Source organism: Protopterus annectens, chromosome 1.part2 (genome assembly GCF_019279795.1).
Source record: "Protopterus annectens isolate FY-2018-M chromosome 1.part2, PAN1.0, whole genome shotgun sequence".
NCBI lineage: Eukaryota > Metazoa > Chordata > Ceratodontiformes > Protopteridae > Protopterus > Protopterus annectens.
This window is the reverse complement of record NC_056727.1, coordinates 100,327,125-100,399,213: the sequence shown is the minus strand read 5'-3', so window position 1 is coordinate 100,399,213 and position 72,089 is coordinate 100,327,125.

Below are 72,089 nucleotides of genomic sequence, written 5' to 3'. Positions count from 1 at the left end.
CATGCACCACCTCTGTGCAAGGGTATAACAGTTGGCATTGTCTAGTCAGCTGGGGTTCAGCCAGTGGTTTCTGTGTGATTGCAAGGTGTTACCAATGCTGTTAGTAATCTGTGACACATCCCATGTGAGATGCAGCCTGGGATGTTAGCCTGTCCAATAGATCCTGTGTATCCTTCATAGAGAGGTCATTTACAACCTGCTCGGTAGATATGGAAGTTATGGGACAGATTGTAGGAATGTCATGCATCACATGTGGTGGGGATAGGGGAGTGAAGATGATGCAGAACATGTGGGACTACAGGTTAGCTATGGGTACAGACCTAGTCTATGCGGCATCATTAAGTATGAGTTTACCAACAATCTGGGCCTATGCTTTGAGGTTACACATGTAACTACACTGTGCATTGTGGTTCTGCTTTGTGTTGGTGGCAAATTTTGTCACTTGCTGTGTCTACACAACGTCACAACACTATGTAGTTGTTGTAGCTAAGGAGGTTGTGTAACATTTTTGGGGAAGGCACCCTCACCCAAACTGTCAGACAGCAATGTCTAGCTCTGATTGTACAGCCTGATAATGACATTTGTTTACCAGGCAGGTCTGCTGTTTCATGAGGAGCCTGTGTTCCTCCTGTCAGGTACAGCTGAGTTCACCTAGCAATAGCAGTAGGAATCATCAGATTGTACTAGAATTATTTTTGCTGAAACGGAATTTATCCTGCATCTTACTAACTTCTCCTTCATATGTACAATACACTGCAACTTAATACTATGCAGTTTGCAAATTCTCTCATACTTTGACATTTCTTTTTTAGGAATCATCAGATTGTACAAGTACTGTTTTTGCTTAAAAATGAAATTGTCTTGCATCATACTAACTGCTCTTTCTAATGTACAATACTGCAACTTAGTACTATGTAATTTGCATATTCTCTCATATTTTGCAGTTTTTCTAAATCTTGTAACTTCTGTCACTATATTTGTATTTTGTAATTTGAACTTTTATATTTTTTGTATTACTCTGGAGCTTTTCTCCCCAGGACTCCATTGAAAACGGGCTCCTCATGGCCCAATGGACCATCCTGGTAAACAAACTGCAAATAAATAAAATAAAAAGGCCCTGCATGCATATGAAGCACACATCTGCTGTGACACCCATCATGTGCAGGTTACACCATGGGATGCAGGACATGACAATCATAGCTGTTGTCAGACAAATGCTTGTACTGGACACAGGAAGTTTGAAGCTGGGTCATCCCCAGCAACACAGCTTGTAGATGCGTTAGCCCCCAACACCCTGGTGACACTTATCAAGGGTATCAGGCCTTTTCACAGATTAGGGATGCATGAGTACATTGAATGAAGCCATTGTCCTTGTTAGCCTGTTACACACATATGGACTTATGGGGCCATGCACCTATAGTGCTGTACCTTGCTGAGGACATATTTCTTCTGTGCTGATGTTCTATCCTGTACTGTGATGTCTATGGCTGTCTTGCTGCCATGAGTTTATAGGTACCCCCAACAGAATCCTGAAACAGAAACATAAACAGGTCCATGACACAACTTTCACTGTGTAAGTATACAGCCACTACAACATCATATAACATAAGGTAAACAAAATTATGTGGCTTACTCATTACAAATGTCAGCATACAGTATCTGTCAGTAACCACTACAAGTGGCATGGCTAAACAATGCATTACACAAGTAGATGTTAATTTATATAGTCCGCCTTTGCATTAGACTGGTTTACTTCATATGGTCTAAACTCATATGGTTGACAGTTCATATGGTCGTAACTCATTTGGTCGACAACCAGTACTCACTGCACTTAACAGGGATTTGCCCCTCTCCCCAAAGTTGTGTGACCCTGGAGTTGATATATATAGTTAGGGGGGCTGTGGGGGGCACAGCCCCTCACAATGGGAGGTATGGGGTGTGAAGCCCCCCACCTATATCTGTTAAAAATGTTGAGTTTTTGTTGTATTTTCATGTTTTAAAGGACTTTTAAATGATTATTAGTGGGGGGCTTCACCCCCCACACCCCCCAATGTGGGAGGCTGTGCCCCTCACGCCCCCCATCTATATATATCAACTCCAGGGTTGCACAACTTTGGGGAGGGGGGAAAATCATTGTTAAGTGCAGTGAGTACTGGTTGTCGATCAAATGAGCCGTCGACCAAATGAGTTTCGACCATATGAGCTGTCGACCATATGAAGTAGACCCGCATCAGACACATACCTTCATTTCCCTACATCAATGATGAGAATGACAGGGATGTGGAACAGGTATCATCACTTGCACAGGGTGTTGTGTGGGTGTGCAGGAGGCCTTGGCTGACCCAAATAGTTGACAGCATGTGTGTGAGTCAGGAAGGGAAGCAAGCAAGATGGACCATGGAATTGTGCTGTGTGTAAATATAGGTGACCTGCATTTGACAGTGGTGTGCGAGTGTGTGTGTGTGTGTGTGTGTGTGTGTGTGTGTGTGTGTGTGTGTGTGTGTGTGTGTGTGTGTGTGTATACACAGTCAAGCTCACTGCTAGCCCTTCATTTGTGTATGCTGGACAGCTTTGAACCATGCATGGTCGAGCTGATAGTTCTCTGTCTCTGGGCCTGAACATGGGAACTGGCTCTGCCAGCAGTTGCACTGGCACCTCCATGCCTAAGGTCAGAAGCGGTGCTAGCACCTGACGGTGACTGCTGTCTGCCGAGACTGTGTCCTGTTTAGGAATGCCCAAGACCACGAGCTCATGGCCTGCCATGTCTTAGTGTAGACAGCGTACTCCCCTCTGTAGCGCTGGATGTATTGCCACTACAGCAGCATGATTCTGCATGGCTACATGGGCTCTCAGAAGATGTGGTTGCTGACCTACGTCCACAAAGCCAACACTCAACTCTAACCACACATTCCAGCACAGACACTGTGCATTCCAAGCCAGAAACTGTCTCAGCCCACCTTCTGTCCACTGCATCAGTGAAACGATCCAGGGTGTCACCAATATGGTGGAGGCAGTTACAGATGTCTGACTGTGCTACATTCATAACACTGAGCATACATCTGAAGTTTCTTTTCAGAATGTGCCTGCACTTCCATGATGGCCTGAAACTTCAACAGGTGGTGGAAGGACAGCCGGCCTCATATGAGCACCCCTATCAATCCGCCTGTGTGGAACCTCATGAGCTCTCTGTCTATGGTCAGTGTCTACACTGACTGGAGCCATAGTTGCCACACTTTCCTGTTCAATGTCTCTACCCTTTGACTGTCCAATATCTGTGGCTTCTGGGGATTGTGTATGTGTAGGCATATTGACTGTGTGTTTTGATAATGAGGGCAGAAGAGTAATTTCAACCTGTGGGACATATTCAGCCCCTGAAATCCCCACCTGTGCCTTACTGTGGCCACCATCATCATCAGAGTCTGAAGATACACCTTCATAAGGTTGTGCAGGGGACAGAGACCAAGCTCTCTGGTCACCTGTGATAAGACAGGAAAAAGCATTACATTAATAGCTACACTATTATGCTCTGCAGTACTACATTTCAATAAATGTACAGTTATATACACTGTTGGCACTATTACAGGCCTTTTGAAACCCCAACCTCATGTGGTACAACAAGAGGACATTACTATTCCCATAAACAGCTGTAGTTACTTGAAAATAAAATCTCTTTACACAGCAATCCCATCAGCAAAAATTAGGTTCTCTTTTGACATTTATGAAAACTCTGCACAGATGACACATATAGCAATATGCAATGTCCTGACAATACTGTCACATTTATCAGTGTGGTGACACCTACAAGGCATATGTATGACTGTAACATGTGTACAGTCATAAAATATCTGTGCAGTTGGCAGTCATGCCGACAGTATAGCATTCCAGGCAGCACGCCTGGGATGGCACTTTAGGGACTGCATTGCTTTAAACCTACATCTGTAACAAAACTGTGTTGTGTTTACCAGGAGCAGGACCACCGCCTTGACTGATACCTGATGGACCTGTGAAAAGTAGAGGGAGAGGTAATGTCAGTACCACTCAGTGTTGGACCACAACAAGGTAATACAGCCATACATCTCACATTTGCAGTAGCTACTATGTTAATTATTATATCGGTCAACATCTGATCAGGAGAGTCAAACTGCAGTTAAACCCTTCCCCCCACATAGAACACAGATCTGACACCTACATAAGAGTATGTACACCCTGACACACTGAATGCTACAGTATTGCAATGGTGATCAAACTAAGCTTACCTGCACGCTTCTCTGCCATGAAAACTGTGGCACCCACATCCACAATGTACAGTGTAATGGATGCCTGGGAGCTGTCGTGAGTGCCTAAGTTCACCAGGAATTCCTCAGTGTCTGAGAGTGGTTGTACTGCTGCAGGCATTCCACTGGTGATGCCACGGTCCCTAGCTACATCTGCGGCTCTTCTGCATGCAGCATTGATCATGTCCGTTGCGCAGTGTCCTGCTCAGATGACCTGTAGCATTCACATCATGGACAAGGTCAGCCCACAGTGCTGCCTGCTGTTCCCTGATTTGCCTTCCCCTGGATAGTAGGAGTTCATGGTGTTGTTGGAGGCCTTCAAGTATAATCTCATTCAATGCATCCATGAAAGGTGGATGGCATCTTGGGTACATGTGTCCTGAAAGACAACAGAATGGGAACACATGTCAGGATGACATACATGGAAGTACACTATGTAGAGATACAGCAAGAATGGAATGGCTGTCAGTATCAACTGCTTGATCACACATGTCATGTTCCACAGTATGCAAACATACTAAGTGTGTGTATACAACTAAGATACTAGTGATAGTCAGCTATTCCCTTGTGTACTATGGCAGATACTGCTGTATGATCACACACCCAACACTAGAGTCTATTGTATTGTGTTCCTTATGGGCAATCGCCCCTGATAATATGTCAAAATAACAGTGCCAAACTCATAGCAGTGTACCATTACAGCCACTGTAAAGGGACAGTCCCAAGAGAACAGTGTGTCAAAAAGCTTTCCACCCTTGATGTATTGTATGCCCTCTGTAAGTGTAACACATCTGGATATCAATGACATGTCATTATCACAGTTCTAAGAAAGGTTTAATGCTGTAACCTCTATTCCCCGTAAGTATATTCACACATCTGCATCCTGTTGTAAATACAAAGGTTACATAACTGCTGGAGTGCAAAACTCCTCTGTTGATTTGTGGCGATATCTCAGTTTTTGCAAATGTGTGTTCTGTGTGCAGAAAGTCTCATACAGAATAGTTCTCATAGCCAGCATGTTTGCCTTTTAACATGCTTCTGATTAGAAGTGATTGCCTCTTAACTAATCTGTGGTTCTGAAATGCTAATTGCAGGCATCAGTCAATGACATGCAACCACTGTACATGATATATGGCCTTAATGTAGATTACAAGCCCTTTCTGATATGTTGTGCTGGATATTATTGGGGTAAGGAGATGATGTCATCGCACAGGGTAGGTCTGTAGAAGCTACTTTTACATATGATTTATGTGGTACAGGCTGCAGCTGCTGCTGCAGGTAATTGGCCTAGGCAGAGAGTGTGAATACTTTGGAGGACAACAAGCTGTAAGATTAACTGTGGCAGCCTTGCAGTAGAAGCAGAGCCAGAATGAGGGTAGCCATTCCACTCCAATTAAGGCATGTGTTTAAGGTAAGTATGTTAGGCAACAATATCATTAACAGAGTACTAGGCTACATGTTTGCTGTGTCTTTGAGCAACATAGGGGATAAATGTAACATTATATCCACCATTTGGGCAACTGTCAGGCTACGTGTTACAGTCTGTTACCCATTTGGAACGTGTATGCTGGCAGTCCTTGTTACAAGCAAGGGCTACATATCTGTATGTCATTTGTGCAGCTGTGCTAATCTGCACTGTGAGTTTGAAAGGACTGTGTACTGCACTCTGATAGTAATGAGCCTCATTTACATTGCCTGAGTTAAAATCCTCTGTGATTGCATATTAATGCATGATGTGACACTTTATGCACTTATAGTTTTGTTGTAGGGCTATGTCAAGTGTGTTCACATCTGCAGACCTATGACATCCATCAGTGACAAGCAGATAATTAATTTGTAATGCATCGTGTGGATAAAGAGCTCACAGCTCAGTGATAAATTGGTGACTTCACAATAATGCTATTTAAATGCTACACACCACTGGATTTGAACCCAGGACTGTGTGAGTGGCAAAATGTACTGCTTGTAAGGCATTTAACAGACTGAGATATTGAGTCACTGTTACAACAGGTGTATTTGCAAGATATAAGTACACACACACAGACTGTGACATACTATTTTTACAGGGTCTACATTAGAAAGACGAAAATACAAACTCTCAAACGCTCACATAAGAGAATAATCAGAAACTCGAAAGTGGTATTTTGGGATCACAGTACAATAAAGATCGCAATATTTGCCCTTTCCTCACTGTAGTTCGATCTCACAGTAGGAATATATATTTAGCGGGGGGGGGGGACACAGCCCCCCACAATCCCAATTTCAAGTTTTTGATTATTCGCTCGTGTGAGAGTTCGAGAGTTTGCGTTTTCGGTTTTATGATGTAGACCCTTTTTGCGGCCATTGTTATATGCATGGCTTTATATGGATGTATTTCTGCACCAAGGTCCCTGTTGTACATGTATTTTGCCAGTAATGCCTTAGCAGGTGTACTTGTAAATGTTGTTGATAAAAGGGGACATTTACCTGCTATTAGAGACCTCACTTTCATCCTTTCTTGTGTGTTTAGCTTTCTAATAGTGTACTCTTGAAACAGACTCCATGGTTCAATCCCAATTTTTCCATTTATCGTTAAACAAGTTTGCATGACGTGGCACGATGTGCAGCTGCACTGAAACACACTTCATGACTGTAACCTGCAATTACTATGTTTTATACCACCTGTCTTAATTAACAGCTGTGTGGCATGGCAGGTTAATGCAACACCATGTAGGTGTGATAGTCTTGGGTTCAAAGTACAGGGAAGGTGTTTATTTTGTACATGTTTATTATTTAAAACACATATATCAATATAAGTCATTTAGCTGAGCTTAGTGAAGCTGTCACACAGCATTGAGCTAAAAATATATAAAGAAAAGAAAAATGGGGAGATAGGAAAGTGGTGAAATAGGGTACAGGCAGGGGGAAAACATAGTGAAAGGTAGGTAGGTATGTGCAGGAAGGGGGTAAGAAAAAACATAGCTATCCATTTGTTGTATAGCAACAACTGTGCATTTTGACAGAATTTGTAGATGACTTTGGACTCTAACCTCCAGAGAGGGGAGAGGGGGATGAGGACAACATAATTGCATTGTTAAGCTAATTGGACTAATTGGACCAAATTATGTGTGTTCAGTGGACACGTGTGAAATGGAGAGCTGTGTATGGGACGGAAATTTTTTTTTTTTGAGGACAGGTGCCCAATTTTTTTTAAAGGCGAGAAGGGATTGCTAGGGAAGGGAGATAGGTATATGTGAGGGAGTTAAGTTGAGTAGGTGAGAAAGCTTTTCAGACAGACAAGACTGCAGACAGATGTGGTGTGTGACACAAGAGGGGGGTAAACACCTTGGATGGGGAGGGTGTTTTGGAATCTCAGTCCAATGTGCTTCATTAAGGTAGCAGCATGACGCACATCCCCACCCATAGGATGGTCGACACTGCTCCGTCACTGCCCCGAGGGTGGCAGTGGTGGAGGTTGAGCTCCAGGGTGAGTCTTCCCCATCAGGGTGGCCAGCATGCTCTCCATCTGATGCAAATGTCATCCAAACCCAAGGAATATGATCCTGCACACCAAACCTGGCAGTTTGTCACAGATGACAACTCTCCCCTCCACCACCTCTCACAGAGGGGTCCAGTCCCCATCCCATGAGGTGGTACTACCTGACGCTGCAGGTAGTGCAGTGGCAGCAGAGGGGGCACCACCAGACTGGGTTCCAGATGTGATGGGATCCAGTGCCTTGGCTGGTGGAGGCAAGGTAGATGGATCATAAGGAACCAGCTGTAGTAAAGTAGTTATAACAATAAGTTAAAGTTGGTATTAACCAAACCAATGTTAGTATTAACAGAATGGAACATAACATTCATTAATTCAAATACATATTAAGGTATATTATGTGTAACACAACATTAAGTAACATAACTGTAAGTATAAGCCAAACAACACCGCACCGAACTATAAAGATTACTGTGACAGCAAAGAAATGATAAATATATTCAGTCCAGGAGTTCGCCACAGTAATCACCTGGCTCTTTCAATATTATATCGAGCTAAACTGTTCAATCACAGAAGCGGCATGTAGCAAGAGTCACTTCAATAAACGCTGCTATTGTTCAAGATAGCAAGAGTCACTTCAGTAAACGCTGATATTATTCAAAATACGTGCACAACAACTGTAAAGATATGCTAAGAGACTAAAAGGTACTTCTCGTGGTATAGATGCTCCAAGAATACGAAAAAATACTTTTCTTGAAGTGACTCTTTTATTGAAGTGACTCTTGCTACATGCCGCTTCTGTGATTGAACAGTTTAGCTCGATATAATATTGAAAGAGCCAGGTGATTACTGTGGCGAACTCCTGGACTGAATATATTTATCATAACTGTAAGTATGTTAACAGCAAACCAGTATGAATTGAACCATAAAGCCAGTAAAACAGTTAGTGTGACAAAATCTGTTAATATTAAATCATAATAATAAAGAACAATAATAAATTAAAGAAGATAAGGGGTGGGGAGAGAGAGAAGAACATACCATTAGTTACCTTGCAGGTAATATTATTACACAAAGTACAACTAAAACTTCTACATGTGTACAGTGTTAGTTGTGAGTACAGTGACTACACTTTTTCTATAGCTGATGTAGCACATGCATACCTCTCAAGCTGTTAGCATAGGACAGTATGGGCCTGGGCTAAGCAGTAACAAATGCAGGTACAGAACTACACAGAACAGTTTCACATAATGTGGACTTACATAACTACCGAGGTGTTATGTAAATGGATTTGAAAATATATAGCAGTTCAGGTATTTATTTATGTGGTAATCATGGTATAGACAGATTAGGCAGTTGTAATTATATTACAAAAAATCATGACAGTTGAGAGGCATGTTTGTGTATATTAAGTAAACTAGACAGGCATCATGCCTTAGTTGGCAGGCAGGGGAGTAGAACTCAATAGCTGTGACTACAGGGAACATCTGCAAATAATGTAACAATTGACTGCAGCAACTTAGAACAAACATGCAATGACTACAGCTGTATTGTAAATATTAAGACAGATTTATTTAGGGAACCACAATGCTGCTTAACATTTTATTGATATTGCTGATAATTCTCTGTGAAATATATATAATGCTATCTGCTCATCAAGTGGGCTACCTCAGCCATATACCTTTTGTTCCTGGAGAGGAAGAAAATGTGAGCATTATGTGACTGAAATCGGCCTGGAGACAACCTTGAACCATACTATTAGTTGAGAAAAACATTTTACAGGACATTCCTTTTGCATTGTAGAGCTATTACAGTTTTACACTTGACTGCAGTGACCATAGAATACACTTACAATGAATACAGCTGTGCTGTAAATATTAAGACAGATTTATTTAGGAAATCACAAAGCTGCTTAACACTTTACTGCTATTGCTGATAATTCTCTTGTCTATTACAATACAGTTGTTGTTGTACAGTTATTGCACTACAGTTCTAATTGCCCATTTATTGTACTACATTTCTAATTCTTCAATTATTGTACTACAGATTTTATTGTTTATTCTTTATTGCAGTACTTTTTTTATTCTTTATTGCTTATTGCACTACAGGTTGCATAATATATCCGTACTTACCACATTCATGGTGCAACCTGGCCAGGCACCTGGCATGGGACTGAATATTGCAAGTCCTCTCAGTTGTAGCTGTTGGAAGAGAAGCACAAAATTATGCATACCAGTTTTGCACAGATTCAGCTTGCATTTTGGTAAAACAGTGGAAAAAATACTTACATATTTGTGGGGCATGCCCAGCTCTAGCCTCTTGGACCCAGATGTCCAATGTACCCCTCTTTCACTGCTTCAAGTCATCATAGTGGTGACAACACTGCTCACCAATGCGGGGATACCAGTAGTACTGGTAAGATTCCTGGCCAACTGATCCCATACCTCAGCCTTACATTCTGAGCCTTGTAACTGCCCTGCAGCAGCCTAGGTTCATAGTTTTGTATAAGGAGCCCAACAAAAAACCTGGACTCCTGCACACCCCACCTCTGAACCCAAACACGGGCACCCTCTCCAACATTTCCTGGCATATAATCAGATAAGCAGACTCCAACAAATGGTGGAGAATTCCCACCTATTGGCCTTAATATAGGCTATTTTGCCACCTTTACACGTCATTTAGTAATATTCAAAATAGCTCCGCATTTGCTTAGCATTGCACAAACCAACTAAGCGGAGCTGAGCAGTGTGAAAACTTACACATCAGTGGTTTTAGCGAAGATTAGCAGTGCACAAACAATATTAGACATTAACCACATTTAACCATATTTAAGTTTACTTAGCACCATGCAGCTCTCCCAAATGTAAAATATTGATTTTAATTTAAAAGACATTTTATGTTCATTCAACAAATGATTTGTGTGCTACGGACTTGACCTACGAAACTTTAGACTATTACTCTACCCATTTAACTACTTGGATAGTATATAAAGTAGTATACCTTCACATACATTACAAAACAATTGCAGCACACTGTGCAAATGGGCTTAAACTGTGGTAAACAAAAGCAGAAATAAATAATTACATCCGGTTTCTATTTTTAGATGTTTGGCAGGTGTCAGCTGTCTGTCTATAAGTGCGGCTTGGCATTGTTGCACGCCACACCATGCTGCTCAAATGGCCATTAAAAAAATTAAAAAATTAAAAAAAGACCTAATACTTTATACATTTAATACACAAACTATTAATAGTACACCTTGTTTGCTCTAGCATAGACTAGATCCAGGCCTGCTGAATCTAGCTTTGTTTATATGCTTGTTGTTTGTTTGCTTGTTATTTCCCTGGAAGCTAATTCCACCTAATACGCAACTTCTCAGCGCTTCTGTGGATCACTAGTGATATCTGCATTGCTTACTGTACTTATTTCCTTGTTTCACTTGAAAGAAAGTTACTGTTTGTCGTTTTTGCATTTAGTTACTTGTAACACATTGCACACAAGTTACCTGGCACTTGCTCACTAAAGCAATTATATAAGTCAGCACTAAAAATTAAAAGCACTACACCCTCACTCCCCACTGGCCCTTGTTTTCAATTAAGGATTTCCCAATATTATTCTAGCATGTCCAAAGGTCAGTTGTCAATCTCCTCTCGGTCCAGCTGGTGAATCTGGGAATCTTGAGGCAATGTTATAACTGCCTCATGTACACAGACAACCCTCTCCTCCTCCCACATAACACAAATACTTGAGAGATGCAGCTATTTAGCCAAACTGGAGGCTGAGCTCTCTCAACTCAGGACTGGCAAGACCAGACAGGAGGAGAAGGCAACTACACACACCACAAAACCAGCCTCACATAATGCTACCACTCCACTGAATCAAACACATAAACACACAAAGACATACTCGGAGGCTCTGAGTAAAAATTTACCTAAACAGCAGAGGCCTCCAAAGCAGACACCCAAACAACTGCTACCTCAAGACACCCCACAAGCAACACATAAACCACAAAAGCAGTGTGCAAAGCAGTCACAGCCCTTAAGGCCAAATACAACACCAAACATACTTGTCATAGGTGACTCCATAGTCAGACACACTGACGTCCCACTCACCAGGCTGAACAAGGAGAGGGTCACAGTAAGCTGCCTATCGGCGCTAGAATCCGCCACATAACACAAGCACTCGGGTCACTCCATGGCAAGTACAAATATGACACAGTCATTGTCCATGCTGGTGTGAACGACCTGAGACGTACCTCCCTGGACTACATGAAAAGAGACATAGAGGAGCTCTCTGATTATGTAGCCCAGGCAGGTATGACCCTAACCCTGAGCAGTATCCTTCCTTCACCAAGAATGATGCCACAATATAGAGACAAGATGATCAGCTTTAACAATTGGCTTAATGTCTGGTGTCATTCAAAGGGGATCCAGTGTCTGTCTGCCTGGGATGACATGCTTGACAAGCCATGCTGCTTTGCAAGGGACGGCTTGCACCTGTCACCCCTGGGATTCCGGATATTGGCTAAGGCTCTTGCCACCCCCATAGTGCCTTTTTTAGGCAAGGCTCAAATTCTAAACCTACCACCCTAGAAAACAAAAATGGGAAGAAACTGAGGGTAATGCTGCTCAATGCCAGAAGTCTAAATCTCAAAATGCATGCACTCGAGGCCCTTCTCAGTATGGAGAACATCGATGTCTGTGCTGTAACTGAAACTTGGTTCAAGGCTCCTGAGAGCACCCCGGCACTATTAGGTTTTACCTCATATCATGCTCCGGCCCCAAAACCCAGACCACACCACAAAAGGAGGTGTATCCATATTCATAAAGGATACCCACACCTCCAGGTTGGTGGCAACGCATCTAAGCTCGGAAACCATCCAGGTGCAACTAACCATAGGCAAAACTGCTCTACAAATTGTAGCATGCTACAGGCCACCCTCTCAAACTCAGGAAACCCACACAGCCTTCCTGAAGACACTGGAGGGTATAAATGTATCTCCAAACACCATCATATTGGGTGACTTCAACTACCCGAATATAGACTGGGAACATTACTCAAGCCCTAACTTTCTAGCCCAACGGTTCCTGGAGTTCATAAATTCAAATGCCATGGAACAGCTAGTCACTGTTCCCATGAGAGGAGAAAATATACTAGATCTCTTTGTCACAAACATGGGGACAAAATGCTCCACACCAGAAGTATATCCCTCATTGGTGAGATCTGATTATAAACTAATCTCACTGGAAATCCACATCCCGCCCCCACCCCAAACAAAAAAGACCATAGTGAAGAACTTCTCTAAAGCAAACTTCACACTACTCAAGACTGGTGTGGTATCCTTCAAGGCCCTTGAGACAGAGGAAACCACAACCCAAGCTGCGGAAGCCCTTACAAATGCCTTCTATGAACACCTCCAGGACTGCATGGATCAGGCAATCCCAAATAAAACCAAGACTCTTTCCACAAAGGGCAAACGTCCAGTCTGGTGGACCCCAGCCATTAACAAACTTTACAATAAGAGGAGAAAGCTATTACATGATAGAACAAAATCCATAAAAGGGAAGTCACCCCTGATCATTATTAGTAAAAAAATACGAGCACTCATAAAATCAACTAAGGCCAATTTTGAGAGAAAAATTGCCATGGATTCAAAGGACAATCATAAAGCCTTTTTCAGCTATGTTAGGAACCTGGGTGGAAACTCCCAGATATGCTCGGAATTAGTCCAAAATGATACAAAAATCACTGAACCCACAGACATTGCCAACATACTGGCAGACAGGTTCAGTGCAAACTTCACCCCCCTCTCCCCCCTAAAGGAGAGATAACTATCCCAGCCAAGTGTAGCCTCCCGGACATCTCAAATGTGCAGGTGAAAGCTGCTCTCTAAAGCTAAAAACACAGCATCAATGGGACCGGATGGTGTCCCCGGCTGTGTGCTACACGAGCTAAATGAGGAATTAAACCCGCACATAAGGCAGCTGTTTAATCTCAGCCTTACCACAGGATACGTGCCCAAGGAGTGGCGTACGGCAACTGTGGTCCCACTCCACAAAGGCGGCGCCTCTACGGACCCTGGTAATTACCGCCCCATAAGCTTAACAAGTCTAGTCTGCAAAGCTATGGAGAGGATCATAATGGAGCTCATAAACAAAGATATAGGGGACTTGCAGACATTGGACCCGACCCAGTTTGGCTTTGTCAAGGGAAGATCATACCTTTTGAACTTGGTCGACTTCTTCGAAACAGTCACCAAGGCCATTGATGAGGGAAAGGCAGTCCATACAACCTACCTTGACCTTGCAAAGGCTTTCGACACAATACCCACTCGGGTATTGTAGAAAAACTTACCAGCTTAAATATAAACCCATATGTCACAAGATGGGTTGCAAACTGGCTTAAGGACAGAACCCACAGAGTTGGAGTTGCTGGCGCTGTGTCAGACTCCAAGCCGGTCACAAGTGGTGTCCCACAGGGCTCGGTCCTTGGCCCCCTATTGTTTGGCATCTACTTCTCAGAAGTACAGGCCAACATGGGAGGACTTTGGCTGACAAAGTTTGCAGACGACTGCAAACTGGGCGCCATAGAGGAAAGTGCATTGGACACGGATATCCTTCAGAAGGGACTCACGGAAACAGATAGCTGGTGCCAGAGCCATGGCCTGAAGTTAAACGCCAAAAATGTATAGTCATACCCTTCGGGAAAAACAAGGTAACCCCAAGCTACCATATAGGTGGCAATCCACTAAGCACAGAAGAGGTTATCAGGGACCTGGGGACCCAGGTTGACAGTGGCCTTTCTTTTGACACTCACATTGCTAAAGTGGTTAGAAAGACCTTCTACATTGCCCACCTGATCATGAAGGGATTCCCATCCAGATCTAGTGAGGTCATTGTTCCCCTGTACTCTTCACTTATCAGACCAATGATCGAGTACAATGCCCCATTCGGGATGTATCTCACCCGACATCTGCAGCAATTGGAGAGACCCCAAAAGTTCCTCACCAAAAGGATAAAGGGACTCCAAAATCTGTCATATGCTGCCAGATTGAAGAAACTCCAGCTCTATTCAGTCACATACCATCTGCTCAGAGGTGACATGTGCCTGACATACAAGGCCATGTCCAACCCGGAATTAATGGACATGCTCCACCTCAAAAAATCCAAATCCACCAAAACCACTAGAGCAAGCGAATTAAACCTTAGCACGGATATAAATAGGACATGCTGGAGGGATAGATTTATCACTCAGAGACTCCCTATGCTGTGGAATAAAATCCCGGTCCATGTGAGGCAGAGCACCTCGCTGACTCTGTTCAAGAGAAATCTAGACCTGTGGATGGGAGATCGTAGGTTTACCCCGGGAATCATCTCTGTGTCACTGCTGGACAGAGGCACAACAAACTAATGGGCACAGTATTTTTTCATATAAGGGGTGGCGTAAGCCACAAAAATTTGGGCTAGGCTTATAAATGCCTTAGGGCAGATAGCCTAGTATAAACCTATGAACCTATGAACCTATGAACCTAATATACAGCACATTTCACCAGTAGCACAGAACATTACAGGGAGCCTCACCATGTATATAACATCTGACTAGGCTCTACACTTCTGCCTACACGGATTCAATATCCCTGTTAGTATGCTCTCCCTCAGTAGCCCACCATCATTAATATGCATAGCATGCTGCCGAGCAGGAAATGTGGCCGTGTACATGGGTACATTCCATGTAGGCTCTACACAGAGCCTAAGCAGAGTTTATTAAATTCTGGGGCATGACTAAGGCTGTTAAGCTACTAAGGCTAGTGTTAGTTGTGTGCAGATATAAATGTGCTAGTGTTTTATTTCCTGGTAAGAAATGCATACTGCATTAAAAGAGACAGCCGTATATTGTGTCAGTGGATCAGCAGGAGGTAGAGTTAGCAATCAGGTACATCCTGCTTTGGATAGACACTACAATGCAGTATGATAGGGTACTATATACTTTCCTTTGTTTAGACACAAAATAAAGAAGGTATTCTCTGCTTGAAAAGCTGATAGTTGAGGTGGATACTAAAGACAATATAAACAACAATATGATACTGCAAATATGCTTAAAGGAAAAAATATGGAAAGTTTGCAATAAGCAAATAAATTTGCAAGAATGCTATTCATACAATAGTAGATATTAATTGCATAACTGCAAACATGGTAATTGCTGCCACAAGTGAAATAAAAAAAAAATCATTTTCCATAGGGAGGGGCATTAACTTTCCAAGAAAAACATTCTGGTCACCTTACTCATACATGCTAACTCTAAACCCGTCCCCCTACCCCTAATCCTAACCATATATGTTAACTTATGAAAACCCCTTTCCCTAACAGTATTAGTATTCAGACAAATTTGATCTGGGGATACTGTTAGGGGGATTTAGTGATCAGAAAAGGAAACTATGAGATGGATTCAGAAAACTTTGCTACAACATGCTAAGAGAATTTGTGTGATGAGTGGCCACATGTAGGATGGGTGAGATTCAGAAAACCTAGCTGGATAATGAAGCTGGGCCAGATCATGTGGTCAGTCATGCTATATGCTAATGACTATATAATAAGATGCCGTGTATTATTATGAGACAAAATACATGGTGGAGCAATTCAGAAATGTATAAATGCTGCACGGTGATGCTGTACTCATCTTAGAATTGAACTTGGCTATATGTCCAGTTCAAACAGACTATATCACACGGCTATGCTTGGGAGTTGCACTGCCATTGTAAATGTGCATCTGTAGGAGGCTTTTATTGCAGCTGCTTTGCCTGATAATGCATGCCATTAATCACAGAGTCACAGGATATCTGACTAGGCTTAACATTTCATATTTTTCATGACAGCAACATACTGGATGCATACCATGTGGACAAAGATGCCATGCAAGAAATTACCAACATATGTTGGCCTCATCTGCAACTCTGTGACAATTGAGGTGTACCTATCCCAGTTCGTACCTCTCAACTATACAGATTTTTGCAGAATATCCAGATTTTTGCTTCTTATTTTTAGTCTGTTTCTCATAAAATTGTGGATTTCTAGCAAATCATTGGCAAATTTTTGAGGAGTGAAGTCATAAAATAATGACAGATGTTTGAGATTCAGATGTTCTACCTTTCAGAAAATTCATGCTAATCTAAACCCTGTTATTCTATCAAATTTCTAAGCTTGCAAGAACAGTATTTAAAATTGTCTCCATTTTGAGCCTTTGTCCCCCCGTTAGTTATGGCTTTGTCCAGATTTCTTGTTGTAAGAAGTTGAGAGGTATGCAGTGGATACAAGAGTATGTGATACTTTATGTATATAAGTTAAAAGGACCTTTCAGCAACTAGTTGGGGACATAGCTCAGGTGGCCTGAGAATAATCCTTCAGTTCCTAGATGCCATGCTACAGCATGTGTCATAGAATTGGTGGTTCCCATGTACTGCAAGTACTATGTGGGAGTTCTATGACAAAGCCCAATGTCTTAACATACTAGGGGCCACAGACTGTGCCGACATTGAAATAAAGGTCTCACCTGGTGAACTGGAAAGGAGATAAGTGAACTGCAAAAGGTATGACTCTAACTGCCAGGTGGTCTGTAAGGCACAGGGTATCATTTACAATGTGTGTGCAGGCCAGCTAAGCAGTTTATTTGGCATACACACACATATTGCACACATGTGACTTTTATCAAAAATATTTGAGAGGTGACTTGCCATAGAGCCATCTTTTGAGTAAAACTGGATATGACCTAGAACCTAGGCTCAAGACACCTGTCAGAAATCCACAAAATCAAACTGACCAGAAGTACAGTCTTGCAGTATTGCAAATCAGAAATATTAAACAGCATGGGTTCAGACTGCTGAAATCATGGTTTCACTTTCTGGATACCTGCCATATGATTCTGACATGTGTGAAAAAATAATGACCATGTGTACTGTGCTCCATAATATTATAGTTAGAAAGCAATTACAGCAGGGTGGCCTTTTCAGTGCCAGCAGTTCTCAGCATCACAGTAAGTTTTAGCTGAGACAGACAAGGAGTTAATGAATGAGCCACCAGCAGGGGATACCCATGACAGACAGAGGTGGGCATAGTATATAAAAGGATGAACAAAGAGGCATATGATTGCACACAGCTTTACAATATAACTATACAAGACTTAAGCAGGTACACTAAAGTAAAAGTGATGCAAGCAAAAATAGCAGATTGTGCTTACCCATACATAAGCTGACCACGTTGTGCATCAGACCAAGGCAACACAAGTAACAATGTACAAGAGGCAGGGAACAATTTTCATAATTTGTACAAGTGGACAAAGGAGCACAGGAGTGCATACCTTTCACAGGGAATTGTGTAAGTGTGAGTGCTAATATGTAAGAAAATCAAAAATGCATTCATGGGTAGTACGAGAACTTGCTTTGGGATGTTAATGTGTACAAGGGCCATGGTCAGTGAGTGTGCTTTATGTACTTTGTGCGTGTGTGTGTGTGTGTGTGTGTGTGTGTGTGTGTGTGTGCGTGTGTGTGTGTGTGTGTGTGTGTGTGTGTGTGTGTGTGTGTGTGTATGTATAAAAAAATATATATATATGCAGGAACACAGTCTCAGCATGTGGTGCAGCACTGTGGCTTGGCCTACTGTTCAGATTCAGGGCATACATGATTGAGGGTTCAGCATTCCATGCATGCCCCTGACTATGACAGCTGACTCTGCCAGTAGATGTACTGGCTGTACCACAACACCAGCTCATTGTTGGTGTGCTGAATACCATAGACCAGCATCCACTAGCAGATGTGGTAACATGATGACATTCACAACCATAGGATTGGACACTCCTGGACCATGACAACTCCACAAAAAATTATTCCCATCTATACCTCTCAACTTCCCAGATATTTGACTAATGTACATATGACTGGTTCCAATTTTTCATCATAAAGTATAGTCTTTTGACAAATTATTGCAGATTAAAGTAATTAAATAATTATTATTATTGTTGGGATTTGCCTGGATTATTGAGCTAAGACATTGAGAGGTATGCTTCTATCCCACCTCCATCATGCTCATTCCTTATTTGCTCACTTCGTCTTCTATACTCTGCTTGCTTCTCCTTTTCATCATTATCCTGTACTCCCACTTTCAACTTATAATCAAGTCAAAAAATAGATAAACCCAACACACACATGCCCATAAAGGGCATGTGGTCATACAGAAAAATGTTGTACATATATAACAAACAAGATATGACACTTCTCATCCTATGACAAAAATGAAGTCCAATCCCTGTCACTCACTATGCATATTGCCATTGATCACTCAAATGAGATAAGTGTCATTGAGTGTCACCATACAAATCAAGACAGAGTAAAGCATTAGCTAAGTTCAAATCTAAGATGAGTGCAGCATCACTGTACATAATTTATACATTTCTGAAGTGCTCCCCCATGGTTTTTGCCACATAATAATATGCTGGGTCTTAATCTAACTGCTGCAGTTGCTCGGTGCAGATTTGAAAATCTTTGTACTGTGTCAGTGCAGTGGTTGGAGAATCAAACCCTGTGGGGGTTGTATGTTATGTTACAATGTTCAATTTGCAGTCTGCATATGTGTTACAGTTTACAAATATGTGTGTTTTATGATCCCTTTTAGTCTGACTGCTTTAGTGGTTCCCCTGCTAATGGGATGTTATAAAGAATATCACTTGTAAAGGCATGGGCTCAGATCCTTTAAGGCCTATGTTTCATTACTTGCTATCAGTCTGTAAATGTGCTACGTTTCACTGATATGTGTGTCTTATGACCTCTTTTTAATCTGGCTGTTTCAGCTGCTCCCTTTGCTAATGCAGTGGTATAAATAATATCATTTGGAAAAGTTTGGGCTCATATCCTTTGTGGCTTATCTTTCTTTTCTTCCTGTCAGTCTACAAATGTGCTACATTTCTCTGATATGTGTGTGTTTTATGACCCCTTTTAGTCAAATTGCTTTAGTGGCTCCCCTTGCTAGGGAATTAAGGATATACTGGCACATGGACTGAAATGATGCGTCATCTCCCCTGAGGTATCATATTTTCCTCTTTTAATGACATTCCCATTATAGTACAAGTCCACTGCTCACACACTTTATGTTGTTAGGACTGGTGCAGGTCAGTACATCATCATGCTTTTTTACATTATCCCATCTCTCCTGTCTACATTATATATTATAATACATTCAGGTACTGCCATACCACCTTCTATATTGTATTCTGCAGCCCTGCTTTGGAGGGAGCTCCCTTTGCACTCTTATGTCCAAGTCTGTAGTTTCTGTTAATATACTGAAACCTTTATTCTAACTTCAGCCATCCATAACATGTTCCCTTTCATGTAAATTTTTCTACATATATATAGCTGTATCTTACATCAGCATTGCCAATGTTATTTTCTCATCTGTGCAAGTGGACTAGTGATGACTAGCGATGCTCGTGAACATTCAGTGTTTACCTCTTCTGCTTGTACTTTAATCTGGCCACATGGTGATCTAACACAGTCTGGCTTCAGGCCTGTCCTTCTGCCATGGTAAGGAGCATTTCCTCATGCACAATGGTACTGACTATATGCACAGGTAATAAGCACTGAGACTAATCAGACATGTAATGCAAATAATGCTAGCTTGGCCTTCATAACAAACACTGCTTTTTGCTTTCTTTTTTTTGGTTTTGTTTATATTTTGAACTACTGGCTTGATGTGGTTTATATTACTGTTGGTACAGTTTGATGGTATGTTTCATATATATATGTTTGTGCACGCGTGTGTGTGTGTGTGTGTGTGTGTGTGTGTGTGTGTGTGTGTGTGTGTGTGTATATATATACACACACACACACACACACATACACACACACACACACACACACACACACACACACACACACACACACACACACACACACACACACAGAATGGGAAAAGAGCAGTAAAATATTATAGCAATAATCACGCTTGGATTTACCCACAGTTGGCGTGGTTTGGTCCTGAGGGCAAAGTCCGAGGGACCAAACAAAGACAACGGTGTAAATCCATTACCCACACCCAGAAGTGGGTTATTGCTATTATACTATGACATTATTTAAGAAAAGAAATAATTACTTTTCTTAAATAATGGCATTGTATAATGCCTCTTTGCTGCCCTTCCACAGCTTGCTGGTATCCGCGGCAGTTCTGATGTACTGCGCATGCCTACGCAGTACATCAGAGCTGTGGCCAGCAACGGAGAATCAAGATCTCCGTTGCTTTATCTCGCTATGTTAAATGGGTTTAACATAGCGAGACAGCTTTAAAATAAGCAACGGAGATGTCCGTTGCTTATTTTAAAGCTGTCTTGCTATGTTAAACCCATTTAACATACTAAACATAGCGAATCAATAAAAAGCAACGGAGATCTTGCTTTCTCCGTGACTTTTTTGTAAACCTGTCTCACTATGTTAAACCCATTTAACATAGCAAGACAGGTTTAAAAAAAAAGCAACGGAGATCGCAAGATCTCCGTTGCTTTTTACACACTGTGTCGCTATGTTAAAGGAGTTTAACATGGTCTTGACTATATGCACAGGTAAAAAGCACGGAGACTAATCAGACATGTAATGGAAATAATGCTAGCTTGGCCTTCATAACAAACACTGCTTTTTTTTGGTTTTGTTTATATTTTGAACTGAGAAAGCAAGATGTGGTTTATATTACTGTCGCCATGGTACAGTTTAACATGGTATGTTTAAAAAGCAATAGAGATCTTGTGTGATTTTTTGTGTGTGTGTCGCTATGTTAAACTCTATATATATATATATATATATATATAGATAGATATATATTTATGGAAAAAGTCCGGGCGACGGACCTTTTCCATTAGTATACACACACACACACACACACACACACACACACACACACAGAATGGGGGTCATGGTAAAATATAAGTAAATGTATGAAAAAAATCACACATATAGTTTACAGTTTTCATCTCATGAAAACTGAATTTCATTTCTAACAATAGAAAATGAGTACCCCTGTTCAATGATACAGACAACATGCCTCGTGGTTTCTACACAACAATCAAGGACACTGAGAGGTGCAGTGCAGCTCAAAAGTAGTTATCAGTTTACAAGCAAGAATGTAGTGGCTCAGGTAGTAACTAATTACAAAACTTTCTCACAAAAATGTCATGGCTGGGTGGCAGAGAGTTTTTTTGTGAATGTGAAGGATTTTGTGATCACCAGTGACAAGCATGTAGTACACACTCGACCATGCACATGCACATTTGCTACTTTATAACAATGAGAAAAGATAAATGTCAAAGTAGGTGGCACCTACCAATGTTTCTGTACTCTTTCATTAATTGAAATGGGGAGGAAATTAGGGCATACTAGACTCAGAAAAGGGGGAATGCCAAGCTGCAGAACACATACAAAGACACAGGGAAGATAAGACTAGTAGTGGGGATGCTGAGGAAGAGTATAGATTTTTGTGGGACAGGTATCTAATTTATTTTAAGAAGGGTAGATAAGGAAAGTTGTAAGAGAGAAAGACAGAAGATAGAAACTGGGTAGATGTACAGAAGCAGGGAAAACAAACATAAAACATAGACAAACACCAGTGGGGAGACCATGACACAAAGAGGTGATCTGACAATGGATGTGTTCAAACAGTGGGAGGACAAGTGAGGATTGGGAGGATTCAACAACAAACTGGATAGAGGTGACAAGAAGAGGGAAACATCAGGATATAAGATAAGGTGTTTCATCCCATCTGATACCATGCTGCCTGTGCAAAAACTAGGAAGAGAGTAATCATCAGCAGGAGTACCCTCCCCAGGTCCTACTTAGATACTGGTGATGTCACTGCTTGGAAGACGTGTAACTCTGTAATGCAGACGATGCAGGCTACAAGCTGTTCATCTGCTAATTCCTCCATCACCTCTGCCAACTCCTATTGTGTAATAAATTGTGACCCCTCTTGGCAGCATCACTGGAGAGAATGAGAGCACTCCCCTATAGTGAGCATTTGTCACAGGACAAAATGTATGCCCCCCTGACCCCTGTCACTTGACAGAAAGGCAGATAATGTGCAGACAGGAGAAAGCAGCTCCCTAACAAGTTGGCTGTTTAGTGCTCTGCTGACTGCATTAACTTCCAGAGTAACAGCCTTTAACTAAATCCAGAAATCCTTCACAATCTGATCTTGTAGAGAAAACTGCATCACAGTAATATGCAACAATGACTACATAATGGATGCTAAAGATCAGATGGTTTTGATCATCACACCAAATAGTGCAAATTATATGATCTGACAAATGCCATCCATTTGAAGTTGGAGTCTTTAAAGAAGGTACAACAAAAATATATTACTAAAATGCAATCCCAGGTCTGTTAATGAATTATTTCATTCTTTAGTGTAGTGAATAAAGCAAAACAATTAAAGATAATATAAATAACTGCAGTAGCTTTTTTTTCAACAACCTGCAAGTTTTACAAAAATCAGAAATTACTGCACACAATTTACTGTTTTTTTGGGAGTGTGAGAATGAGGTGGGCTTACATGGTTGTAGGACACTTACATCTCATTTTTCACCTCCCTATACCTTCTCTGTCATCAAGAATAGCTGCCTCTTCTGACACCACTCATTACAGATCTGACCTATGTGAATGGCTAGCAATGCTGTATTGTTGCAGCATATATGTCTAGCATCAACAGAGCTGGATAATAGACAAGTGGGGCCTTATACATGTGAATGAGGTCCCCACCAGCCAAATCAATATCCCATTACATAGCTGCATCTCCCCAAACAGGTACACACTATTTTCTTCCTTACTTTTACAATTATCACAGAGATTTGCGTTTCATTTCAAATTTTTATTTTAATTTTTACAGAAAAAAATAACACACTGACAATTTTTTTCTAAACAAAACAAAACACTCATACAGCATGAGAAAAAGTAAACTTTCCTTTCCTTGAAACTCACATTTATTGAAAATGTATAATACTGTATAATACAGTTACTCAAACACTGTAAAACACATGAAACAGCCTATTGGATGCACGTCTCTTTTTAGGAGAGGACCCGGAGTACTGTCGGGTAAAGTTACTTGACCGATTCAAATACAAAGCAAATGAAGGCTGAGGGAAACTGACCATTTTTTATAGGAAGCTGCTCTTAAACAGCACATAGCCTTACTCATCTACAGTAAGTGCTAGACAAGCTGTTGTAGCCCAAACACAGTGCATTTTACACCCGTGTCTGCAAAAAAGAAGCTAAATTAAAAATGTATTCATAGTTAAAATATTAAATGCATAGACGTCATGCTGTCCAGTTTATTCACAGCTACATACTAAACACACTATCAGCATTCAAAAGAACTAGGAAACCAAGGATCACACATCCAAAGAATATGGCTCAGATGATGATGTTTCTGTTTACTACAATCAAGTTCCTTTCTTTACACCACAAATAATCTGGTTCATTGGTAGTTACTAGGCTTATAGTCTTAAGGAAGTATTGAAAAGCTTATCTCAAATTCCCAGTTGTCCCAAAGCAATGTGTCAGTAACTTACTTGCTCAAGAATAGGCCATAAATGAGGCAATATCAGAGATGCTTTGCAAAACTGGAGACAGGTAAGAGTAGACTAAGTTAAATGCCTTAAAAGTTAATAGAACAGCAAGTTTTGCATCAACGTGTTATTTTGTGAACAACACAAACTATGAAACTCTAAAAGGTGACATTGATTTCAGTGACTTCAGTGACTTACTGCAATAGAAAAATAAAAGTTAATGTACATCTAGCAGTAGGTTTGGAGTGCTAAGGCTCTTGTTTCCTGTATCTAAAGCACAGGGTTCTGTGATTCTGTACATGCCACTTAGCTAGACAGTGGTCTCTAAGTGGAGCATTACATACACATCAAACAAAACATTCATGTGCATCCATTACCTGTTGTACCTATTCCGCTTTCCCACTGTAACACCTGCATTCCCTTCTTTCTTCTTTAAAACAAATGTGCTTGTCTCATTAGGCTCACTTGCTTAATCAAGTCTCCTACTCAAGAAAGCTATCTTGCTGCCCCACTGTTTTGCTGCAAGAGCTTAAATTATAAGAAATGCTTTTGAGACAATGAGTCTAGGGATGGTGGGCTGCTCTGGGCAGAACAACTCTAGTCTCATTGGCTCAAAGCATTTGTCAGCAGAGCTACTGTAGACACAGAGCAGGAAATGAGTTTGTACTATTTTTTTAAATTTGTTTGGACTATGTTTTTTTTTAACTGTTGTACGTCTGAGCTCACCAGCAAACACCAGGGCCTAGACCACTGCCTGCATTGCCTTGTGATAGATTTGGTCCTGTTTGTAGCTTATCTAATTCTATAGGGCATTTTGTGTTATTCTAGGAACAGCAGTGTGCTACATTATATTTCACTGATTTGATCCAGTATTGAGCCCAATGCTGCATTCTTTAGCCAATTCACAAGATACTTGAAAGAACATGAAAAGGTGAAATAATTTCTTACAAGAAATGCCATACGGTCAGAATACCTAATTGTTCAGAAAGCTTTACTATATTTTGTTTCTTACAAGTTACTCAGAAGTGATCGCTGTGTGGTCAATAAGATACAGGCTGCTGTGTTTCTATCTGATAGTTTAAATCTAGAATGTTGGGGGAAATAACAGCAGGCTACTGAACGTAATATTACAAAATAAGTATCTATACTAGAAAATTGACAGATACATTGCACAGCACCTCTCTATGTTATGGAATAAACTCCCCTTACAATTGCAATAAGTTGGAGCAGTGGTACAATGGTTAGCATTGTCGCCTCACAGCAATAGGTTCTCCAGTTTGATTCCTGGCTGAGGTCCCTTCTGTGCAGAGTCTGCATGTCTTTCCTGTGTTTGCGTGGGTTTCCTCTGGGTACATCCATTTCCTCCCACCTTCCAAAGACATATCTGGAGTGTTTCCCCTGTGCCACCACTTAAAATGGGCTTTGTCTCAGTTTGACTTTCCTGGTAAATAAATAAATGTATTAACTTCCTTTAAACATAATCTTAATATACTAATGAAAGGGCATGGCAAGGTTCTTAAAGGTCATCATTTTATTTTAATTTTGTAAATTATATTTGCACCATTTAGATGACATTTTCATTTTATGGAATGGGTCAAAAGAACATGTTAAGGATTTTATCGATTAGTTGCATACCACTACAGATTACCTAAGATTCATATTTTTGTATCATACAGATAGGGTTAATTATTTAGACACCACCATATATAAGACTGATAACAGTTTTAAGTTGAATATTTATAGGAAACATAATTTTGCCAACATGTATTTACATTTCTCCAGCTCCCATCCATTCGTACACAAAAGAAGTTTAGTTATGGGACAGGCAATTAGGTAAGCCAGGATGATATCTGATACTGAAACAGTTTTGGAGGAAATAAACAAGTTAAAATATGTTTTATGATAGGGAATACCCTAACTATATGGAAGATAAGGTAGTAGGAAAAGTAGTGAAACTTAGAGAGAATAAATTTAAGCCACTACTTGGGGTTATATATATATATATATATATATATATATATATATATATATATATATATATATATATATATATTCCAGGTTTTTGTAATGTTTAATTTTAGTTCTGAAGAAGTCTGAAGAATGTATGTAGGAGACAAGCACACTTAAGTGTCTTACATTATTGGTGCTGTTTTTATTCTTATCATATATTTTGAATTAAACTACATTGATCTCAACTCCTGTGGATTTTATCAATACTTTGTTTCTGCAGCTGCCATTCCTTAGAAGAATGCTGCTATTTTTTGGTTAAAAGAAGTCCATACTGGAAAATCCTTGCAAAGGATTCAACCTGAAAAAAAGGCATAACACTTTGGTGACCTCAGTCTATATACAATCCTCTTTTTTGCTAGGTCGTTCTCTTTCATCTGGACAGTAGTATTCACAATTTTATTCCAAAGAAAAGTTAAATATTGCTTTTTTGCAGTACTTGGGCAGTGATCTTTTCCTGGAAAATTGCATGTCAACTTAATGGCCACTATAAATTATGGACAGGTGTATAGATTCCCTTGACTTCACAAAGCTCAAACATGACAATATTTTGGTAAGAAACTGCCTTGTTCTGCACAGGGTTGGAGACCCATTTTTAATATCCTACTCTTCCTTCGTACTGTTTATATGTTTTTTTTTTTATTAATTACAGCTCATTTTCTTCCTGTTGTTGTATCCCCATGGGACCTGTAACTCCTCATAGAGTTGGACACTAACATCTTTTCTTTTTGTGGTCTTTCCATAAGCCTCATGTGATAAGAAATCTGCTTACCTCTCTCTCTTGTTAAAAACATCTTTCTGGTTCACCAGTTTGGTCAATGTATCTCCTTATTTGTAGTGTAGTCATTTTCTGAGATTGAGACAATGGCTTCTGTTGACAGTCTTTAACTCTCGTTTCTAAATCTAAATTCTTTTTGCATTTTTCATTTGCAGATGCGTTTCTTTCATTTGCATTTCTTGGTTCCTGTAATTTTTCATAACAACATACAGCCAAGCTTCCTATAGTGAGGATGCTTTTAAGTCCGTAAACTCTTTTTGTAGAAAATTCCAAACTCTGGCCTTTCCTTTCTGTCTTGGTTTTGCCTTCCATGTATCGATAGTGCAACAGCAAACTGTCTCTCAGAATCTCAGCAAAGTGTTGACAGCCAAGTACCTGAGTAATGCATTCACGGACCTGGCCATACTTTGGTTACAATAAAGTTTTACCTATTATTTTCAAACTGCCCTAGGCTGGATTCTCTTTTTGCACTGCTTATACATGTGATATCCTCTGATAGAGAAAGTGCAGCTTGGGGTAGCTTTTTTTAAGGGTTACTCCTCTAGATTTCAGGTTTGTTAGGTAGTTTTGTTTGCTTTGTCACATGTTCACTTATTTCAGGGTGTTTGAAGCTTCACAAATGTGTATGATGTTCCTCATCATGGCTTTCTATCAATTTCCTGAATAGTCTAAAATTCACTTTGTTGAGTGCTGAAATGCTTGAAGTATTTTTTTTTTATTTAACTTTTGTTGACTGGCTTAGTCCCACCAGGCTATTAGCTGATTTTCAGGAAAGACCCAAGGTGGTATTAATAATACTAGGAGAAATTTGGCCAGGACATCAGGGACTTTCTCTGCTCTTTTCTATAGGTGCCTTGGAATCTTTTACATCCACTTGAGCTACAAGCAACTCAAGCACTTGGGGCTTTGGTTTAACATTTCATCAGAAGGATGACAGACTCAGGAGTGTACCACCCTCTTATGCTGCATTGCAGTGACAGCAATCAATCTACCTGCTGTGGGAAGAAGCTATCAAATATGCATGTTTTTAAGGTCAGGAGATGTCAAAACAATTGAGTTCAAATTTGTTTGTGTAGGTGAATGTAGTCTGGGGTGTTAATGCAGAACATTTCAGATTAGTGGTGAGAGTGTTTGTATGAATGCTTTTGAGTTAGGGCCCGAGGAAGAGCTAGGTAATGAGGAGAGATTAAGTGCTTTACATGAGTGCTGCTGTATACAATAGCTGTCTGAATGTCTCATGTAGCTGGGAGACATTAAGTGCTTTACATGAGTGCTGCTGTATACGATAGCTGTCTGAATGTCTCATGTAGCTGTAGTGCTGCAGAAGGGCTTTTCTAATGTAAGGTGTAGGACTTGGGTTATAGGCAAAGACAGGTTTGGGGTTAGGAGTCATTAGTAAGCCGGAGAATCAGCTTTCAAGACATCTATTGGGAATGACACTGGCATGGTAGTTCATATCAAAGATATATTCTAAAATTCAGGAAATTGACAGGAATGACAGTCATGGTAGTTTGAACCATGATATTTGTGTGGTAGTCCATCCCATGACATTTAGAGGGAATGGCACAAAGATTGCAGTCTCTAACGTTACATCTAGTCAGGAAAGAAAACGTGTTAGTCTGTACCAAGGCATTGAGTGTGACAGTGCATGCATGATACTGTGTACCATGATACTCAGTGTAAATGCCATTGACATGGTAGTCTGTGTCATCACATTCTGTCAGAATGACACACTTATGATAATGTTTAGCATAACATCCAGTGTGAGCAAAAGTGCATGTTAGTCTGTACCATGATATTCAGTGTGACATCAAAAGCATGATAGCGTGTATCCCAATACTCACTGGAAATGTCACTCACATGGTACTCTGTGTTATGGTTTTCAGTGGGAATGATGTACATATAGTAATCTGTACCAAGAAATTCAGTGAGAATAAAACACTCACACAAACACACACACACACACACACACACACACACACACACACACACACACACACACACACACACACACACACACACACATGACACATGCTTGTAGTCTGTACCATAACATTCAGTAAGAATGACATATGCTTGGTAGTCTGTAGCATGAGTCTCAGTGGGAATGGAGCATTCATATTGGTGTGTACCATGTCAATCAGTGGGATTAGCACATGCATGTAGTCTGTATCAGACACATGTATTTAGTATGTATCATGACATTCAGGAGAAATAGCTCATTGTCTGTACCATAACATTCAGTTGAAATCACATGCACATGTATGATAGTCTATGCAACAACATTTACTGGAAATGACATACCATCTTAATTTGCACCGTGGCATTCTATGAGTTACACATGCATTTTTGTTTGCATTATGATATTCAGGAGAGTGACTCAAAAGTCGCTAACAAATATAGAACTTACTATGATCTGCATAAAATGGTGGCATATGATCGGCATAAAATGGTGCCATGCATGACTTAATATATACACTCAGGTTTGACCATTAATTCTTAATTGAAAGTAATTTAAATTCATTCATTTACTGCAAATTACATAAAGCACAAGTAGGCCCATGCTTGTCCTGCTCCAGATGCATTAACATGGTATTAGCAATGCAAATACACTCCATTAGACGTCACAAAATGAGTCACATACTGACCAAAAAATTGTCTTGCTTCTAAAGATGTTAGAGCAGATTTGTTTCTCAAATTTTGAAGCTGTTGTTTTGTGGTCCTACTTTGGGTACATACCAGGAATTTGGTAGCAAAGATTTTGAGGAATCTGTCACTGGCTACTCATAAAAACTAAAATAAAAAATATATTAACCTGTAAGTTGAGTTATTATTCACCATTTCTATAAGTAGTCCTTCACCCAGACATTCTGACTGACTAAGCAGGTTCTTGCAAGTGCTGGCAAACTAAAATTACCACCATAAAAAGTCTAGTTTAGTCTACCAAGGAAAAGACATTAAACCTTGGCATCATTAAAGCATAAACAGCATGTTCATGACAACAACAGAAGAAAATGAAGACAACTACATCTAAGGGCCATGCACACCTCACTGACCTTTCTAACAAATACTGCTAACCTGCAACTGTCCGAAGTAAACAGAAATACCTTATTGCAGTAATATTTCAATGATTTGACACAAAGTGGTAACAGTGACTGAAATTTACTATCTAGTTCTCCTGCCAGAAAAAGATGTATGGCTTTTACGACTATTACTTATTCTGTTATATATTTTTCATGCATCATTATGTAACATGCACATTAGGAACTCTCTTCTACCTTGTATATGATGTATGGTTAACTTGATTGCTTACCTTAATATTTTGCTTATTTTTATTTTATTGTATTTTACATATTGTACTACTTTGTTATTGTATTAATATCTGTAACCATTGTTAATTTTTTAAATTTTGTTTAATGTGTGCTGTGGAGTTTTTCTCTGGACTTCTTCTGAAAATGGGCTCATACCCAGTTGGACTTTCCCAGTAAATAAATGTCAGATAAATAAATAAATAAATAAGTTAACTTGATTAACATATAGTGTATACACCAGCACATGCAATGATTTATGCATACTTTCTGTATAACACATGTTTTTGGTTTAATACTTAAACACAAGATGAATGCATGAAAAAGAGCTGTTATGGAATGAGGTATTTCCAAAAGGGAAGATATGTCTTTCTGTAGTAACTACCTTGATACAGGATTTACCCACTCCTGGTGAAATTCACTCATAAGGATACATTTTACTTGTCATGGGCAATGCATGCATCACCCATAGACAGAGGATGATTATTAGTGCATTGTTGACTTAAGAAAATGTCCCACCTGTCATTACTGTGAAATCCTTCAGCAGCTGACAAAGACAACAAATAGCAATGAAAAAAGATGTTCCAGTGGCATAGAGGGATAAAGCCCTAATTATGCATGAGCCAACCAGTGTTCAGATAATGGCTCAGGTGACTGACAGAGTGGCAGGGAGGGATGGGCATTACCATTCCTGTTGGAAAGGTGGTTTGTGAGCATCTCTGAGATGATCCCTAGTGGAAGCTGGTGTTATCTCAATTGGGAGATGTGATCCAAAGGAGGACATGGCTGAGCTGCTTTGTAAATTGAGTGATACGTTGAATATTCCCATTGCATCATCACCCCTCAGCCTTCAGATGTTCTTATGGAGGCTGGTGGGGAAGTAACAGGCTAGATCACAAATGAAGATGGACAGACCCCCAGACTGCCCTTAAGAGTCATGCTGGCCTCAGCCCTGTAACAGATAAATTCTGGGGGGTAGAGAAGTTAGCTGGTAGACCCAGTGATGGGTGAGGGGTACTGGGTAGAAGGCTGTAGAATAATCCGAGGAGAGGAAAAAGCTAAAAAAATAGCAATGAACAATATGTATCAATTCATGATAAGAGCAGCTAGTAAAAAAGTTTTGCAGTGTCTGGATTTGTCTTGCTGTTGCTTGATGAATACTGTCCATTCTTAGCCATTTCAGTGACTCTATGACTAACACATACTCTCCATGTTTCCTCACCATATACGTTATCTTATATTCACATACACAAGAGGTAAGAAAGCATGCATTTTTTATCTATACTCCAACACTTTTACAACAACACTAAAACTTTCTTAAAAGACTAAAAGAATGCAACATGAATAACAAATGGAAAAAAGAAACAAGCAGCAATAAACATCAAAACAGTTAAAAATAAAATCTGATATTACCCAAAACTTCATGTAATCCTAATATGTTGGACAGTATTATGAATACAGAGGAAAAAGCAAACAGCAATATTGATTAATTTCCTTAGTGTTTCCCTTCAAAGAAGTACACCAGTGTCCATTAAATTGCTTTGTGTTTATCTTAATATCGGACAATGTATTGATCTTTACTCTGCATAAGCAGATCATGAGTCTACTTTTCTAGAATGCAATTTAAGTTCTTAAATATGAATGCTAAAATGTTTACAGCTAATGCACTTATCCACATCTACACTGTGCAGTGTTAATCTCTGTCCAGCAACATCATTACACTGTGGAAGAGCTGCCCTCAAAGGCCATGGGGCATTGTCGACCAAAGGAACCCATTTTTCAGTACAGCTTTGTCACACTTCTGAATAATGTAAATATAATCAGTAACATGCAAGTTATGCCTCCAATACATCTGTGTTAGACCAACCTCCCTTTCAAAGTCAGTGTTGTGAGTGCTGCTAAAATGGATTAAACAAAATGGACAAAGGGATGGGAAGTAGGTTTCTGTAAGACTTGCATTCTTTGCAAATGATTTTACTCCATTTATGCTGAGTGATATGTAGCCCAGAGATAGTGGGCCAGATTCACAAAAGCTTTCACGGAGTCTAAGAGTAGAGTAAGACTCCAGCAAGCCAACATGTCTGCCGAGCGATCCAGGAACAGCCGGCAGGGGCGTGCAAGAGAGCTCCTAAAACGACTCTTGCAAGGACAGGGTTAGTTTATGCAAATTACCTCATTTGCTGCTGGTTAGGAAACACTAACCTGTCCGGGTAAGAGTAGTGTTATTTGCAGAAATGTACTCGGTTGGCAACTGAGTACCATTCTGCAAATAGCAAAACGGAGCTATGACAGCTCCAAATAAAGGATGCATCCAGTTGAGGAAGCATGCCAATAGCCAAATATATGGCCATTGGCATTTTTATCCATTGCAAAATAATAAAATAATAATTTTTTTCCTCGATCTCCGATGTTTAAGCATAGCGCAGCGCCGCACAAACATTTGTGCGGCGCTCTAAAAACCCTAAAAACAAAATATAAAAGCCACAAATAGGGATATTATTCAAACTATTCACCTGCCATGCAGGTGAATGGCAGGCTGAAGACAATATGGCTACTGAGTAGTGGTTGCTAAGGGAGGAAGCTCAGTCTGAGAGATGTAACCAAGCAATAGTAGGCAATCCTATGCAAATGAGCATAAGGATAGTGAATCCCAAATTTCCCTGCCATGTGAACCATGCCCGTAGAGTGTAAGAGTAGGATTAGGGGAGTAACAGAGTAGAAGATAGGTGACATCATGACGGGGTATGTATCAAAAAGACTTTAAGCTTATTGGAGCAGAGTGGCATGTGGTTGCTGTGAGTTACTCAGGACTGGAAGAGGCGTGTCTACAGTTGTCTAAACTGAAACTCTGAAACTGAAGGTGTACACTGTGGCTATCACTGAAGTTTCTTGCAAAGCTGCTTACACTGTGTGCGCGTGTGTGCACGCCTGTAAACCGTTCTAAGCCTGTGTGCATGTGTGTGCACCCGTGTAAGCCTGTGTAAGGCTGTCTAAGCGTGTATGCATGATTGTGCACCCGCCTAAGCCCATGTAAGCCTGTGTAACCCTGTGTAAGCCTGTGTGCACGTGTGTGCGCTCGTGTGTGCGTGTTTGCACTTGTTTGCATGGAGCTGCCCCCTGTGGAAACAGAAATGGGAAAAGGAAGGAAAAGAAGCAGTAGGAAGTTAACCAAGGAAAACTAGCAGAGCTGCCAGGTGAAATCAATCAGAATTAGCCAATTACACAGGCAGTACACTAGCCTAGCCCAGCCCAGCACTTAAAACTCTGCAAACAACATTCCCCCATGTTTTTCTCAGTAACACTGCAACACTGCAGTCTACAAAGAGAAGTGAAAACTTAAAAAGCTTAACTGAGACAAAAGAATGTTAGGGGCTGCCATTGCTATTATAAGGCGACATGTGCAAGATGCTGAGGGTGGTGCCATTGTGAATGCTGCTGAGCAACTCACAGTGATGAGACGGAGAAGAGTGTACAGACCCAGGGTAACCTACCAGGGGCTACATGAACTGGAGATAGTAGAGTGCTATAGAGTGGACAGAGACCTCCTGCAGCAAATTGTTGAGCTGTGCAGGCCATGCCTCACACACAGAACCAACAGAGGGGAACCCATCCCAGTGAAAACCAAGGTATGTGCTGGCCTAAGAATACTAGCAACAGGTACTTTCCAGAGACCAACTGGTGGTATGATGGGGATTTCACAGGCATCAGCATCCAGGGTACTGCACTAGTTCCTGAATGCCATGTCAGCACGTCGGGGATCATGTATATTTCCCCAATTCCCGTGAGGTATTGGCCAACAACATGCGTCTCTTCCATCAAATAGCGGAATACCCTGAGGTAGTGGGTGAAATTGACTGCATGCACATACACATCAAAGCACCAGCCGGTGAGCGGGGTAGGGCCTACATCAACCACAAGGGCTTCCACTCCATCAACTGCCAGGTCATGTGTGATGCCCAGGGCATAATACTGAATGTGTGTGTTGGCTGCCCTGGAAGCTACCACAATTCCCATATCTGGCATCTGTCACAGCTGTACCAGATATTTGCCAATGAGGACATTCCTGACGGTCACTTAGTGGGGAATGCTGGATACTCACTGGAGCCGTGGCTGATGACACCCATCAGAAATGCACACATCTGAACAAAAACATGGTAATGAGGCACACGCACAAACACGAAATGTAATAGAGCATGTGTTTGGGATGCTGAAGTCATGGTTCCCTTGCCTGGACACATCTGGTGGGGCCTTGCAGTACTCAACAACTACATGTACCCAAATTGTCATGGTATGTGCCATGCTACACAATATGATCCTGTGAAAACAGCTGCAGTAGGAACAGCATGGGGCAAGGCCAAACAGCCCCCCACCATTGCCAAGGCCTGCACAGACACAGCGTGACTCAGTGGAGGAACAACCTGAGCCTGCCCCAGTAGGCAGAAGGAGGCGTGCCCAGTATGCCTTGGCCTTGACAAAGAGGCAACACATAGCACATACACTGGCTCAGTAGGAACCCTGGAAATGATACCTCCCTCTGACTCACACAGAAAATAATAGGGATGCCTAACATGACACTACCTGTTTCCAAACATGTATAGGGAGTGTAGTATGTGCATCCAACATAGGCAGCCCTGCAGCACCACCTGAGGCATGATTGCCATGTTTTAAGCAATATAAAGCAGTGCTAAGCAGCCTTTACCATTATCTAGTATATTTAAACAAAATCGCTCGTGCCAACTAGCGCAACGTTGGACAACGTTGGCCAAAGTTGAGCAAAGTCAGTTAAACATGCTCATATCTGCTGTACTGTTCCTTATGCAGTCTGGTCTGCCCAGCATGGCAATAAAAAGCAATGACAGAGCTCGAACCCAGGATGCTGTGCACTATAGTCACAGTACTGAACCACTAAGCCATGATAGCATTTCAATGGCACAGACACAGCAGGACAATTGTACACAAGTGCAAACACAAAGAAATGCAGTATCATGCCCCTAAAGAGGCAAATGGGTAACCTCCACACACGCCTATGCAGACCGAGAACATCAGGCTAGGCAGTATGATGTGGGTTGTGTAGGCTATGAAGTCTCAGTGTAATATACGTGACATTGGATGTCAACATCTGTAGTACAGTAGTATGCCTCAAGCCACTATGATAGGCAACAGTACAGACTGAAATGGTGTCCTGTACATAGCAGTGCAGGCATAGCAAATGTGTATGTGTCAGGTGAAACCCACATCCTATGTACACCCACAGTAACAATCAGGTGTGCCCCTGGGTAGAAATGTATAAAGAATAGCTGTTCCCCCTGTATGTAGAAATGTTGGTAAGTCTATGCAAAGTGTTGCATGGAAGCCCTGCAGGCACAGCATGATCCTTGTTGAACTATGACACAAAGGTGAGTCCTGCTCTAAAAATTAAACATGATTTTCCATACACATATAGTATAAATGTCTATACTGGCCATGCACACACACTCCAACAAATGTAGTGGATTCCATTCACCATCACACTGAAAGGTCATACTGGGCATGCTCACACACTTAACGAAACAAACCAATTGTCAGGCAGCAACATACTGAAAGGCCATACCGGGCATGCTCACACACTTAGGCTAAATACAGATGTGATAAATATGGACAAATGTGGATAGTCATCTCAACACATTCACAAAGTGGTTGGAAAATCATGCTATGTGTTCACACAAACTGCCAAGGTCTGTGCACATAGGTCAAAGGAGGTTCCCACTACTCAGCAGTCATCAGACCTGTCAGAGAGTGCCACAACACACTTGCGATGAATCAGACTAGGCACGTTCAGCAGCTAGAAAGACCAATGAAGTACCTTAACAAGAGGATTACTGGCCTCAAATAGCCACCCCATGTAATAAGACTGAATGCAACCCAATCTGCACTCTGTGGCATACTGTATACTCAGGAGATCTCTGCCCAACAGGCAGGTTCATGTCATGGTTACAGTCAGATCTGTCCTGAGTTGCAGCTCAATGGCAGTAAATGTACAGAGCCAACTGATATTGCCAACATCCTGGCAGATAGGATCACTGTTAACTGCACCTTTCTCACACCCATGAAAGAGTACAGCTCCATAATGGAAGACTGCAAAGTTGCTGTCATCATGGCTGCACAGGTAATAAACACTCTCCAAATCCAGTATCACAGCAGCCATGGGACCAGATAACTTCCCAGGCTGTGTAGTATCTACTTCCCTGAAGTAAACATTAACATGGCAGGTCTGTGGCAGCTGAATTTACCAGAGTACTGCAAACCAGGAGCCATAATGGTAAACACAAAAGATGTGGACATCCTACAAAGGGGCCTCACTGGGACAGATGGCTGTTGTCAAAGCCATGGACTCTAGCTCAATGCCAAAAGGTGCATTGTCATCCCCTATGTTAAAAACTCTGTAGCCAAGAACTACAACAGAGGTGGTAGTATACTTCACACTGAAAGTGTGACAAGGGACCTTGGGTCACAGGTGTAAAGTGGATATAACTGTGCTAATCACATTCCCACAACAGTCAGGAAACCCTCCCATGTGGCACACCTCATCACAAAATGCATCTCATGCAGAATGGAAGAGGACAATGTTCCCCTCTACTCATCACTCACTAGAACTATAATACAGTACAACGCCACTGTTGCTATGTACCTCACAAGACAACTACAACAAATGCAAAGCCAGCAGCAATACCACACAAAGAGCATTAGCGGCCTGAAATACATGCCATACACAGACCATCTCAAAATGCTCCATACATACTCCCTTGCATATCACCCACTCAGAGGTGTTCACTGCCTAACATACAAAGCAATGTCAAACACAGAGCTGTTAGATATGGTCCATGTAAAACACTCACAATCCCTCTGACCTTTGGACCCAAAACCATGAGTGAAATACAAAAGGAAGAGGCGTACCATTTTACCCTATGGATACCCACACCTTCAGGTTAGCGGCACAGCATGATGTCTTGGAGACCATGCAAGTGCAAGTAACATTGGCCAAAGCTGCCCATCAGATTGTAGCCTGCTACCGATCATATACCTTGTCTCAGGAAACTCACTCAGTATTCTGGAGAACAGTGGAAAGTATAAATGCCCTATCTAACACCATTATATGAGGAGATTACAACTACCCAAACAGTGAGTGGTGGAATTACTCATGTACAACGTCCTTCGCCCAATGTTTCCTAGAGTTTAAAAACCCTAACACACTGGAACAGCTGGTCATCATGCCAAATAGAGGTGATAACATACTGGACATGATCATCACCAACATGGGGTACCAGTGTTCCAATACAGAGATAAACTCCTTGCTGGTAATATCAGATCATGAAGTAATCACACTGGACATCCATATCCACCCCCCCCCAGCCAATGAAACCACTGTGAAGACATTTGCAAAAGCAAACTGCACACTTCCCAAGACCAAAGTGGAGTGTTCCAAAGCCCTATTGCTATAGGATAATGGTATACAAACCGCAGAATCATTTACAAGTGCATCCTATGAGCATCCACAGGGATGCATGGATTGAGACATCACAAATAAAACCAAGATGCACACCTCCAAAAATAAGACAACAATCAGGTGGTTGTTGCCCATAAATAAGCTAGAAAACAGAAGGAGGAAACGAACACATGATAGAGCCAACTTCACTAAAGGAAAAGCATCACCGATCATTATCAGGATGAAACAATGATCGCTCATAAAATAATCCAAGGACAGTTTCTAAAGATAAATAGCCAAGGAATGCAAGAATGACAACCACAAAGCCTACGGTAGCTATACCAGACATGTAGGTGTGTACTGAAAAAACGAAAGAAATACACCAAACCAACTTTCATTGCCCACATCCAGGGGGACACGTTCAGTGTAAACACCCCCCATCACCCCCAGAAGGGCCTGTGTCCAGCACAGAAGGATGCAGAGCCCCAGACGTCATGGACATGCAGGTAAAGACAGCCCTCACCAAAGCTGAGAACACAGCATCAATGTGTCTGGATGGTGTCCCAGGCTGTGTCATACACTAGGCCCATGAGGAACTGGACCCTCACTCACATTCACTGTCCAGACACAAGCGTACCACAGGCTATGTACCCAAAGAATGGCATACACAAACAGTCATCCAGCTCCAGAAAGGGGGTGCCACAACAGAACATGGACACCATTGCCCAATATGTCTACTCAGCCTGGTCTACAGAGCTATTGAGCAAATTGTCATAGAACCCATAAACAGAGGCATTAGAGACCTCCAGACACTGTACTCTCCACAACCTTGCCTTGTTAAAGTCAGATCCTGGCTCCCAAACCTAGTTGACTTATTTCAAACAGTTACCAAGGACATAGATGGAGGTGAAAGTAGTCCACACAGCCCACCCAGGCCTCACGAAGGACTTTCCACACCATTCCCCACTCTGTCATCATGGACAAGCATACCAGCTGGAACATTAACAGCTACATCACAGGATGGGTGGCCAGGTGGCTCACAGATCAAACACACATGTTCAGAGTTGCTGGCGCCATGTCCAACTCTAAGCCAGTCACAAATGGCATCCCACAGGTCTTGGTCCTGGGACCCCACCTGTTCAGTAGATACTGCTCAGAGGTAGAGGCAAGCATGGGAGGTATATGGCTGAACAGGTCTGCAGATGAATGGTAACTGTGGTCCATAACCGACTGCATGGCTAACACAGACGTCCTCTAGAAGTGTCTTACAGAGACAGATACCTGGTGTCAAAACAATGGTCTCAAGTTGAATGCCAAAGAATGCATAGTCATCCCCTTTGGGTACAACAAAGTGCACACAAATTACCACATAGGTGGTAATCCAGTATGTACGGAGAAAGTCATTATGGCCCTGGGGACACAGGTAGATAATACACACCCCTTTGATGATGACATGGCCAAAGTGTGTAGACATTCCTTCAATGTACCCCACCTAATGTCACCTAATGTAACTCACTTTGTATAGTCTGATGATGTCACCATCCTACACATAAACCTGTGGAAACAATAGCTCATAGTAATGTGTATAGCACGGCGTGTAAATGCATATCTCTGTAGTTTCATAAAGTAGTTAGGTAGTGGTTTGAATCCTACACTTACTAAGTGTGTTTGTGTGTGGTCTCCTTGGATAGGAGCAAACATTTTGGAGAGTAGTAAAACACCTTAAAAGTAGTAAACTGATCTCTGTCAAGTCTGATTATGTTACCATCCTACAAATATACCTATGGAAAAGGGAACCCCCAGTAATGGGTGTAGTGTGTTGTGTTAATGCAAACTCCTCTGGTATCATGCAGTAGTTAGGTAGGGGTTTGAATCCTGCACTTGACAAGTGTGTGTGTTTGTGTGTGGTCTCTTTGGGAAAAAGCAGTCTTTTAGGAGGGTTGTAAAACACCTTAAAAGTGGTAAACCAATCTTTGTCAAGTCTGATGATGTCACCATCCTACAAATATACCTGTGGAAAAAAGAACCCCAAATCATGTGTATAGTGTGTCGTGCTAATGCATGTTTCACTAATATCATGAAGTCATTAGGTAGGGGTTTGAATCCTGCACTTGACAACTGTGTGCATGTTTATGTGTGATCTCTTTGAAGAGGACTAACCTTTTTGGAGAGTGGTAAAACACCTTAAAAGTGGTATGCACATCTTTGTCATGTCTGTTGATGTCACCATCCTACAAATATACCTGTGTAAAAAAGAAACCCCAGTAATGTGTATAGCGCATCATGCTAATGCGTATTCCTCTAGTATCTTGAAGTAGCTAGGTAGGGGTTTGAATCCTACAACATACAACTGTGTTTGTGTGTAATGTCCTTGAAGAGAAGCAACCTTTTTGGAGAGTAGTAAAACACCTTAAAAGTGGTATACACATCTTTGTCATGTCTGATGATGGCACCATCCTACAAATATACCTGTGGAAAAAAGAGCCCCCAATAATGTGTGGAGCATGTTCTGATAATGTGTACTTCTCTAGTATCATGACCTAGTTAAGTAGAGGTTTGAATCCTGCACTTGACAACTGTGTGTGTATGATCTTTGTGAAGAGCAGCCTTTTTGCAGAGTAGTAAAACACCTTAAAAGTGGTATACAAATCTTTGTCATGTCTGATGATGTCACCATCCTATAAACATACCTGTGGAAAATACTTCATCCAGTAATGTGTATAGCATGTTGTGTTAATACTTACTCTTCTAGCATCATGATGTAATTAGGTCAGGGTTTGAATCCTGCACTTGACAAGTGTGTGTTTGGGTGTTGTCTCCTTGGGAAAGTGCAACCTTTTAGGGGAGTTGCAAAACACCTTAAAAGTGGTAAACTACTCTTTGTCAAGTCTGATTATGTCACCATCCTACAAATATACCTGTGGAAAAAATACTTCCCAGTAATATGTAGAGCATGACGTGTTGATGCATACTCCTCTAGTATCATGAATTAGTTAGGTAGGGGTTTGCATCCTGCACTTGGTGAATGTGTGTGCTCCCTGTGTGTGACAGTGCTGGTCAGTGTGTTGGGGGTTTTGCTTTTACTACCGTATGACATATCAGTAGGCATTGCACATGTGAAGTAGCTATGAGGCAAATACATATACGTACATGTCACCTCAAGTATTGCATGTGTGGGAACCCTGCTTTATCCAAGTACACAGTTGGCATCTTTGCCAAACTGTGCTGCTGCTTCACAGACCTTAGGTCACATCTGTATGCTTGTGACAAGGCCAGCCACTGCAGTGATGCCTGGCCTAGGTCATCCGTGTCACATACACTCATTGCGGTTTCTATTGAATTGTGTGTGTGTGAGGGTTTATGGCCGAGGTATATGTCAGACCTGTTCAAACGCAGCAGAGTCTGTCAATGATGACTATGCATTATAGGTGTACAACAACCTTCGTGGACATGCATGCAGACCCCTGATTGCTTATGTGATCCACCGAGGGATTCCAAAATACCTTAGTGAATGTGATTATCAAAGGAGAGATGACGTAACACTCGGTTGCATGTACACATCGGTACCTGTTTATGATGTTGGTGGCTACTACCTATGTGGTACTGTGGGGATACTATGTTCAGTAAAGGTGGATGACTATGCTTAGTTTCGCCTATAGCTTTACAGCATGGGTTTGACAACAGGTATCTGTCTGTATGATACCCTTGTGGAGGATGTGTGTGCCACCTGGAGAATGCAGTATGGGCCACAGTATGCATTAGCACATGTGGACAGACATATCCCTACTGTGATTGCTTGCACCTAAGAGAGCCATATGCCGAACAGGAGTGGTCTCAGTAATGGGTGCAGCTGAATGCCACTGGTTACTGGCAAAGTATAGTACCTGAAGGATCCAAATGTTTCTGTGTGCCCTACATCTCTGTGTCAGTTGTCAGGACATCGGCTAATGATTGGATATGGTCAGGCTGTTGCAGTCATGTATACTACCAGAATGCGAAACAATGACAGATAGTAACAGTATCACCCACAGCACAGTGTCAAACCATGTCATACACATGTGTAGTCAGGTTCCAAAATGTGTGTAGTATAATGCATACTGGCCACCAATAGAAACTATGGAGTGTTACTGTGTAATACAGAGCATGTCACCCTGCCCATGTGTCCACTATGCACATACATGCAGACAGTGCACCTCTACCATTTCCACAACTGTACACCTGCAAATATGTGCTACACACATCCCACACATACTGTCCACTCTCTAACACATGCTGCCAATACTGCACACATCAGCCAAGTGGCACGTGGGTGGACAATATACAATTGGAACTAACGCTGGTATAAACAACACTACAATGACAATCATAGCTTTAATGCATCACGCCTGCTCAGCTACACCTTCAAGCATATCATTACACTCTTCTGCTGACAACATGCTAACATTGTTATACTGCTATAAAGATACCCTGTGCATCAGCACCATGGTAGCCTGTTCCTGCATCGATGTTACAGATGACAGGAGGTGGCACAGGTTTCATCATATGCACAGGGTGTATTGTTGGTCTGCCAGAGGCCTACAGTGAGCCATCCAATCAACATATATGTGTGTGTGTGAGGGGCAAGAATAATGGTATGGGCCAATGTTGATGTAATGTGTGTGTGTATGTGTTAGCCCAAGGTGTCTGGATTATGTGTGCCTGTGTCTGCATGCACACAGTTCCACCATGTGGCTGCTGCATACAGGTACTTGTGGGACAGCCACAGACTGTACCTGTGAGGCTTTACAGATCACCGTCTCTGGCCATGGATACAGTACCTGTGCCTGGCAGGGGTGCTACTGACACTATCAGGTACCATGCCAGACTGGGTACTATCCACAGAGGTAGATGGATGTACACTGGACCCAGGTCGCTGCTGGGACTGTCCAGAGCCATGTGCACATGGTCTTTTAGGACGTTCTATGGACAGCCCACCCCCAACATTGCTGGGGCTGGTACTGGCACTACGGGAGTGGCTGTTGCTTGAGGGATGTCTCTGGCAACTGCCAGCTGCTGATGTTGCTGGCATACGGCCACATTAATGACTCAACCATCCCGCACTGCCCTGACACATGGACATGACATTGCGGAGGACATCTAGTGTCTCTCCCCAATGTTTATCAGTGACCTCAGTGTAATTGCGGATGGCACCAGCTAGGTCACAGATACTGTCTATTACGGTGATGTTATGTGCCCCCTGTGCCCTCAGTCCCTGTCTGGTGTACTGTTCCATACGTGCCTGTGCCTCCATGACAGCCTGCAACATGCACGACATACATAGCCCTTTGGCACATCTGCCAGTGACATGATGGGCAGCAGTGCTCCAATGAGAACCCCTGGACATCTGCCTAAGTAGTACCCTTCCAGACATCTGGGTATGGCTGCTGTGTCAGGATGCATGTGCCATGGATACCACACTGCCCTGGCCAATGCCGGCTGTTTGCTGTCCCTCTGCTAAGGGCATTGGTGACGGATGTATTGGCAGTATGACTGTGTGCATGGATGGGGTGGACACTTGTGTAGTGTCGATTGGTGGCCCAATGATAGACCCTGGCAAACATGCCTGTGTCTTAACATACCTATAATCATTGTCACTATCATGCTCAGTGACATCAGTTTCCCTGCTGCATTGTACCAGCCCAGTATCAGCACCTGTGAGAGGGAGACAGGAAACACAGTTTACAACCTGTACATGATGCCAGCACACATGCACACATGCACACATGAACACATGAACACATGCACACATGCACACATGAACACATGCACACATGCACACATGCACACATGAACACATGCACACATGCACACATGTACACATGAACACATGCACACATGCACCCATGCACACATGTACACATGAACACATGCACACAAATACACTCCTCACTAGTACAGACACACACACACACACACACACACACACACACACACACACACACACACACACACACACCACCAGCAATCCTGAACATAATCATTAGCATGTGATGTTGGGATACAGTATCACAAGCCAAACATTTATATCAAACATGACAGCATGCAGGACATGTATTGCTCAGCAGCATGCAGTGTGAGTGTAGACAGCCATTGCTAATAACAGTATACATAGCCTTGATGCATGTGTGTTTTGTTCAGTGAATGGCCTCACCCTGGAACGCAATGTGTACATGGACACAACATTGCTGTGCAGGTATTAAAAGCCCTGCAATGTCTTGTGCACCATCAGTCACAGGTATACATACCATTTCTGGATGTGTATCAGTGTCTCATATAGATATCCATTTCTGATTAGAGCATCTGTGTCTTTAGCAGATGATTGTGGACACAGGTGTAGCACATGCATGCTATGTATACACACAGGATGAGTGGTGCATGTATACCTGATGGAATACCATTGCTCAACATAGCCATTGTACAGTGGTTATGGTGAGTGTAGGATATATTGTGTACATGCCAGTGCCAGCCATGACATGGCATGCTACCACACAACTGCAACATGAAACATCACACATACACAGTGTGTGTCATGTGACCTATACACCTCATAACATTACAAGACATATGTGTGTCACTTTCTACAAATGAGGATTGCTATGCATATTGCATATAGGTGCATATGTCTGCACACACACAATATTGAGGTTCATAGCAATTAATGATATGTGTATTACTGTGGCCACTGTAACTGGATGGGGTGTAGTACCATGAGCCATCATCATGCAGCATCATGTGGTCACTCAAGGCTACTAATGTGTGCCAGACCGGCACATAGCATGCTGTACCTGAACTGCAGTACCATGGCTACATTCACCATTTCATGGCCAGTTGTTACATGGGTTTGTGAGGTGCCCAATAGGGAGCATTGCTTAACATGAATGTGTTATGTGTTGAAGAGTGTTGCACAGCCACATGTGAGGCATCTACCCCTCAGGTATATTAAGTGTGCTGTGTGGATGAGGTTTGGGATACTGTAGTGTGACCTTACAGTGGGTGTCTGAATAAGCCATGTGTAGCACGTTAACGTGTACTGCGTATGACAAAGGTGTGTATGTTGTGTGCATGTGTATCGACTCTGCCTATCCGATGTCCACTACAGTGTTGCCACAATTGTGTGGGATGCTCTGTGTATTGATTGTGTTTTAGGCAGCTACCCACATTACTAGGATGTGCATAGTCTCACAGCAAACATGCACAGCATGCATTATGCGTAGGTGTGTTACATGTACATAGCCTACACCTCAGCTATGACATGCACATTTAATTAGCAATATGAAAGGTAGAACACACTCACCAGCATGGCTCTGCTGCCTTGCTGTCACACCAGAGGGACCTACAAGGATATCAGACACTTTGTCAGTGGCAACAACTGTGGCATTGCTACTGTGTGTTTGCAATCTTACAGTAGTACAACAGTGGACAGTCACAGACCTACAGATTATATTCATAATTATTAGTATTGCACAACACTAGGCACCACATTGTCTAACTACACAGTACACATCTCACATAAGCATGCTCTGCCAATAGAGGTAATAGTATTCTACAGCTATGCCATGTTACCTGCACGCTCCATGTCAACTTGCTGGGTGGCTCCAGCCTCCATGATGATACATGTTAATTGCTGTGGTTGGCCAGAAGCCACCTGGCTCAGCAGCAGCTCCTCCACTCTGGTGAGGGGGGATGGATGGCTACCCCCCCACCTGTGGCAAGCTGTTGTTTGCGGATATCAGACGCATGCTGCCGGACATGTCTAATTAAATCACTACAGTGATGGCGTACCTGCTCATATGTCCGGTTATGCATGCCTATGTAATTTACCCTACGGACAAGTTCTTGCCACAGTGCAGCCAGCTCATGCTGGTCCTGGCTGGTTCTGGAGAACAGCAGTGCATAGTGCTGCACCAGGCTCGCTGTGATGGCTTCCTCCTCGACTGTGCTATATGCTGGGTTACGATGGTGGGACATTACCCTGGAAGACAATTAAACAATATGTGTGAGCAAGTCATTTGGCACATGTAACATTCTAAAGTACAGATATAAATTAACTGCCATATATAGCAACCTATTGGCTGTCAGAAGATACACACTTTCAATACCACATATCAGTTCTCAACACACAGATACCTGACAGTGCCTGGCACACTCTATATATCAAACCATGTTTTGCACAGCAACCAAGTTATAACAGTATGTAAGACTATACAACAGTACATGGCACACTGTATGTGACACAATGCACCACCTAGCTACAGGAGATATATATCATGCTAATTTACAGTGAGCTGATCGAAGGAAGGACACTCAGCAAACTTGGAGCTACAATATATAACATTAAGTATCCTGTTTTTTGTTTATTTTGTTCTTTATTTCTTTGTTGTTTATAGCACTTTGTGTACTGTGTATTTTTTCTAGCTAGTTTCATTGTGTGTGAGGTATTAACTGGAAATTGTCCACTCTTATTAAGCATCTGTTGGGTTGTTTGTTTATGATAACTTGTTGCAGTTAAACTCTTTTTTCTAGTGGCTCCTTTAGCTGTTTAAAACTTTCATTTAAAGGCTCACTGCTGCTTTTCAGCTGTGAGTAACATTTCTGCTGTTTGTTTCCCACTTTATAGTTGGTGGCTTTGCAGTTGCCCGCCCCTAGTGTAAATTTGATCTGGGACCCTCCTCCCAGTCTAGTGTCATTACCTCATTCTACCCAGTACAGGGAGAGCATTTGAGAAGGCCAATCAGCTTAGTTTCTGCTACTCCTTTCTCTCTTTCCAAAAAAAAAAAAAAAAAAAAAAAATTGTGTTTTTTCCTACTTTATTTTGCTTTTGTGTCATCTTAAAAGTACTCAGTTGTATTTATTACTGCTTGGTGTAACTCATTGTAAGCCTTTTAGTTTAAGCACCTGGGCTTCAGACCAGTCTTACATTAGGAAGGTTTGTGGTCTGCACTGTAGTGACAGAACAGGTAGCTTACATCCTTCTAAGTTGGGAACTGCTGATTGAGGGCTCAGTGTCTGTTATTCTAAAAGTGTATTAATTCTGGTTTAAGCACTTGGGCTTGAGGCCAGTTATTTTACATTAAGAGGGTTCGTGTTCTGCACTCTTGTGGGAGGAGAGGCTGGACTCTGTCCTTCTGAGCTGGGAATTTCTGGTTGAAGCTTATAGTGCTTGCATATTTGAACTGCTTCTTACTGAAATTGGTACACCTCATTTGCTGTAGCATAGACTAGATCCAGGCCTGCTGAATCTAGCTTTGTTTGTATAACTTGAGCACTAATCCAGGCATTCTTTAAAGTATTCAGTTGTATTTATTACTGCTGGTAGTAACTTGATTAAAGTGTAGCTATCATTTCTAAGTCTTTTGGATTAAGCACTTGGGCTTCAGACCAGTTGTTTTACATTAGGAAAGTTTGTGGCCTGCACTGTGGTGACAGGACAGGTAGCTTGCATCCTTCTATGTTGGGAACTGCTGATTGAGAGCTCAGTGTCTGTTATTCTAAAAGTGTATTAGTTCTGGTTTAAGCACTTGGGCTTCAGGACAGTTATTTTACGTTAAGAAGGATTGCGGTCTGCACTCTTGTGGGAGGAGAGGCTGGACTCTGCCCTTCTGAGCAGGGAATTTCTGGTTAGAGGCTTATAGTGCCTGCATATTCTAACTGTTTCTTACTGAAATTGGTACACCTTGTTTGCTGTAGCATAGACTAGATCTAGGCCTGCTGAATCTAGCTTTATTTGTATGCTTGTTGTTTGTTTATTTCCCTGAAACGCTAATTCCACCTAAAACGCAGCCTTTTAGCACTTCTGTGGATCCCTAGTGATATCTGCATTGCTTACTGTACTTATTTCCTTGTCTCACTTGAAAGAAAGTTACTGTTTGTCATTTTTGCATTTAAGTTACCTGTAGCACATTGCATTTAAGCTACCTGGCACTTGCTCACTAAAGCAATTATATAAGTCAGCTCTAAAAAATTAAAAGCACTACACCCTCATAAACTCCCCTTGAGTACCTTGTTCCCCACTGGCCCTTTTTTTCAATTATAAAGGAATTCCCAATACTATTCTAGCATGTCCAAAGGTCAGTTGTCAATCTCCTCTCCGGTCCAGCTGGTGAATCTGGGAATCTTGAGGTAATGTTACAACTGCCTCATGTACACAGACAACTCTCTCCTCCTCCCAACAAATTCCAACACATGTGAGAGATGCAACCATATAGCCAAACTGGAGGCTAAGCTCTCTCAGCTCAGTACTGGAGTAACCAGTCAGGAGGAGAAGGAAACCACACTCACTACAATTCCAGTGTCACATAGACCTACCACGACAACAAACCAAACACATATACACAAAAACATACTCGAGGCTCTAAATAAAATCTGCCTAAGCAGCAGAGACCTCCAAAGCAGACACCCAAGCAACCGCTACCCCAAAACAAAACACGTGCAACACATAGCTCACAAAGCCAGTGTGCCAAACAGTCACAGCCCTTAAGGCTAAACAACACACCTGATACACTTGTAATAGGTGACTCTATCGTCAGGCACACTGACGTCCCGCTCACCAGGCTGAACAAGGAGAAGGTCACAGTGAGCTGCCTGTCGGGTGCTAGGATCCGCCACATAACACAAGCACTCAGGTCACTCCAAGGCAAGTACAAATATGACTCAGTCATTGTCCATGCTGGTGTGAATGACCTGAGACGTACCTCCCTGGACTACATGAAAGAGACATAGAGGAGCTCTCTGAGCATGTAGCCAAGGCCGGTATGACCCTGACCTTGAGTAGCATCTTACCCTCACCAAGAATGATGCCACAATATGAAGACAAGATGATCAATTTCAAAAATTGGCTTAAGTGTTGGTGTCATTCAAAGGGGATCCAATGCCTGTCAGCCTGGGATGACATGCTCGACAAGCCACGATGCTTTGCTAGGGACAGCTTGCACCTGTCACCCTGGGCTTTGGATATTGGCAAGGCTCTTGCTACCCCCATAGTGCCTTTTTAGGCAAGGCTCAAAAGACAAACCCACCTCCATAGGTATCACAAGGGATAAGAAACTAAGAGTAATGCTACTCAACGCCAGAAGTCTAAACCTCAAGATGCACTCAAAACTCTCCTTAGCATGGAGAACATCGATATCTGTACAGTAACAGAAACCTGGTTCAAGGCTCCCGAGAGCACCCCAGCACTATCAGGTTATACCTCATACCATGCTTTTAGGCCCCAAAACTTGGACCGAACCACAAAAGGAGGGGGAGTATCAATATTCGTCAAAGATACCCACACCTCCAGGTTGGTGGCACAGCACGAAGCATCAGAGACTATCCATGTGCAACTAACTGTGGGTAAAACTGCCTTCCAGTTAATAGCCTGCTACAGACTACCCTCCCAAACACAGGAACCCCACTTGGCCTTCCTGAGAATACTGGAAAATATGAAGGTCTCTCCAAACACCATTATATTGGGCGACTTCAACTACCCAAACATAGACTGGGAGCATTACTCTAGCTCCAACACCCTAGCCCAAAGGTTCCTAGAATTTATAAACTCAAATGCTATGGAACAACTTGTTACCACTCCCACAAGAGGGGAAAACATACTGGACCTGATCATCACCAACATGGGGACACTATGCTCCAGACCAGAAGTGTATCCCTCACTGGTAAGATCAGACCATAAACTAATCTCACTGGATATTCACATCCTGACCCCACCCCTGCCCAGAAAACCACAGTGAAAAACTTCTCTAAAGCAAATTTCACACGCCTCAAAACCGAGGCAAAATCCTTCAAAGCCCCCGGGCCTGTGGAAAACTCGGCCCAGACCGCAGAATCCTTTATAAACGCATTCTATGAACACCTTCAGGAATGCATGGATCATGCAATCCCAAATGAAACCAAGACCCAATCCTCCAAAGGCAGATGTCCTGTCTGGTGGACCCCAGCCATAAACAAACTATACAATAGAAGGAGGAAGCTACTACATGATAGAGCAAAATCTCAAAAAGGGAAGGCATCTCTGATCAGTATTAGCAAAAAACTACGGGCACTCAAAAAATCGTCTAAGGCCAGCTTCAAGAGAAAAATTGCACAGGACACTAAGGATAATCACAAGGCTTTCTTTAGTCATGTTAGGAACCTGGGTGGGAATTCCCAGATATGCTCAGAATTAGTCCAAAATGACAAAAAATACACCGAGCCCACAGACATTGCCAACATCCTAGCTGACAGGTTCAGTGCAAACTTCTCCCCTCTCCCCACCAAAGGGCAAATATCTATCCCAACAGAGTGCTGCCCCTGACATCTCAGATGCTCAGGTAAGAGCCGCCCTCTCCAAAGCAAAAACACAGCATCAATGGAACAGATGGTGTCCCGGCTCGTCCTACATGAACTCCAAGAAGAGCTAAACCCAAACATAAAACTGCTGTTCAATCTTAGCCTTACTACAGGATATGTACCCAAAGAGTGGCGTACAGCAACAGGGGTCCCTCTCCACAAAGGTGGTGCCTCAACGGATCCTGGAAACTATCGCCCCATAAGCCTGACTAGCTTGGTCTGCAAAGCTATGGAAAGGATCAACATGGACCTCATAAATAAAGATATTGGGGACCTACAGACACTGGATCCTACCCAGTTTGGCTTTGTTAAGGGCAGATCCTGCCTCTTAAACCTGGTCAATTTCTTTGAAACAGTCACCAAGGCCATTGACGAGGGGAAGGTGGTCCACACAGCCTACCTGGACCTCACAAAGCCTTCGATACAATACCCTCGGGCATTATAGATAAGCTCACCAGCTTAAATATAAACCCCTATGTCACTAGATGGGTTGCAAACTGGCTCAAGGACAGAACCCACATGGTTAGAATTGCTGGAGCCATGTCAGACTCCAAACCAGTTACAAGTGGCGTCCCACAAGGCTCAGTCCTGAGACCTCTCTTGTTCGATATATATTTCTCGGCGGTACAGGCCAACACGGAAGGACTGTGGCTGACCATGTTCGCAGATGACTGCAATCTGGGCGCCATAATCAACTCTCCAGCTGACACAAGCATCCTCCAAAAGGGCCTCATAGAAACAGACAACTGGTGCCAGAGCCATGGCCTCAAGCTAAACGCCAAAAGTGTATAGTCATCCCTTTGGCAAAAACAAAGTGCCCACAAATTACCACATAGGTGGTAATCCATTAAGTACAGAAGAAGTCATTAGGGACCTGGGGACCCAAGTTGATCACAATCTCTCATTTGACAACCACGTGGCCAAAGTGGTTAGAAAAACATTTTATATAGCCCACCTAATCATGAAGGGATTCACATCTAGATCAGGGGAGGTCATCGTACCTCTTTACTCATCCCTCATCAGGCCCATAATTGAGTACAATGCCTCTTTTGGGATGTACCTTACCAGACACCTGCAGCAACTGGAAAGACCCCAAAAGTACCTCACCAAGAGGATCAAAGGGCTCAAACAGATGCCATATGCTGCCCGGTTAAAGAAACTCCAGCTCTACTCATTGGCATACCGCCTGCTCAGAGGCGATCTGTGCCTGACGTATAAAGCCATGTCCAACCCGGAATTAATGGATATGCTGCACCTCAGAAAATCCAAATCCCATCGAGCTACGTGCTTGAGAGACTTGAACCTCAGCACTGAAATAAATAGGACATGCTGGAGGGACAGATTCATAATCCAGAGGCTCCCTTCACTCTGGAATAAAATCCCAGTCCAGGTTAGGCAGAGTCCCACATTGACTCTCTTCAAGAGGAATCTTGATGTGTGGATGGGAGATCGTAGGTTTACCCCTGCTATCACTTCTTTGTCACTGTTAGACAGAGGCACAGTATACTAACCTCAAAAAAAGGCATAGCAAAATTAATTTAAAATGGGTGGCGAAAGCCAAACACACTCTGGCTAGGCTCATAAATGCCCTAGGGCAGATAGCCTAGTATGAACCTATGAACCTATGAACCTATAATGCATCATGAAATATGTAATCCATTGCAATGAATGTAAAGTCCACTGACAGTATTACCAGTATACCACACTAGTCGTTGATGGCGGACCCCTGCCTAACATATGTGCACATTCGTTAATATAGGTGGCATACTGCTGTACTAGACTATATATGTTGCTAGATACACAGTTACATCCTGTAACACACATATGACTGAGGCCATGGTACAGGCATACCCACACACACAGCAGACATACATAACAGACACAAAGGTATGGCAACCCAGGTGACCTTTACCTGTGTGCCTTACAGTACTATGTGTTGTCAGTACTTACCAGACCTTATGCCTGAGGTATGTAATCTGTGAGGACTACAGGAAACACACTTAACAGTGGTTCCAATAAATGTGCATGTACACCATACTGTGCTGTTTAGGCATACAGCTTCAGGTAGTACTACAGTTCATACAGGAGTTGGATTCACCAGTAACACCCAATATGCATACATGTACTGCTTTAGCCCACAATGGGACACCCCAGTTGACAACAAGGGACTATGTCAGACCATATGACATAGTGCTTTTTCTGCCTAACAATTGCATACACATATTTTGCTGGGATCACAGCTAGGACACATAATACCATGACTGAGACAGTTTCCCACTAAGCTATCACACATATACCGAACTCTGACACATTCACCAACACATTCACCATCACACTCAGTCAACCTCACATATCGATTATTGCAACATGTACATGAGGGTGTGTATCTCTTCATAGGTAGGTAAGAGGCTATTGGCCCTAGGGCCTATAGAACTCTAGCCATACACTACCCTGGCCTCTGTCACACAGGTATTTAAATTACATGTGGCCCAGTCAAGCAGAGACACTGAGGTGATTGCCTGGGTGTATTCACTATCTCCCATACAATCTCCATGATTATTTATGACGACTGCTAATTAGGAGTTTTGTTTGCTATGGATAGTTGGTTAGTTCCAGAGTGTGGGATGTCTCTGAGATAGGAATCTATCCTCCAGCATGTGCTGTTTATTGTGGTCAAAGGGTTTGAGTCCCTAGAGTGTGTAGCTCGTACAGATTGTGATCTGTTTACGTGGAGCATGTTCAACAGATCTGGGTTTGACATAGCTTAGTATGTCAGTCAGAGGTCACCTCTAGGTAGGTGGTATGCGACACAGTCTAGTTGTTGGTTTGTGTGACGGTCTGCATAGGGCATCTGTTTGACGCCAGTATCACTCTTTGTGAGGTATGTCTGTGTCCTTTCCACTTGCTGTAGATGTCTTGTAAGGTACTTACCACATGGGTCATTGTACTCTATACTGGGTTTTATGTGTGTGGAGTAGAGGGGAACACTGACCTAATTTTCCCTGGATGGCACACCTTTTGTGATGATGTGTGCCATGTAGACGGATTACATGACTAGTGTGGCACTGTGACTATTGAAGGGGAGACTACTGTCCACCTGTATCCCATGGTCTCTTATCACACCTTCAGTGTTGAGTAGACTACCACCCATGTGGTAGTTCATGGGTACTGAGTCTTTGCAAGGAGGGATGCCAATACAGTGTCAACATTGAGCTTGGGTCCATGGCTCTGTCTCTCTTTCTCTCTCTCTCTCTATATATATATATATATATATATATATATATATATATATATGTATATATATATATATATATATATATATATATATATATATATATATATATATATATATACACACATACATATGAACATCCATTGCTGTACATATAGATATACATATAGGCACATATACTGTCCACCTGTCATGGTGGGTATATCAAGTATGGGAAGGTTGTGACATATACAGTTATGTCATAACATTGCACAGTGTTGTGCAGAATGCATTGAAGGTGTTCTCAGCCCATGTAGCTTTAGCAGGCCTCACTGGCTGCAACACTGCAAACCTGAAGAACCATACCCACAGCGTTTAACCACCACATGTCATATACCAGCACTGTATGCTGTCTGGCCTGCCTCACACTACAACCTACATAGATATATGCACATAACAACCTAAAACAACACACACATATATATATATATATATATATATATATATATATATATATATATATATATGTATATATATATATATATATATGAATGAACAAATACCCAGTGAGGAAGGCAAGACACAATGCTTTAGAAACGGCAATATAATCCAAAGGAAATTGCAGCTCAAAAAGATCTTACATAAAATGCTTTTATTGTACAAAAAGTAAGCGCTTTCGCGATGTTATCCACACCGCTTCATCAGACGAGTAATATATATATATATATAGATATATATATATGTATGTATATATCCACCTTTCACAAACAGTTGCAGTATGTCCCTTGCTCAATGCGCATGTACAGATGCTAATGTATCTGACACGGACAGATCTCTCCGTATGTGTGTGCCATACACACATAAGGGCCACACTGTTGTAAGTACATGTACCTCATGGCTGACCTGTTGGGCCTTGCTGCAACATGAACAGGTGTCACATGTGAGCACACAGTAATATTAGAGGGTGTATACATAGCTGCTAATGCTGAATTAGCATACTAGCCTGGTACAGCTGTTGCCAATGCTAAGCTACACATTAATATGACTATCATGCATTTGTTATACTGTCACATCCATGTTTGCATAACCATATGGGCTACTACCCCAAACAGACATTGTACACACTACTGTACAGAACACAGATAACATGGATCAAATGTTTGACATTTAATGCTGAACTACATATGTCACCTTCACATCCCACTGCACACAGCAACACACTCATTTCCTCATGCCAGTGGTTATGCAGGGCATCTGTGCATCGATACATACTGCTGCCACATATGGATGATTCAAACTATATAGAGTACTCTTCATTAACATCTACTACATTCCAATAAATACATAGCTGTTACATACCTTGCCTTTGTATGTGTTCGTATATGTTGCCATATATCCTGGTATACTTTTTTTACCAATATACGTTTAGCTTTCAGTATCTCTTTTACTGTTCAAGATTTTTGTTAAATAGATGTATATTTCAGAATATATTGTTTTCAATATATTTTTTCAATACTTTTGTTTCAGGTTTTTTTTCTATATTTTTTCTTTCAAATTTTTTTTCCAATATATTTTATTTCAATGATTTTTTTCAATATAGTTTCTTTTCCATATATTTTTTCAATATGATTTCTGTTGTCAGTATACTGGTTGTTTTCAATATATTCTTTTTGTTATATTTCTTAACTTTGCATCACTTTTTCTTTTCTTTCTCTCTTTCTCTCTCTCCCTCCGTACCTGCAATGGAATGATTGCATGTGTGGACAGCAAGTACAGCCTGCTTTTATAGGTATCTGCACATGTGCATGTGATGGCCTCTGTACCAATTGGTGGCCACCATTTGGCAATTGCATGCAGCCTGCTGTGTGGTACTTGCAGTACTCATTGTCATAGCAACCCAGTGCTATAAATTGCTAGGTCAGGTAGGCATAGCCCTTTCAGAATTCCAGAGTGGGGACCATGCTTGTTTGCTGTGGACACCGTTGTGTAAGTCAGAAGGTTGGTATACTTCTTCTAACTGTTGCTAAGGATGTAGCCAGTTATTTGTATGTTGTACTCAGACCTGAATGTTGCCTCTTCCAGTACACAGTTGACAGTGTAGAATTGTACTCACCCCTAGAAATGCTAACACAAGATACATGGGAGTATGGAGTTTCTTTACAACATCCACAATTAGCTGCCATACATATGTAGTTATTGTGATGTTTTCATTTGGCACATGAACTGTTTGGGAACAGCTATACTGTGGATATTAATGTACTCACTTCTGTACTGTTTGTGCTTTTTATTTTGTTGACATTATCACAGGATGCTCATGAAACTGGACAATTCCAGTACTGAGTATGCCTACCTATATCCTTGCTGTACCTTGAACACACTGGTATTGTGCCCATTTGGGTGGGGATTGTCCTGCTATGATACTGTGTGGGGGTTGAGAAGTGCTGCTGTAACAGTATTTACTGCTAGAATGTCTGGTTCTGTTATCACAGTCATGTAATGCAATTTCACAACAACTGCTGGTAAAGTTCCACAGAACAGGTTTTGTGTTATGGCATTCCTATCTTTCCTTTACATTCCACATTTTGATGCATGATATATATATATATATATATATATATATATATATATATATATATATATATATATATATATATATATATTTCAACAACATCTTGCTGTATATCTACTGTGGCCTAGTGGTACTTTATGCAGTCTAGTGTGTCCAAGATCCATGGTTCGAGATGGACAGTGGTGTTTTATTTTGCTGCTGAGCAGAACAAGGCCCCTCATATACAGGGTGACTAAGGCACTTTTAAATAGTTGTAAGCTGGTTTGCATGGGTTTGTGTGATGCTTAGTAATACTTAGCTAAGCACACATGTGCACACACACTCGCTGAAACCCGCTTACTGCTGCTTAAAAGTGCTTACTCCCGCTAACCCCCGCACTCATTTCTTTGAAAGAAAAGACAATGGGGAAATAGGAAAGTGGTAAAAAAGGGGCACAAAGAGGGAAAGACAGTAGGGAAAACAGCTTGGGATGTGCAGGATGGGTGTAGGGAAGGTCCATAGCTGCCCATTTCTTTAACAGCAACAGCTGTGCATATACTAGTCATTTGGAGAGAATTTTGAAACCTTCCACCCCTGAGAGAGGGGTGAGGACAACAAAGTATGTTGTACTGCCAATTGAATTTCAGTTTCTGTGTCCAGCAGACATCTGTGCAAAATGGGCAGCTATGTATGGGGCGTAATTTTTTTTGTGGGAGCAGATTACCCATTTTTTTTTCAGGTGAGAGTGGAATGTGGGGTAGGGGAAGTAGGTATGTTTTGGGAGGTAGGTTGGGGAGTTAAAGAGACAAGACAAACAAGACGCATACAGGGGTGGAATATGACGCATGGGGTGGATGAACACAATTGACAGGAAAGGATGTTTGGAAATCGCAAGCCCATGAGCCCACAGATGGTAACAGTGGAACTGAGATCCCCACCCATGGGCAGTCACCTCTGCACCTTCACAGCCCGGAGGGTGGCTGTGCTGGGGGCTGTGTGGGAGGGGCAGGCTCACCCGTGAGTCACGTCACTCTTCCCTCGAGCTGGCATAGGGGATCAGCAACTGAATGCTGGATCTCCCTATGCACCACAGCCCAGACCCTTCGGAGGGTGACAGGTGGCCCTCCTCCGGCCACGCTTGCATGGGGGGGATGAGCCTCATCCCCTGCAATGCTTCCACCCGAAGATGGCACAGGGCCAACGAAGGAGGAGGTCCTGGGCTGGGCACTGGACCTGCTGGTGCCAGGTGCCATCGCCAGCTGAAGTGGGACAGGTGGGTCCGCTGGGACCGGCCTTCCCATACGTTCTGTGTTTAGGTGAATTTAATGACAATATAGCCAACAGCATTCCAAATTAGTTGTAACAGCATGCAGTAATATTCCCATTAACCCAACACATCAGGGTTCCAACAGTTGAACAGCAAGCATAACACATGCATATATTGAACGACAGTGGACATTCCATCAGCATGCAGGAATGAATGGTGGCAACAGGCCATCAAGATTGTGGTGTTTGAACAGGGCACATGCATCAAAGTTATGCAGATATTTATAAAAATAGGACATATATCCCAACAAATGTTTTGAGATTACACATACCCATTGAGGTGGGTAAATTGCATTGTTTATGCACATACAGTAGGGTGTAAAAAGATACCTCCATTAACAACTGATATGAACATATATTTTACACTACATTCCTATTGACTGCAGGTATATATCCCCTACATGCATTATTACACTAGGCAATGTCCATTACGTTGTGGGATGTGTTTTGCTAGTTCCTTATCTACCTGACCTGGATCTGTTATACTAACTGTCCAGGATGCAGATGTTACTGCTATGTATTTATATATTTTATTTATAGTCATATGTGTACATATCTGGATGTGTTCAGGTGACATTATCAGTTATATTTTAACAGCCCCCTACATTTCTAGCAGCACACTGACATTTCCAGTGCACACAACTACAAGCTACTCATGTGCCAGATTTACCTATACATGCCAGCCTTGAAACTACAGTTGAGGACTGTATATATGCTTAGGAGATACTGACACTCCCTTCATCCTCTTTCTATGGGCCTACCCAAGTGTAGGTTGACAGTGTTTAATACAACACTACTATTTCTATACTGCAAGAGTACATCAACATTTCAAAGAACATGACACGGACACACTACAGGCGTTATACCTTTATTAATTACATTACACACGTTTCTAGTGGCTCTCTCATTTATTTGCTATTACAGTGCATGCAGACATCTTATTCAGGATGTATTAAACCTTCATTTATGGTTTACAACACTCTTTGTCTGGCTGTCTCTATTATTCTATATAACAATACATGCAGAGAGATAATTCAGGACTTATTATACCTTTATTAATGGGTTACAACACTCTTTTTCAGGCCCTCTCACTTATTTTACATAACAGTTCATGCAGACAGGTTATTCAAGCTTTATTATACCTTTATTATTGGGCTGAGACACTTTTAGCCAGGCTGTCTCACTTATTTTATATAACAGTACATGTAGAAAAATTACTAACCTGCCTGGTGGCACAGCCTTAGCAGCCTATCTGCATAGGCTTGCTGATTTGCAGCACGGACACCTGCAGCTGTGAAGTAAATGATGTGATATTGAGATATATACCTATCCATACTATCGACTGCACTAGCAATCTTTACATACGTCAGTCCATGGGTACCTACTCAGTAGTGGGGAATTTTGCATCCCATGGGCCTCCTGTATCCATTGGTTCAGTAGGTCCTGCTTGCATCTCTTCAGGTCTCCGTGGTGATGTCTAACCTGCTCACCAGTCCAAGGGATGCTTGTGGCACTGGTGAGTTCATGTGTGAGACGGTTCCAGGCCTTCGCTTTGTATTCCATGCCCTGGAACTGGCCCTGCCGGAGTCTAGCATCATGACAATGGAAGAGGAGCCAAACCATCAGTTTTGACTCCTCAATGCCCCACCATTGCACTCAGAAGAGAGATCCCTCTCCGACACCAGCCATTGCTGCCTACAGATGGGAGCTGCAACCAGTTATCATGAGTATTCCCACCTATGGAGCTTAAATATGCCTCATTTCCTGCACTTATTTGTGATTGGCCAGATTTGAAAGTTCTCAATTGAGTGCACACCTGCTTAGCACTGGGTAAACTTTGATTCATATGTATATGTTTGTTGACAATCCATGAACATCAAATGCTGTCATGGCTTAGTGGATTAGTACTGTGATTATGGTGCACACTATCCCAGGTTCAAGACCTGTCATTGCTTTTATATTTTAATACTGGCCTGACCGGTAGGGGATATGGCTGGGTTTAGCTGGCTTTGCTCAACTTTGCCCAACTTTGCTCGACATTGCTTTACATTGCCTGACGTTGCCCGATGTTGCGCTAGTTAGCACGGTGCGCACCTCTGCGCAAACATGTTTAGTTTTCGCTAGTTGGCGCGATGCTCAGCTCTGCGCAAAGCTATTGCGCTATTTAAAGCAGTGCTTAGCTATGGGAAATTAATCTTAAATGTGCTTAATACTGGTAAACATTGCTTAGCAGTGCTTCACATTGCTTAAGATAGGTTACTTATTCATTCGTTATTGTGCATGACCATTTCATTTTCTTATATATATTTAAAATATCGTTCACTGCTACATAGGCCATTTTGATGCATTTTAATGTAATTTAAAAGGTAAATGTCAGGAATTATTTTTATGCACAGATTTCCTACAGAAAATGGAAAGGGGAGTGGTGGGACTCGAACCGGGAATGCCTCCTTTTTGTGCGAAGGCTCTACCACTACACTATTGCTATTTGGCTTAATTTGCATATAAGTGGTTTATTATCTTCTTCAATGTCTAAACTGCTAACTGTTGCTAAGCAATGGGCACACCTGCGCACACATGCGCAAATACGGGCAGCTATATAGTGAATAATAAAAACAAATATTTGTTTTACATTTTATTTCATTTGTACAGGGCTTTTTAATGTGGGGAGTGTAGTGTTGGGTTATACACATTTGAGCGGACTCGCTCATATCTGCTGACATTTACAGAGTTAGGCACTTGCAGGGACGTGGATATTTGGACTGCTCAGCAGTCTGACATGCCTCCTGCACTCCTACACACTCCGTGTTAGCCTGGGAGTTGAGTCAGCACACCCTCATGCATATGCATGACGCACTGGCGTCTAACTCTTAGACGGCAGTCTCCGAGTAGGGATTTGTTCATTCTACACGGAGGATTACTGAATCCCCCCCAGTATTTTATTTTAGCTTAATACCTCTAATATCTGAAACACAGGACCAAGTAATCCTGATATAATAACATGATCATGACCCTAGATATGTCACATTTGAGTTTATTAGAATTAACAATACTTAAATATTTAGCATACCAAATAATATCCAACATTCAGTTTACCACTTTATGTAATTAGAAAGTCTAAAAACTTTGCCGCAATATATTTTTGCTCCATTTGCAACTTATTTGTACTATTGATACAATCTTAAATGAATTGCTTTTATAATCCCAGAAATCCAATGTAAAAATATTACTTCAACCATCCCAAGTCTATAAATACCTTATGGATGATCTGAAAAGAGATGTGCACCAGAACCTACTAGTGATGCATTTCTATTTATATATTGGTCTTCAAAAATATATATCAGTTTTGCATTTCTTTTGACACACAAACATTGTTCCCCTATTGCAGATTTAAGAAAGGTGGTTAGGTAACTCTAAGTTGCACAGATATACAAATAGGCCTAGGAGAACTAAATGCATTATGTTACTGTTGTGAATAAATCATTGTTATACAGTTAAACAAGCTGGGAAGTTCTAAGCTGCCTTTCTTTTCAGGATCCATCCTTTTTCTGTTTATTCTAGGACTAGTGGGCATCCATAAGAAATTTGAAACAGCTGTTTGAAAGACGTAAGTGTATTTTGTAAGCACAGTGTGGGGGAGAGGCTCAATTATAAAGTAAATTTGGGGTAGAATTTCCATTGTAATAATCTGAATTTTACTAACTAAATTAAGCTTTAGTCATACCAGACGTCTTCCCCTGCATTTCTGTAATCACTGGGAGGGTATTCATTTCCATTATTTTATTCCTATTCAATGAAAAGATTATTCCTAAATAAGTACGTTATGTCACTACCGTAGTAGGAGAAATGCCATATGCATCAAAGCACTTCAGCAGGCATGACTAAGAGTGAACAACTGATTTGAACATACTCAGTTTAAGTACAGGAAATGGGGTAAGGATTTAACGTCTGAAAAATCTGTTGCAGTTGTTTCTTTGGATGCGTCAACCAAACTGCACAGCCATCTGCAAGCCATGATATGGCAAGGTGTTACTTCTGGGAATAGTGATACCAGCAGTTGAAAAATATAATTGAAACAGAAAGCTAAAATTTCTGTTATCAAAATAATTTATAATGGAAAAATGAGATGGCCTTCATGTGTCCCTTTTCTGATCTGAAATGTCCTACATTGCAACTGCTCTAGCCATAGGGATGAACACAGCAACTGACCTCTGTCAGTCAACTATGCAGATAGATCCATGTATCCCATACACTAACTACCATAAGGATGACCAATCTTGATTATTGGGAGATGTTTAGAGAGTCAAGTAGTCTTGTTTTGGGATCTTACTAATTTCAACCAATCACTGAATTTGTAGCCATAATCTAATAAAATCTTGGCCCCCAAAGCATCCTTAAAATACTTGCTGCAAACGGGAAGTAAGACAAGGAACAAAATCCTCTAACTAATAAGATACAGTCTTATTGAATGCTTTATTCATAAGGGGCAGAAGAGAAATTGGTATACAATTGTTGAGACACAGTCTGCCTTTGCCCAGTAGAGGACCACTGGCTTCAGATGAGTTTGGAAATAGACATTTTGCTTCTGCTTGCTGACATAGCTCTAATAAACAATTGACTACCTCACATTTAAAAGATTCATACAAATCCAAGTTAAGAGCATCTTGTCCATATGCCTTACTGGAGCACAAACATATATATCTGATAACATTTTCCTTTTTTATTAGTGGTGCCAATTTCACCTTGTCTCATGCTTTGATCTTGTTTGGGTTCTGAACTGGAGATCCAAAATTTCATATTTTCTTGAGGTTCTTTAATATTATTCAGTAAAATGTTTACTACGTCTTCTAACATAATTATAATGCCCCTACTTCTTTCAGTCAATTTCTTGCACAAACCATAGCCTTTATTCTCCCCCACTGTTACTGTAAAGCCATACGTTGTACAGTGTTAACTTCTTACATAGAAATTGTAATGTACTTTGCGGTAACATCATCAGTTATTTTCACATTTCCTTATTTTTGTCTGCAATAATGGTACTAAATACTTATCTAAAGTAATCATTCTTTAAAGAAAAGTAAATCTTTTTCATTGTTGGTCACCTTTACAATAATTGAAGATTCCATTTCACAGAATAGCTGCATTTTTACCACCCTCAAGTAATAAAGGATCAAACATCCAGGGAATACTGAGTTTACAGCCATGAAGTTCCCTGTGTCAAGAATTACTAAACTGTTGTCGGATAAATTCATTTTAATTGAAACCTCAAACCCTTCAGAATTCAATTCTTTAGGCAGCAGCCAGAGGTTCAGTTTGCTGGTGATATTTGCTTGTGAAGCTTACAATATGTATCCCTGTTCCAAATGGAGATGTTGTCTACAAATGAAAGCCAGAATAAATCCATCCCTCCTTATTCAATATTTCTGTAAACCTGTGTGGTCTAAATCTACATGGTGGAATTTTCTTTAGCTCAAGACCAATGACCAATCGCTACACTGAATCTCCAACTATTATTCATATTCTTTCCTGGACTTTCATAAGAAGAAGTGTGAAAAATCATTTCATCAGACAGGACTCAACACCATTCAGCATAAGAGAAAGTAGGATTCAGTCTGAAAATGTGGAAAACAGCCATGAAGACTCACAATATTCCTCAACAGAATACATATTCTCATGAGCAAGATTTGCAGTTTGTTGTAAAAAAATATGTGAATGAGTTAGAGCTACAGCCAAACAAATAATACTGTATGGTAACAGAGCAATCAAACAATCACATTTCCAGATTAAAGCAAAAACGCAAAAGTTACTGATTCATTCTTAACACTGGTGTGTGAGAGTGCCTGAACTGTTGCTCTTGTTTGAGGAATTGCCCATATATGCTTCAATCTACTTTCTTTCCAAGAGTAGAAATTTCAGGGAATGAAACAGTCTCTGTTTCTAACTCCTCCTCTAAAATTGACAGCTATGATAAAACTTCATTTACAGTGTTAAGATCATAGGATCATAAGAAGTTACTAGGCTAATGGCCTGAAGACCCTTACAAGCCAAGCCAAGTTCTACTCTTATTTCCACGGTCAACACCTATTGCCTCTGTCCAAGAGGGACACAGGTGGAACTCCTGGTGCGAATTTACAGTTACCCTTCCAATCGCCCAGATTACATTTGAAGATGGCCAGTGAGGTGTTCTGTTTGAGATGAAGTGGGAGTCTGATCCAAAGGTGTGGAATCCTCTGAGAGGCAAATCTGTCCCTGCAGCAGGTTTTATTAATGTCACATACCAGGTTAAGGTCTTTAGAGCGAATAACCCATGTACCATTTGTCTTATGGAGATGCAGCATTTTCAGTAAAGCAGGGTCAGAGATTGCCTAGTATACAAGGCAGCGATCACCTCTGAGTAGTCTGTATGAAACAGAATAAAGTGGTAGTGAGTTCAGATGATACACACAGGAGAGATGCTGAAGAACTTGAACTTCCCTTGTGAGGAACCTTTGTGGTCTCTCCAATTGCTGTAGGTGCTTGGAAAGGCACATACCAAAAGGGGTGTTGTACTCAATTATTGGCCTGATGAGGGAAGAGTACAGGGAGGTTATAACTTATTTTTTTTCTGGAGGCAGTGCCCTTACTTATGAGATGAACCATACAGAATGCCCATCTTATCAGTGTGGAGACATAGTGGTCAAAAGTAAGGTTACTGTCAACCTGTGTGCCCAGGTCTCTCACCACTGAGTGCATACTGAAGGTGCTGCTATTAATGTGGTAGTTAGCAGGAACATCACCCTTACCGAAAGGGGTGATAATACATTTTTTTGCAGTGAGTTTAAGGCCATGACTTTGGCACCAATCATTTGTTTGTTTAAGACCCTCTTATAGGATGTTGACATCATTTTGAAATTCTACTAAGACCACTCCCAGTTTGCAGTAATCAACAACTTTGTCAACCACAAACCTTTAGTTTTTGCTTGTACTTTGGAGAAATAGATTCCGAACAGTATATTTATTATTTATTTATTTTTTTATTTAACATTTGTTGACCGGGAAAGTCCGACTAGGTTCCACAGATCTGGTTTTCAGCGGAGGCTCGGGGAGAAATGCTCCAGAAGCATGTCTTTAGAATATGGGAGGAAACCAGAGTACCTGGAGGAAACCCAGGCAAACACAGGGAGAACATGCAAACTCCACATAGAAGGCACCCCAGCTGAGAATAGAACCGGAGAACCTCATGCTGTGAGGTGACAGCATTAACTGCTGCACCACTGTGCCGCCTGTATAGGTCCTAGGTCTGATCCCTGTGGAGCACCACTGGTTACAGGTCTGCTGCTGGAGGTGGATTCCCCTATTTTGACTATATAGGTTCGTTCAGTGAGTTATTTAGTGACCCATCTAATGATATAAGGGTTGATACCTAGCTGGGTGAGTTTGTCAATAATGCCTGAGTGGGGAATAGTGTCAAAAGCCTTGACAAAGTCTAGGTAGACTATGCACAGATTTCCCCTTGTCCAGAGCCTTGGTGACTGTCTCAATGAAGTCCACCAGGTTTAACAAGCATGATCTCCCTTTGACAAATCCAAACTGAGTAGGTGAAGTGTTTTGAGATTACGTATATCTTGTTGATAAGGTCCATGATGATTCACTCCATGGCCTTGAAGATAACGCTAGTCAGGCTAATAGGTCTATAGTTCCTGGGGTCAGTGGAAGCACCACATTTGTGCAAGAGAATAACAGTGCCCATTTTCCATTCAGCTGGGGCAAAGCCGGTGCTTAGAATATGATTGAAAAGAGTACCCAATGGTGTTGCTAATTCTTGTTTGAGCACATGTAGGATGCAGCCTGGGGTGTTATCAGGTCCCATAGATGCTGTCTTTTTAGCTTTAGAGAGGGCATTTACGTCCTGCTCATTAGAGATACAAGGTATGGGACAAGTGGCAGGGATGTCATGGAGTATGTGTGGCGAGGACAGGGGAGTGAAGTTTTCACAGAACCTGTTGGCCAACAGGTTAGCCATGTCCATAGGCTCAGCATATGTGGTATCATTAACTACCAGTTCAGCACAAATCTGGGCCTTTACTTTTAGGTTACAGATGTAACTAAAGAATGTCTTATGGTTGTCTTTAGTTGAAGAAGTTAATCTGGATTCATGGTTTGTGTTGGAGGACTTCACATCAAGTCTTATTCTCTTGTTGAAGCTAAGGAGGAAGTGTTTCCAGTTTAGGGCTCACTCCCTCTTACTCTTAGATATAAATTTCCTTCTCTTATTGTAAAGCCTGTTAATGGCAGTTGTCTACTGGGCAGGTTTGCTTTTCCTTGAGGAGCTTGTTTTGGTCCTGTCAGGTATGGCTGAGTCAATGCAGTTATACAGGTATTTCCATAAAACATTGGTGTAGAACTCGGCATGGTTGCCCATTCCATCTGAGGGGAGTAGTGAAGTGAAGCTATTTACACCATCCTGTAAGGGGATATAATCTGCTTTGGAGAAGTTTTTTGCTGCTTCTCAGGGGGTGGGGGGTCAGGTGTAATAGTTACTTCAAATGAGACGGATTTGTGGTCAGATCTCACCAGGGAAGACCTCACAGTGGGGGTGCTACAGTGGTCCCCCGTATTGGTAAGCCCCAGATCCAAGATGTTGGCACCCCTTGTGGGACTGTCAACCAGCTGGTCCAGGGCATTGGAGTTAACAAAGTTAGGAACCTTTGAGCAAATGAGTTTGAGCGTGAGTAATTTACCCAGTCAAAGGATGGGTAGTTAAAGCCATCCAAAACCATGGTGTTCAGATGTATCTTGATAGACTCAAGTATATCCAAATAGGCAAAGTGGGTGTCCTGATTCACAGAGGTGGTTCCTGTAGCTGGCAATTACTTGAATAGGTGTTCTAACAACAGTTAATTGCACCTGAAGTATCTCCAGGGAATCATACTGTTTAACCAATCTGGAGATATATTTATCTTTAATGAATATTGATACAGTGCCTCCTTTAGTTTTCACACCTTCAGTTTGTGGTCTGAATGTGTGGAAGTAGGTGCAACTCAGTATGGCTAGGTTGCTCTCCACAGCCCTGAATCAGGTCTCTATGACTGCACAAATGTCTGCATCTGCCAAGGTGAGCACTGCTTCCAGTGAGTGCAGTTTCATGCTAAGACTCCTAGTGTTTAGCAGCATAACCTTGAGGTTGTTCTTAGATGGAGTTTTTACATCAGGAATTTTGTCCTTGAGACACTGCCTAAAAAGGCACTATAGGTGTGGTAAGAGCCTTAGCCAGTAGCCAAAATCCCAGGGTGACAGATGAAAATCTCTGGCAAAGCATCAAGGTCTGTCGACCATGTCATCCCAGGCTGACAGATACTGGACCCCCTTAGAATGACAACAGAAACTAAGTGGATTATTGTTATGCTTCAGGCCAGTTATTTTACATTAAAAAGGTTTGTAGTCTGCACTCTTGTTGGAGGAGAGGCTAGATTCTGCCATTCTAAGCTGGGAATTTCTGGTTAAAGGCTTATTGTGCCTGTTTATTTGATCTGTTTCTTTCTGAAATGTGTGCGCCTTGATTGCTGTAGCCCAGAAATTAGTAGTTTATTGGCCATTTTGGGCTAATTTCTATCTCTTTCATTTCCCTGCTATAAAAAATGCATTTGCGTGGTTTTGTGTGCTGGGCAGTGCCGGTTAGCTAGGGTTAAACTATTCCCGGCTCCACAAAGTCTGCTCTCCAATTTTTCCCTTGGAACTAGACAGACTTTCAATTTAAGCACTGAAACCATTAATTTCACAGCCCAACACTTGCTCAAAACTCATAGCAAGCACTAATTAACCCTAGCACTAGACCCTCTATACTGTCCAGAAGGACAAGGCTCTCTATTCGGCCCTACCAGCTAATCAGTAAAACAGCTCACTTTACCTATTCAGGCATGTCCAAAGGGCAGTCTCAGGTGTACTCTTCAGCCCAACTGGTGAATCTGGGCATTTTGAGGCAATGTTACAACTGCCTCATGTACACAGACAACTCTCTCCTCCTCCTACCACCAAACACTAATATATGCGAGAGATGCAATTATGCAGCCAAACTGGAGGCAAAGCTCTCTCAACCCAAGACTAGAACTGACAGTCAAGAGGAAAAGGAAAATACTTGCAACACACCACCAGTCTCGCATAGACCTACTAAACCAACACCAGCAAATAACACACATAAATACAAGAAAACATACTCAGAGGCTCTAAATAAAAATCTGCAAAAGTAACAGAGACCTCCAAAGCAGACACCCAAGCAACCTCCACACCCCATCACAAACCATGAAAAACATACTTCACATAATCAGTGTGCCACGCAATCACAGCTCTTAAGGCAAAATAATATACCCAACACACTAGTAATAGGCTACTCTATAGTCAGGCACACTAATGCCCCACTTACTAGGCTGGACAAGGAGAAGGTTACAGTTAGCTGCCTGTCAGGCGTCAGGATCTGTCACATAACACCAGCACTCAGGTCACTCCAGAACAAGTACAAATATGACTCTGTCATTGTCCATGTTGGTGTGAATGACCTGAGACATACCTCCCTGGACTACATGAAAAGAGACATGGAAGAGCACTCTGATCACATAGCCCAGGCCAGTATGACCCTGACCCTGAGTAGCATCATGTTCTCACCAAGAATGATGCCACAGTATAAAGAAAAATGATACATTTCAACAATTGGCTAAGTTTCTGGTGTCATTCAAAGAGGATCCAGTATCTGTCCACCTGGTATGACATGCTTGATAAGCCACATTGCTTCACAAGAGATGGCTTGCACCTGTTACCCTTAGGCTTTTGAATACTGGCCAAGGCTTTTGCCAACCCCATAGTGCCTTTTTTAGACAAGGCTCAAAAGACAAACCCACCACTGTAAATAGCATAAGTAACCAAAAACTGAGGGTAATGCTACTCAATGCCAGAAGTCTAAACATCAAAATGCATGCACTCGAGGCACTTCTCAGTATGGAGAGCATTGATATCTGTGCAGTAACAGAAACCTAGTTTAAGGCTCCAGAGAGCATCCCAGCACTACCAGGCTATAACTCATACCATACTTTTCGGCCACAGAACCCAGACCAAAACACAAAAGGTTGGGGTGCATCCATATTAATCAAGGATACCCACACCTCCAGGTTAGTGGCACAGCACAATGCCTCAGAGATCATCCATGTGCAACTAACAATCGGCAAAACTGCAATTCAAATTGTAGCTTCCTACAGATCACCCACCATGACCCAGGACCCCCATTCCGCATTTCTGGAGACACTGGAAAATATGAAGGTCCTACCAAATGCCCTAATATTGGATGATTTCAATTACCCATGCATTAACTGGGAGAACTACTCAAGTACTAACTCCCTTGCCCAACCCTTCCTAGAATTTATAAACTCGAACGCCCTGGATCAACTGGTCAACACCCCCATCAGAGGTAACAACATATTGGACCTGTTTATCACCAACATGGGTAACCGGTGTTCTACACCAGAGGTCAAACCCTCGCTGGTTAGATCAGACTATAGACTAATCACTCTGGATATCCACATACCACCCCCACCCCCAATCAAGGAAACCACCGTGAACATTTTTTCAAAAGCAAACTTCATGTTACTTAAGACCAAGGTGGAAAGATTCACAGCCCCCATGGTAAAGGACAATGCTGTCCAAGCTGCTAATGAGCATCTGCAGGAATGCATGGATCATGCTATCCCAAGTAAAACCAAGACTCACTCCTCCAAGAAAAGGAAACCAGTTTGGTAGACCCCTGCCATAAACAGGCTAGCTATAGAAGGAGGAAACTATTGCAGAAAAGAGTAAAATCCCAGGAAGGAAAGACATCCTTGATTAGCATCAGCAAGAAACTACGATGCCTCATAAAATCATCCAAGGCTAGCTTTGAAAGAAAAATTGCCAAGGACTCCAAAGATAACCACAACACATTCTTTAGCTATGTCATGAACCTAAGTGGAAACTCTCAGATCTGCTCTGAGTTAGTGCAGAATGGACAAAATACACTGAACCGACTGATATTGCCAACATTCTGGCAGACAGGTTTAGTGCAAACTTCACCCCCCTCTCACCCCCTAAAGGGCCCATAACCATACCAGAAGAATGTAGTGCCCTGACAATCACTGACACAAAGGTTAAAACAGCCCTATCCAAAGCCACAAATACAGCTTCAATGGGACCAGATGGTGTCCTAGGCTGTGTCTTACACGAGCTCCAAAATGGACTAACCCCTCACCTAAACACACTGTTCAAACTCAGCCTCTCTACAAGCAACGTACCCACAGAGTGGCACACAGCAACAGTTATCCCGCTCCACACAGGTGGAGCCACAACGGACCCCGGGAACTATCACCCTATAAGCCTGACTAGTCTGGTTTGCAAGGCTATGGAGTGCATCATCATGAAATTCATTAACAGAGACAATGGGAACCTTCAAACATTGGACCCTACCCAGTTTGGCTTTGTTAAGGACAGAGCATTCCTCCTAAACCTGGTGGACTTCTTTGGGACAGTTATCAAGGCTTTGGATGAGGGAAAGGAGGTCCACATAGCCTACCTAGATCTCACAAAGGCTTTCAACACCATTCCCCATTCTGGTATTATAGACAAGCTCACCAGCCTGAACATAAACCCCTATGTCATGAGATGGGTTGCCAACTGGCTCATGGACAGAACCCATACAGTGAGAGTTGCAGGCTCTAGGTCTGACTCTAAACCAGTAACAAGTGGTGTCCCACAGGGCTCAGTCCTGGGACCCCTCCTGTTCAGTATATACTTTCTCAGAGATACAGGCAAGCATAGGAGGACTATGGCTGACCAAGTTCGCAAATGACTGCAAACTGGGGGCCATAATTGACTCTCCAGCTGATACAGATATCCTCCGGAAGGGTCTCACTGAGATGGATAACTGGTGTCAAAATCATTGCCTCAAGCTAAATGCCAAAAAGTGCATAGTCATCCCCTTTGGAAAAAACAAAGTACCTGTGAACTACCACATAGGTTCATAGGTTCATAGGTTTATACTAGGCTATCTGCCCTAAGGCATTTATAAGCCTAGTCCAAAGTTTTCCTTATGTTAAAAATACTGTGCCCATTAGTTTGTTGTGCCTCTGTCCAGCAGTGACACAGAGATGATTCCCGGGTAAAACTCGATCTCCCATCCACCGGTCAAGATTTCTCTTGAACAGAGCCAGCGTGCTCTGCCTCACATGGACCTTTATTCCACAGCATAGGGAGTCTCTGGGTGACAAATCTATCCCTCCAGCATGTCCTATTTATATCCGTGCTAAGGTTTAAGTCACTTGCTCTAGTGGATCTGGTAGATTTGGATTTTTGAGGTGGAGCATGTCCATTAATTCCGGGTTGGACATGGCCTTGTATGTCAGGCACAGGTCACCTCTGAGCAGGCAGTATGCGACTGAATAGAGCTGGAGTTTCTTCAGTCTGGCAGCATATGATAGATTTTGGAGTCCCTTTATCCTTTTGGTGAGGAACTTTTGGGGTCTCTCCAATTGCTGCAGGTGTCGGGTGAGATACATCCCGAATGGGGCATTGTACTCGATCATTGGTCTGATAAGTGAAGAGTACAGGGAACAATGACCTCACTTGATCTGGATGTGAATCCCTTCATGATCAGGTGGGCAATGTAGAAGGTCTTTCTAACCACTTTAGCAATGTGAGTGTCAAAAGAAAGGCCACTGTCAACCTGGGTCCCCAGGTCCCTGATAACCTCTTCTGTGCTTAATGGATTGCCACCTATATGGTAGCTTGGGGTTACCTTGTTTTTCCCGAAGGGTATGACTATACATTTTTGGCATTTAACTTCAGGCCATGGCTCTGGCACCAGTTATTAGTTTCCGTGAGACCCTCTGAAGGATATCTGTGTCCGATGTACTTTCCACTATGGCCAGTTTGCAGTCATCTGCAAACTTTGTCAGCCATAGTCCTCCCTTGTTTGCCTGTCTGAGAGAGAAGTAGATGCAACAGGGGCCAAGGACTGAGCCCTGTGGGACACCACTTGTGACCGGCTTGGAGTCTGACATGGCGCCAGCAACTCTAACCCTGTGGGTTCTGTCCTTTAGCCAGTTTGCAACCCATCTTGTGACATATGGGTTTACATTTAAGCTGGTAAGTTTCTCTATAATACCCGAGTGGGGTATTGTGTTGAAAGCTTTTGCAAGGTCAAGGTAGGCTGTATGGACTGCCTTTCCCTCATCAATGGCCTTGGTGACTGTTTAGTTCAAAAGGCATGATCTGCCCTTGACAAAGCCAAACTGGGTCGGGTCCAATGTCTGCAAGTCCCCTATGTCTTTGTTTATGAGTTCCATTATGATCCTCTCCATAGCTTTGCAGACCAGGCTTGTTTTGTGGAGTGGGACCACAGTTGATCCTGTGGTAAGGCTAAGATTAAACAGCTGCCTTATATGCGGGTTTAGTTCCTCATTGAGTTCATCTGGTCCCATTGATGCTGTGTTTTTAGCTTTAGAGAGAGCAGCTTTCACCTGCGCATTTGAGATGTCTGGGAGGCTACACTCTGCTGGGATAGTTATCTCTCCTTTTGTGGGGGACACTGAACCTGTCTGCCAGTATGTTGGTAATGTCTGTGGGTTCAGTCATTTTTGTATCATTTTGGACTAATTCTGCATCTGGGAGTTTCCACCCAGGTTTCTAACATAGCTGAAGAAGGCCTTATGATTGTCTTTTGAATCTATTGCAATTTTTCTCTCAAAGTTGGCCTTGGATGATTTTAT